The following is a 60,948-nucleotide window of genomic DNA, read 5'->3' on the forward strand; positions in this document are numbered from 1 at the left end:
CACGTTTATGGGTGTGTTTGAGCGGTTCCTCAGGGCCACGTGGAGAACAGCACGACCCTGTAGACGGCACAATCATCATGCAACACTTACATTTATGATTTATACGTTTGCCAGACACTAATCCAATGCAACTTACATTGCATTAAAAATATACAGTTCAATCAAACCCGTGACTCTGTTGTTGCTTGTGCATTGCTCTACAAGTGCATCTAATGTTAGATAAATTAAGAATAATTTATAGCGTATATACTAAGTTTCAATCAATAAATGTGTATGTCCAAACAGAGCTTAATAAATCCAACAAACGGGATGTGTATTTGGGCATGTGTTGATTTAAACCCAGACACACAAACATGTTAAATACCTCAGTGAAATTAATCTTTTCTCCTGAAAACATCTTGTCTCTGGAGGCTTCCACACCACGAGACTTTGCCTAGGAGAAAGCGAATCTTATTTACAAAGTACCATGTGAGGATAACTCTGTTTAATTCTGTTCAAAACTTTACCAGATCCACGAGCATCTTCATAACCTCTTCATTTATAAGGTTCTTGGAGTAATCCAGCAAAATGTCTCCTTCATCTGTTTTTAAAGTTAAGCTGTTAAAAGAATACAAACATCTGGCTTCTTCAGATGAACTCTTGCTTACAGATAAACTCATGCAAAACCTGTGAGACCAGATAACTGTTTACTTTCAGTATATACATATAGTAGAATCAGCATATTTTATGCCATATTGTAAAGTGTACATTTTAAAAGTTGTGAATTTGAATGTGGGCGGGGTTTAATAATGATTGACAGGGTAGCTTCTTACTTCTGACTCCGCCCACTAAATTTACTGCATGATCTGTGAAGGTCAATTGCTGTTTTTAATGAAATAAAATGACTTTAAACTAATGATCCGTTTCATGCAGAATAGATAAATAAATAAATTAAGTACCTGAACTTTTGAAACCGGTTTTTATCAGCCTCGAACATCTGCCTCATGTTGAGATTCGCGGCGTTTGATTTGTACCATTTCTCCAGATTCTGGAAGTTTGGGTCGCTTGTCAGTCCCATCGTGACGTGTATCGGACCGAACCTGTGTGTGTGTGTGTAATATCCTCCGGATGAACTGAACCCAAATGTCACAGATCCGCCTTATGAAGGGCGAAGAAAGCAGCTGATCTGCTGCTCAACACACCCCCTCTCATACACACACACGCACGCACGGACACACACACTGGACCCCACTGTACATACTGTACACTGAGAGCACACTGCAAATCTGGGACTTATGTACCAAGTTATGGAGCTCACTGTAAGCATATCTTATACAGAGTATTATGTACATAATATATATATTTTTTAAAAGTTTATTTTAAAAAAATTTCCTAAAAGCACACGCACGCACACACTATATATGTAAATATTAGTTTACATTTGTGAAACAGTCGGAAAATAGCAACGTGTATCCTTTTTTTTTTTTATTTTTTTTGTATACATTTTCTTTTTGTATTTTAGTTATTGTTGGCACTTGTTTTGTGTTATATACTCTGATATGTATTACAATGTCTTATATTTGTCATGTAAAATAAAAAAAAAATAAATAATAAAAAAAAGAAAATGTAAAAAAAAAAATAGCAACGTGCTCCCCTGAGTGATTGTGGCGCCATCTATCTATCTGTCATGTGAAAGACACTGAATACTGTGTTTGTTTGAACACTAGAGGACACAGGAGTCCATCACTTCAATCACACTCTCTGTGGCTGCGTTCAGTAAAGTAAACAAATGTAAAATAAAATAAAACAAAATAACATAAAATAAAACAAAAAATAAAATAAAATAAAATATAAAATAAAATAAAAAATAAATAAAATCAAATATACATGTGAAAATAAAATAATTAAAATGAAATAAAATATAAAAAAATAAAATAAAAATTAAATTAAATATATAAAAAATATATGTATAAAATAAAATAACAAATAAAATAACAAAATATAAAATAAAAAATAAAATCAAATATAAAACAAATAAAATCAAATATAAAATCAAATATAAAAATATATAAAATATAAAATAAAAATAACAAAATAAATAAAATATAAAAAATAAAACATAAAATAAAAAACAAAAACAAATATAAAATAAAATAATAAAATAAATAAAATAAAATAAAATAATTAAAATAAAATATATACATGTGAAAATAAAATAATTAAAATAATATAAAATATATAAAAATAAAATACAAAATAAAATAGATCTAAAAATAAAATAATTAAAACAAAATAAAATATACACAATAAAATGTAAAAATAAAATGTATAAAGCGATATATATAAAATGACATAAAATGATATGTATATATATATATATATATATATAAATTATAACAAAATAATAATAAAAATAAAATAAAAAATAAAATAAAAATAATATAAAACTAAAAATAAAATATAACAAAATCTAAACATAAAATAAAATATAACATAAAAATAAATAAAAATAAATAAAACATAACAAAATATAAAATAAAAATGAAATCAAACGTAAAATTCAAATAAAATATAAAAATAAATAAAATTAAAATATAAAAAATAAAAAATAAATAAAATAAAATTTAAAAAATAAAATAAAAATAACAAAATATAAAATAAAATATAAAGAAATAAAAAATAAAATAAAATAAAAATCATCACCACTGTCATCAAATAATTAAAAGTAAACATAAATGACAGATAACCTGACAATGCATGCTTTCTTTAACTGCATTTCTACTTTTAATTATTTAAATATTTAATTTCATTTTTAAAGTGCACGCGCTCTATGGTATGATCGGTCGCGCGCATCGCCTGGCGTGCCCGCTCGTGCTTGTGCTTTGTGGACGCGCGCTCGGAAGCCGCGCTCCGTCATTTCCTCTCTCCACAGACAGGAGGGTGGGGACAAACAGCTGGTAAGTGATGCCGTGATCCGACCGCCGATCGGGCTGTTTTTCACACCAATAAACGCCTTTCCCGGAGCCACTACAGGTAGGACTTGTGAGCGTTAATTCCAGCCGCCCCGGAGCGGCCGCGAGCGCTTGTGTTTTGACGTGTTTGAGGTGTTTTTCAATCCGTGTCAGCGAGAGGTGCTAACGGCTAACTGAGATTAGCCCCATAAATACTGATGATTTTGTGTGAAATCATTTGAAACGTCAAATCGGTGTTGTTAAAAGAGTGAAACGGCAGCAGGACACAATTAAAGTGTTATTTAAGCGACATCAGGCGTGTATGTGGGTCGTTAAGGGGTTTTGGTTCATCTGTATCAGCATTGAGCCGTTTAAACCTCATCAAATCTGCTGCAGTCGGACTGTCTGATCTTAATTACTCCAATTAACGACGTGATTAACTGCCCCCGGTGTCTCTAAATTACACTGGGGCTGGAGACCCTTCAACGCCCTGAAAAGGCACTGATACGCTTCACTGCAGCCCTTTAACACCCTCATGACAGCCGACGGGTGACATACACACCCAAACCCCATTGGCGATGGCTTAGTGATTTTCAGGGTGTTTAAGTGTCAGACACAGTTGGATTTGGGTTGAACTGGACCATCCTGAAGATCAGATCAATGCATGATCCTGTCATCAGTAATCAGACATCATAATCAGGCCATCTCCAGCTCTAGTGGTAGTTTAACTCTGGGTAAGCAGTGTTATATGTTTTGTTTTTGTTTTTCTGGAATGAGTGTTCAAGGCATCACGGTCTGGTTTGTTGAAATGAATTTAATGTGTCAGTCAGAGGATCCGTCCGAGTGTCAGGAGGATCCAGATTCCTGTAGTGGTTCAGCTCAGAATATTTCAGGATATTTATACTCAACTGCACACCCGTGTAACCCTGTAAGTGGCTTAAATTACACGTTGCAGTGTGAAGTTAAATGTATTTGTCGCCTCATAAGTGAAAATGTTTCTGCTTTATTTTTATTGGATTTTATTTCGTTGATTTGAATGTGCTTTAGCATGTTTCAGAACCTAAATTTTACATTGCGTGCAACACAGGATCTATTGTTGGCATTTATGATTATTTGTGCTATTTATTAAGCCAGTGATGCACTGTGGTTGGTGCAAACTATATTTATCTTCTTTTTTTTTTTTTTGCATGTGAACTTGTTCATGTTGGCTTTGGTGGTTTCATGAAGAATCCGAAGGTTCTTTATAGTGAAACAGTTCTTTAACCCTCTGAGCCCTTTGATTTTAGGGTCACACTTTTGCAGTCAAAGGTGATCAAACAGCTGCACAATTAATAGAATTTCTAATCGTGATTACAATTACGGATGCCACGATTATGTAACTGTATCAAGGAGCAATTACACACACAAAAAAATGTCTGCTTACATCATTCTGCATGCTTAAGATGTTTTTTCGTTCTACAGGTTATCTTAAGGGTTTTTTTCATTTTAGTTTTAGTATAACATTATAATACCATGCATATTTTTACTTTTTTTTTAATTCAAATGTGCATAGTTGACATTTGAGGCTTAATGCTATAGAAAAGCAATACTGTTTGTACAGTTTGTTTGTATACTGTTGTAACAAGCAAGATTGTTTTTAGCTTGTTTATTTTCATATAAAAATATGGCAAGCAGTTGCTTTAAACAATGGTATAACGCTATTCAAAACATCATTCAATGTAAATTGTGATAATCGCAATTAATAATCGCAATTACAATTTCAAGAGAATAATCAGCAATTATGATTTTTTGTCATAATCGTGCAGCCCTACTTTGAAATGTAATTTTTTTCCCCCCAGGAAAATCAATGTAATACATTTTTGTTCAATAATATTTTTTGATTATTATTTAAAATTTTGAGGGGATTTTATGATACTATGCAATGTGTATACAATCTTTTATGAACACTTTTTTCCATTAAAATTAATATAATATTTTTGAAAAATTATTTTTCAATAATTGCAATATTTCAGATTAAAATAGAGTGAATGCCTTTAACATTTCCGAATCATGTCCATGATTTTTTTGAGTTCACATAGCTAATGCGACAAAAGTCACCAAGTATCATCCCATTCAGATGAAGCAAAAATTAAAAATATATCTGAAAATGTAAATTTTGTTTTGGTCAGTTTTGACCAAAGAGGCCAAGAGGGTTAAAAATGTTCTTCACACTAAGAAAAAATGTTTTTTTTTTTTTTTTAAGAACTGTTGACTGAAAGGTTCTTTCGGGTACCAAAAATGGTCTTCTATGACATTGCAGTGAAAACCTTTATTTTTAATAGTGTAGACTGGTTTCTTTTAGCGCGTGTAGTGTTGTTTATGGTTTTTGAGGATGAGGGCATGTCACACAATCTGTCAATGTTGACTTTCTAATTTGACTAGCTTCTACCAAGTGACAGATATTTTTTTGTCTCAAAATACTGAGTTTGATTAGATATATGTTTGACGTCAATAACTAAAAATATGGAAAGTATTTCTCCTCCTCGTTAGTTGGTAAACATTTATATAGGAAAAGTCGCATTGTTATTTGTATTTATCATGGTTTTTCCTGCTCTCTGTGACCAGTCAGAACAGACATGTGACCCACTAATGGAAACCACTGACGTACACTATTCACAAACTAAAAAAACAGCATTTTTACACTGTGTGATTGTGATCCTAATGGTTAGTTTCCACATTCCTCACCCTGGATTCCACAGAAGCCTGTGATTAGTTTGTTAGATGTCTGTGAGTAGGTCAATTACGCTCTATTCTGTGTGAACCTCATTGTGTTTTGCAACCAGGTTTTTCGTTAAGCCCTCTTTTGAAAAGTGCTGCGAGCAGACGGCCAGCCCCTCTGAGCTATTGTAGCCCGACTCTGGCAGTGGCTTCTCTGAGTTCATGTGGAATGTATTTCCTGTTTGGGTCCCTTCAGTTTGGGAATGAAAGAAAAAGCATGACTCGCTGCTTAATGGATGCTGCAGCAGCAGTACTAGTTATTTAAACAAGTGTTTCCTCATGATCGCCCGGAATGATTTTTTTCCTGACCTGTTGACAATGCAGGAATATTTTTATAGTCTGGGAGATTTTGCACTATACATAACATGGATTTGACCTATTTATGTGTGTAAGATTTTTAAAGGGGACCTATAATGCACCTTTCACAAGATGTAATATAAGTCTCTGGTGTCCCCAGAATGTGTCTGTGAAGTTTCAGCTCAAAATACCCCACAGATAATTTATTATAGCTTGTTAAATTTGCCCCTATTTGGTTCTGAGCAAAAACACTGCGTTTTTGTGTGTGTCCCTTTAAATGCAAATGAGCTGCTGCTCCCCGCCCCCTTTCCAGAAGAGGGTGGAGCTTTAACAGCTCAACAACAACAAAGCTGGAGAATCTCACGCAGCCAAAATGAGGAAAGTGTTCAGCCTTACATTGTTCAAACCGGAGTCGACACTGATGGAGAGACTCAGGAAGAAGTTACAACTTTTAGACGTTTCTGATTGGTTAGTGGATAAATTTATGTAGTTGCTGTGGAGTTGATTCAACTCATCCACTAGCATGTGCCGTCATGTTCATCTATTGTGCAAATCCAGCATTGAATTCACGCTCGTTTGTGAAGCAGTCCGACGTAAAATGACAACAACACTCTACTACAACAACTCTTCCTCTTCTTTAAAGCAGCCCAACAAGGCCACACCCCCTTTGTTGTGTGTTCTCGGGGGCGGGATTTATGTAAAATGTAGGGTTAGTGATGTCACCAAACCGTGAAGAAGCTTGTTGTAGTCCCTACCAGCCGTTTGTTGTTGTCGTTGTAACTTTGCAGATGTTGTTTATGACACACTAACTAAAGTAAAAAAAAAGTGAAATCATAATCAACCACCCCTCTAAAGGCGCAGTAAGAGATTTCTGATTTTTGATTTCACCAAAACAAACACGCCCCATGCAAAAGGATCACATAATCTCGATAGCTCCACCCCTAAATTCTCAAACATTCTATGTAACACAGGCACCTCCCCCCTAATGAGTGGACACGCCTCTTACTGCTGATTGGCTGAAGTGTGTTGTGTTGCTCGGTCTGATCCACTTTCAGCAGCGTTTCTCAGAAATCGCTTACTGAACCTTTAACCAAGTTTAGTGTTTTGTTCTTCCCTCTTATTTAAAATATTTTGATGGTTTAGTCAAATTTTAGTGTCATTACAAGTAAATATCCCCTCCGGACATCACTTTTGGTCACTACTTAGAATCAAACCTGTGAGAATGATGCTTCAAGCATATGTTTTGCATTTGTTCCCAGATGCTTTGAAATGGTATTTCTGTATATGTTACACATCATGCACAAGATGTACGGTGCATAACTGCGTCTTGTGAAACACAATCACGTCTGTTTCTTTATTTGACCAGTGTTTGGAATATGAGCAGTGGTGTTGGCTAATACTGTTGCTATGGCAATAATGCTCAGGTCAGCTGCGAGCCAGTGGCCAAACATGCTGTTTTCATGGACTTTCAGTTCTCTTAAACTGAAGCCTCGTTCTTTGAGCAACTTTTGCTCTTATAACAGTCTGTGAATGTAAAAATGTTTTTCTTAGACTTCTAGCTCAGTTGAGAGGGACGTTTCAAGGTTGCATGCATTTAGGTTTGGATACATCGAGAGCCAGAGGTCTGTGTGTGTGTGTGTGTGCGCGCGCTGCTGGCTGGGCCAGCGGGCTGAAAGATATCCCACTAACAAAGCATTCCAGTGTTGTTTCGGAATATGCTGCATTCTCTTGCTGACTGCTATTGCAGTTTAGAATGTCACAATGGAATCTTTTCATGGGGGAAGGGCGTGTGTGTGTTTCTAACAAAGTCAGATTAGCAGTTCTCACTCTTTATGGATTATTTTTAAGTACTAACTTTTGTCTGAAGCCGAACTTAAGTAGCCTAATCTTTTTAGGTGACGTTTATCTAAAAGTTTGCACTTTTTTTAAAAAAAAAAAGTAGTGTTATAGAAGTATTGAGCTTTCAGCTTTTCAAGTTTTTGTTTTTTTTGGTGCTTTTCTCTTTTAGTGGCTTCAGCACTTTGAATTCTCAGTCTTTACTAAATGAATCGCATTAACTCACTGTAAAACAATCAATTTTCCAAGGCTGGGCATTAACACAGATTTCAAGAATCGATTAGATTCTATTGTTTATATCAATTTGTTTGGGGGGGAAAAAGTGTCATGAAAAAAGAGAGATTTATTCAAACATACAATAAATGTGACATCTTTAACAGGTTAAGTAAAAATATAATGAATATATAAAAATCAGATTTATTGCCAAGCATGCTTACACACTGAATTTGTCTTGCGTGACAGAGCTCCAGTGCACAGAGAGAATGAAAATAATAAGATAAATACAGATAATAAAAATAGATAAGTACACAATAGACAAAATATATGTGTGTTATACACAGATTTCAAGAATTGATTTGATTCTTATGTTTAAGCCCAAAGTATACTTTGGCCGTCCACGTGACATAATTTTTGTCATCAGGAGGCTTTAGATTCTACTGTGATTCCGATTTGATAGATTCGTTTTGAAAAAATAAATAAATAAATAAATAAAATAATACAAAATCATGCACTATACATGTCAGTTTTTCTTAAAGGTGTCCTAGAATTAAAAATTGAATTTATATTGGCATAGTTAAATAACAAGAGTTCAGTACATGGAAAAGACATACGCTGAGTTTCAAACTCCATTGTTTCCTCCTTCTTATATAAATCTCATTTGTTTAAAAGACCTCCGGAAAACAGGCGAATCTCAACATATTGGGGGTGTACGCCCCCAATGTTTGCATATGCCAGCCCATGATCGAGGCATTACACAAGGGTAGTTAGTATTACACAAGGGCAGAACGTCTGGATGTGCACAGCTGAATAATCAGACTAGGTAAGTAAGCAAGGAAAACAGCGAAAAATGGCAGATGGAGCAATAATAACTGACATGATTCATGATAACATGATATTTTTAGTGATATTTGTAAACTGTCTTTCTAAATGTTTTGTTAGCATGTTGCTAATGTACTGTTAAATGTGGTTAAAGTTACCATCGTTTCTTACTGTATTCACGGAGACGAGCTGTCGTTATTTTCATTTTTAAAAAATTTGCTGTCTGTATAATTCATAAACACAACTTCATTCTTTATAAATCTCTCCAACAGTATAGCATAGGGGTGCAACGGATCAAAGAACTCACGGTTCGGATCGTTTCTCGGATCAGAGTCACGGATCGGATCATTTTTCGGACCAGCAAAAAAAAAGACAAGACAAATAAACATAAGTTTTGTCTTTTTGTTTATTAACACTTTTAAATTATTAAATTAAAATATATAAAAAATATATAAAATGTGATGAAGTGGGCGGTTATCGTCACATAGCTCTCCGTTCCCCTGGACGTCCACCCGTCTGTCGTGAGCGCAACAGAGGATGCTCGGGTTAGTTCATCCACAACTTTTTTCTTCTCCTGCTCATAAAGATCTGGCACAATCTTTTCGCTGAAGTGGGTGCGCGACGGGATGTTGTAACGTGGCTTAATAAGCACTTTCAGCATGTGTTTAAAGCCCTCGTTTTGCACAACCGAATTTGGCCTCATGTCTGCACCTATAAACACACCAATAGCGTTTGTGATGGCTTTAGCCCGGTCTGATTGTGCAACAAGGGGCTGCTTAAATGCCGCGGTGATAAGCGGTTGTTGAGCAGCCTTCGTTTTCACTCCTGTCAGTGAAACACCGGTGTGATGTCGCTTCAAATGCGTGGCCATGCTTGATGTGTTTCCACTGTGATATGGCTTTCTTGTGCCACAGTGCCTACACACTGTCACGGTTTTATCCACTAACCTCTTTCCTTCATCATTATATTTGACAGGGAAGCCAAAATGCTCCCATACAGGGGATTTAAATGACGCGGGGCATTCAAGCTCCTCCGTTCCTCCGCTCGCCATGACCACGCTGTGTGTGGACTGTATATGCGCACAACTTTTTTTTTCATAAATCAATCCGCGGATCACGTGTGTGCCGAACCGAAGATATTGATCCGAACGGATCACGGATCAATGATGATCCGTTGCACCACTAGAATAGCATTAGCCGTTAGCCACGGAGCACAGCCTAAAAAGATTCATTCAGAATCAAATGTAAACACCCAAATAAATACAATACTCACATAATCTGGTGCATGCATTCTGTATGCATGACGAACACTTTGTAAAGATCCATTTTGAGGGTTATATTAGCTGTGTAAACTTTGCTTATGCACTGTTTAAAGCAAGCGCGAGCTCTTGGGGCGGAGAGCGCGCGATTTAAAGGGGCCACAACCTGAAATAGGCCCCAAAATAGTCAGTTAAAAAAATCTATGGGGTATTTTGAGCTGAAACTTCACAGACACATTTAGGGGACACCTTAGATTTATATTACATCTTTAAAAAAAAAAAGTTCTAGGGCACCTTTAATTAAAATCATTAAATTAAAGCTATAAACTATACAGGGAACGCTGGTACATTACTACAATATTAAAAGTTAAAATAAAAAATGAGTTTAAATTCAATTACTATTTATTTAGAGCTGCACATTTTTTGGATAAATTAAGAATAGTGATCTTTTTTGTACATTTCTGTATCTGTCAACATTCCTTCTGATGTTCATTCATGTTTATTTTGTGATATAATTCGTAGTAAGAGGAAGAGATGATCGGTTCACATGCTTTTTGAACTGAGGCCCTTAAAGAGCAACAAAACCACATTCATTGTTTGAAATTTGTGATAAAATTGACAGGCTTTGAAATCTGAGACTTAAGAACAAAGCTTATTATATTGTTTTACCATCCCAAAAAATGTAAGGTGAAACTTTGTTTCATCTATTGCGATTTGATCGAATCATACAAAGTTGGGTGTTACTGTGGATGTGCTGTGCTGTTTTTTGTTTCAAACTGAGATCATGATTCTCCCACTATTCTGCTCCCAAAAATTAAAGGTGATGATACACAGGGCAACTTTTTGAGCAATGTTGCCGGGCAATTTTGCCAAGCGATGTTGCTTGGGCACTTTCCCATTGAGAATGGGCAACAAATTTCTATCTGGATACGTTAGATCGAAATTTGTTTCCCATTCTCAATTGGAAAGTGCTCAAGCATCATCGCTCTGTGACATTGTCCGGCAACATTGCTCAAAAAGTTGCCCCATGTATCATCATCTTACATTTACATGACAACGATGTACTAAAAACGGAAAAGTTGATAAACGCCAAACACGCATGCCTGTAAACTAAACACGTAATACGCGTGTGCATGCCGTCAGCGTTTTCACAGATTCATGTTTTTTGTAGTTTACACAGAGATTGTAATAGTATCGTTTTCAAAATTTTGCATTTTGAAACCCATTTTCAAGAGTTTGCATTGTTAGGCACCCAAAACGCTGATAACGTGTAAATGAATGGCCAAAACTCACAAAAGGTTTTACGTTTTTAGTTGAAAAAGGTTTTGTGTAAACAGCCAGTTTCGTGTAAACAAAGCGTATTCTGTTGTAGTGTTCCTCGCACCTTTCCGTCCATTTCCACTAAGAAAAGGCGGTTCCGGGCCGTTTCAGGTACAATGCAAAGACTTTTTCTTTGTTCAATTTGCACAATGAACATGAGTTGAGCTCTTAATTTTGAACTCTCAAAGTGCACCAGATTAATGAATTTATTTTTATAATGTACAACATTTTTTTAAGGGGGGGGGGCATGACCTCAGACCCCTATAGATTGAGGTCCACCTGCTGCAAGCTGGTGGACTATCTTCTTATTAAAATACCTACAATATGTGCTTATAAAAAATTGTTTTCTTCAGACGTTTTACGACCGCAGTACACTTACGTGTGTGCACATGATCAGGATTTTACCACCTCCGCCTCATTTTGAGCCAGGAAAAACCCTGTATCCGAACTATAAACTTTTATCCCAGTACTCCTGTGATTAATATGAATATTTTTAACACAGAAATAATGACACAGTGATGTTGAAAAGACTGTGAAGCTGTTTCACACCTATACATGACAACGTCTCTCTCTGGGTCAGCAGCAGCATCAACGCAGATCTGAATGTTCTGCTGTAATTTTGTCAAAGGTTTAATGAACACAGGAAAATCATTGTCATTCAGGAATAATATCGCATGGGTGTTTGAATCGAGATCACAATCTTTTTATGATTAATCGTGCAGCTCTATATTTTTTGATATAATAATCAACACTCATGTACAAACATGCATATATTTAGCAAAAGTCTCCCTTTCTGAGGTAAATGTAACATTACGTGACATTTACTGACATTATGTGATGTTTTACTGACGTCATTCCATGGTTGAAACACTGATTGAGTGATTACGTGAGACATGATTCATTTCTGTATCTGTCAACATTCCTTCTGATGTTCATTCATGTTTATTTTGTGATATAATTCGTAGTAAGAGGAAGAGATGATCGGTTCACATGCTTTGTCCCTACAGCGAAATGTCATGCCACATTAAAGAGCAACAAAACCACATTCATTGTTTGAAATTTGTGATAAAATTGACAGGCTTTGAAATCTGAGACTTAAGAACAAAGCTTATTATATTATCGTTTTACCATCCCAAAAAATGTAGCGTGAGACTTTGTTTCATGTATAGGGATTTGATTGAATCATAAAAAGTGGGTGTAACTTTGTATTATGTACCAGAATGGTGTCAGGTGGATGGAGAACAAGGATCTGTTACAGCAACTAAAGGTGGAGCAAGTTTTGATTCCAATTTATAAACCCAAAATTATTCTCTTTGAAATGTGGACTGATAAAATCATTCAAAGTGAGACCATAAACATGTCGTAAATTAGAGTCCATTTTGATTGCATGTTGACTTAAGTATTAAAATAGAACATTGTGGGTTATCGCAATAAAACATAACCCACTTATATTCCAATCAACATGCAATTATTTAAACTTTCAGTCATACAGTTTGGCATAATATGTATTACCTCAGATTTGTAGGGGTTTTTTTCCCCCTCAAATCAGCCGTCCGTCAGCTCCCCGATGATGTCATTTGAAAAACAGGTGTTGCAGGAAGGACTCTCAGTTTCAGCGAGTTTCACAGAGGGTTCAGTTTCGCCCTCCGCAAACATGTCCTCGCGGGAAGCAGGGCTTTCCTCGACGTGCGCTGCGGGCTGTGCTGTTTTTTTTCATTAGCCAAAGCTTTTGAGGAACAAAGAGCACATTCTAAACTCAAAACAAATGACTTCTCTCACTGTTACGAGTTTATCCACGGCAGAATCGGAGCCATCAGGACTGCTTTTTAGTAAGCAGTGAGGTCATTCGGCATGAATGCAAGACTCTTTTGTTTTAAGCTTTGTGTTCGCAGAGGTCACGTTGTTCCAAGTTTTCCAAAGGGCGCGAGAGGAAAGTCTTCCCTCAAATGTTTTTGTTTAAATGTTACATTGTTGTTTAATGATGGATCTGGGATTTCTTATGGGCTGTAAAAGTGTATGAGGAAATACATTTGGCCTCTATCAATTAGTTGTCATTGGAGTCATAATGGTGTTTCAGATTTTGTTTGGGATGCCTGCATGTAGCCATGTCATTCCCAAACATTCAAACGCATCTTATTGCGATCGTGAAGTTTGAATTTGCGCCAACACAAACAAGATTTGAAAGCTGCAACATGAGAGTGAGCAAATGAGTTTTTATTTTTGGATCACTTTAAACGTTTTGTGCATTCCTGTACAAATTGTCCCAAATAGTTATGATCATACAGATTTAGATACTTGGTTTGGCTTGATATCTGGAAGTGCGATGGATTTGGATGGGGTTATGTGGGATAGTTTCTGTTTGGTTTCTGAGGTAACCAGCCTAAACTCGTTTGCTTGTCTACTTTCCCTTGTGTCTAATTTCCTGAGGGAAGAAAACTCAAGCAGTCTTGTCTTCATTAATATTTCTGACTTCTGCTAAAATTGTGAAAATGTTCCATTTTAAAGTGTAGTATCTTCTCAGCTCTGTATTTACCAGAATGTACATGCATGTTACTATGTTTTTGGATGTTACCAATGGTTTCAAGTCATGTACTTCCATGGTACACCAAGGTATTTGAAAGTATACCATGTAAATGCCTTGGTATGTGAATCTTAACCATTCCGGAAAAGGGCGGAGCTTTAACAGCTCACGCTTCGGTTGCATACATAGCATAGCTGTTTACCAAAAAGAGCCATTCACACCCGGCTAACGTTTATGATTGCTATCAAATGCTTGTGAATGGTCTAATATTTTTTCCAAAATATCACTCGGACAGAAACTCTTTTAACAATCGAGTTTGCCAGGGTCAACTTGCAGGCTATCCAAGCTAACGAGACTCTAAATAGTGTTCAGTGCTCGTCTGTGCAGCCAACGACAGAACGGCTAGCATGCTTTGCTCCAACTTTTGCCATTGCGTTAGAACTGGTACATCGTTTGAGCTTGCGAAAGCAAAATGGCGTTCTGTGGGTGGAAACGTGTAGATTAAGGGGCGGTATTATAATAAGATCCTCTTCCTACATGATAATGGGAGCGAAATCTGAGCAGCTCTTTTTTTTTTTTTTTTTTTTTTTTTTTTTTTTTTTACATGCTTACAGAGAAAGGCTTGCCAAAACAAAGTTCCTGGGTTGACCTTTTTCACATTTTCTGGGTTGGTAGATGCACCAGGGACCCGATTATAGCTCTTAAACAAGGAAAAAGTCCCCTTTAAGTTTGTTTTTGTCTTAGCTTTAATATATTTCAGTTTAATTTTAGTAATGTTAGTATTTCAACCTAAACTTACTTTACTAATTTTTATCTAATATTTTAGTTCAGCTTTATTTAAATAAACAAAAGTGATTTTTAATAGTTATTGTAAACAATAACAACACTAGTCCAAACAGAGATTTGTGCATTAATACGGCCTGAGCTCATAAACTCGTGGGATATTTTTATGGTGTCTGGTTCAGTTCTGTTGGGTATCAAGGAATATAAAATGTGTTTTGCTATAGGAAAAGTACAGGATAAAGCCAGATAAACTGGAGAGCAGGGAAATGTTTCACACATTTATAATCAAGCTTGCTCTTTAACACGCCTGTCGTCTTTACAGTTTTTCATCTGAATGCTGCATTTAGAAACCATCACAGCCGCAGAAACCATTTCCATCAGAAAAATCACAGAGTCCTCAGACACCCAGAAGACTTTTTATCCACGTCAGGCCTGCTACCGAGCCAAGTAGCAGAGATGGCCATCATTCCCACAATGCACTACGAGCGTGTGAAACCTGAGCCGTGCTCTCTTTTGGCGTATAGCTGAAATGGAGTCATAAGTTGGAGCAGGGGTCTGAATTCAGGGGGTCATGCGCTGTTACCAGGCCTGAGACGCACGTAAAACAGGAATTCTGGAGAGATACTGTACGTGACTGATATGGAACAGAGCCTTTGTTTGTCAGGGAAACTTTGTGAGGATCTATAAAGGTATTGTTAGTTCTGGTATTGTTGCTGTACTGCTGTCAGATCCAGTTTCTTGTTGGGATTCTTGTGTTTTCTATAGCTTCTCTTATTTTTGTTTTACTGGGTTGTGTAAAAGTGTACGGTACTGATATGTTGACAATTATAGGCGCCATACGCTGACATAAGCACATATGACAGCTGCGTGCAGCACGTGTCGATATGGGGGTCTCGGCTGTGTGTAACACTTGTGTTGTGTTCGCCTGTTGTCCGTCTTCTGAATGGGATACTCCAGAAATAATTCCACAGACGCTCTGGAGTCAGTGAAACGCTTAAAGGTGCATAAATAGATCCATAGAATGATATGTTATATTGATCCTTGAGAAGAAATGACATGGAACAGGCAACTTTCTAGAGCAGAGTGACACGATTAATGTAATAAAGCCACTTTACAGTGATTTTACCACTGGTGTTCTTAGGCACAACATGAAGTGTGGGAAAATCACAGTAATGCATTGGCTTATGCTTCAATAAAATGGTGAAAATAGTCGTTTGACAACATCGTAAATTATGTATTATATATTTCTTTAGCCTCACTGTAGGCTGACATAAGAAACATAATGATCAATGATAGAGGAATTTGTATTGCATTTTAGTTTTGTTTTATTTTAGCATGCAAGAAGTTGCATCTCTGAATTAATTCCCTTCAAACTAAAATGAATAAATCAGCATAATTATTTAGGGCTTCTTAAGATAGACTAGTTGAGTTTTTTAGTGTGCTAAATCAACTTTTTTTCTTTTTTCAGCCCAACCCATTAGACCAAAGATTTAGTACTATTTAGTTAATATTTTAATAATTCTCTGACAGCCATTAAGTGGTCACATGACATAAAGGGAGACCAAAAAGATGTAATCTGATTTACATTTTTATGATTTAATGTATTAATAGGTTTTCATTAACTCACGAACCCTCTGCAGTTCCATCAGGTAGGGCCCTATAAAATACACTTTTTTTCAACAGAGACAGCCTTTTTTTTCCAAATTCTGTTCAATAGTTAAAATAAATGTTATTATTCAAAAAGCATATCTAAACAATTGAAATCATGAAACTTATACAATTTAACAGCAATTAAAAGTTGAACAAAAATTACATTTTTAGGGCTTTATGAAATACTTTTTTTCTCACTCCGTTTTATTTTTTACCAAATTCTGTTTTAATTTTTCTGGATTCCATTTTAATGATTTAATCAAAACATGTCTATTTAATTGAATTAATAAAAAAGCAACTTAATGTATTAATTTGTTTACAATATTAGGTAGTAGTACATGAAGTCATAGGCCTACATAGGCCTAGTAATACAGCATTAATATTTTTCTGTCACACGTTGAAGCAAACTTTTATTTTGACAGGCTGCCACGAAGAGCTTGAAGTTTGATTTAAATGTACCCACCTAATTTTAATTTATTCATCCAAAATTTGACAAATTCCATGACATTCCGTGTTATACAGTAAAATACGTTTTTTTAATTAATGGATTTATTGATTCTGTCCATGGAAATCATAGGGCTCTTCTCACGTACCCCAGATAAAACCGTAATACTGTTAAACATAAGAGAAATCTAGTAGGCAGCTGTTGAACATCTAGTTTATCATAACTCATCCCCAAAATCAGATGTTTTACTGCAGCTTCAAGCTGGGTTTGTCTAATCAGATTTCCTCAAGAACTATAGCTTTTGAAGTGTGACGGTTTTTGGAGATTTTGTTAAACGTGTTTGCTCTGATTGGACAACCGACCAAAACCTGTCTGGAAAACATTTGTGGAATTCAGCTGAGCGTGTGCTGCCGGTTTGTCACTTTTGTTGAGTTTCCCAAACTAGCTGTATTTTACTGCAGGTATGATTGTCTGAAGGCTCATCTGTGTTATAAATGACGTCCTGATCTTCCTTCGACGTTCAACAAGACGAAAGCCATCCTCTCTGTCTGTGTCTTTGGACGGATAATGATCCACCTTTCTGTGCGGAGGGGAACATTCCTGCGCTTCATTAGTAACAGATGTGAAGGACGATTTCAAAGTGTGTCCTGTGAGCGGAAAGCAGCGCTGTGCTGTGATGGGACGGACAGTTGTGTTTTGGTGTTTTATTATTCATGTAAGGGGTCAGTTGTTTTGCCCGACAGGAACTGCGCAGCGGCTGGTGGATCATGGACAACAGCTGCCCGCGGCTCGATCGCCAGTTCTTCCGTTCCTACACAGGCCTTTTGTTGGTTTAATATAGCGGGAACCTGTAGTCAGTAAATATCTATTTACCTGGTGTATATTTATATATAATAATTATATTTATATTTAAATAACATTAAATCATAAAAATGCTATAGCCTTTAGAATTCAACGAACAATCCCTTTAACTGCTGTGTATCTGTGTGCATCTCCGGATAAATGTGTTTGACAAATTACTTCTTGCTTTTGTGTACCTTATTCTGTTAGTTTTAGGATCGTTGTGGAATGGAAGCTTGTTTCCGCCATAATCATTATCTCACAATTCTGACTTTTTTTCTCAGAATTACATGATATAAAGTGAAATTGTGAAATATAAACTCATAATTTATGTCCAATTGTTAGGGGAAAAAAGACTGCCGTTTTTTTTTTTTTTTCACTTCATAACATAAAATCTCACAATTGTGAGAAATAAAGTCAGAATTGCGACTTTATAACTTGCGATTCTGACTTTATATTATGCAATTCTGATTTTATATCTCACAATTCTGACTTTATATCACGCAATTCTGACTTTATATCTCGCAATTCTGACTTTATATCTCGCAATTCCGACTTTATATCTCGCAATTCCGACTTTATAACTCTCAATTCTGACTTTATATCTCGCAATTCTGACTTTATATCTCGCAATTCTGACTTTATATCTCGCAATTCTGACTTTATAACTCAATTCTGACTTTATATTTCGCAATTCTGACTTTATAACTCACAATTCTGACTTTATATCTCGCAATTCTGACTTTATATCTCGCAATTCTGACTTTATATCTCGCAATTCTGACTTTATATCTCGCAATTCTGACTTTATATCTCGCAATTCCGACTTTATAACTCAATTCTGACTTTATAACTCACAATTCTGACTTTATATCTCGCAATTCTGACTTTATATCTCGCAATTCTGACTTTATATCTCGCAATTCTGACTTTATATTTCGCAATTCTGACTTTATAACTCACAATTCTGACTTTATATCTCGCAATTCTGACTTTATATCTCGCAATTCTGACTTTATAACTCAATTCTGACTTTATCACGCAATTCTGACTTTATATCACGCAATTCTGACTTTATATCTCGCAATTCTGACTTTATATCTCGCAATTCTGACTTTATATCTCGCAATTCTGACTTTATAACTCGCAATTCTGACTTTATAACTCGCAATTCTGACTTTATATCTCGCAATTCTGACTTTTTTTCTCAGAATTACATGATATAAAGTGAAATTGTGAAATATAAACTCATAATTTATGTCCAATTGTTAGGGGAAAAAAGACTGCCGTTTTTTTTTTTTTTTTCACTTCATAACATAAAATCTCACAATTGTGAGAAATAAAGTCAGAATTGCGACTTTATAACTTGCGATTCTGACTTTATATTATGCAATTCTGATTTTATAACTCAATTCTGACTTTATATCTCGCAATTCTGACTTTATATCTCGCAATTCTGACTTTATATCTCGCAATTCTGACTTTATATCTCGCAATTCTGACTTTATATCTCGCAATTCTGACTTTATAACTCGCAATTCTGACTTTATAACTCGCAATTCTGACTTTATATCTCGCAAAAAAAAAGTCAGAATTGTGAGATAGTCACAATTACTTTTTATTTTTTATTTGTTTTTATTTAGTGGAAACAAGCTTCCATATTTTGGACTGAAACAAGCCTGCAACGATACTATCTGGTTGATTTTGTCGAAGGCTTGTCTGTGTACTGTGGTCTGATACTAGTATTTCACTTTTGTAACACAATAAGAATCTGCACTGACAGAGGAAGCTCTGAACTTTATTTAGCACGAGACCTTCAGCACAGATGATCCATCATCACAAGACTTCCTTTTCATCTTTTCTCTGGGCCGTGGCACTTCCCATCCGTCTCCCATTCGTCTGGTGTCTGAAGTATGAGGTGCCATGCGTGCCACCCTGTTTCCACTGTTGTGTGTTATTGAGCAGGTAAAGCAGTGAACTCTTTGACCCGGTTGGCACTGAAATCACTTTAATCCACAGGGTTTACAGACAGGAACTGCGCTCGCCCATTCCTTGTCATACGCTCGAAGGCTGGGCTTTCACAGGAGACAGACGTCTGCTCTTCTCTTTCTGAAAGACACCAGATGCTCGCACAGGGAGCCTGTCTCTGTTGTCTAAAGGTGACACGAGTGTTTGTGCTGCGATTGGCCCTGTTGTGCAAGTGAGCAAGTGTTTTCCTAGATAGCTGCTTGTTGTTTGTCAAAGGAAGTGAGATTTTGAGGTCACTGGAACACGGCAGATAAACAGAAGGGACTTCTGGATTGTTTTATGCTGGTTTAACGGCACAAGAAGTTACTTTAGTACAATGACAGTGGAAAAAAGACACTTTTTTTTATCTGCTGAAATGTGGACTAGAGCAAAATCTATTCCTTAAAATCTAATAATAATAATAATAATAATAATTCAATGTTTTAATAAAAAGTATTATTAATTTTTTTAAGAAATCTCACACAATCAAGATATTGTTTTCATCTATATTTTAATATAGATGTGTACAGCATCTAATTAGAAAAAAAAAAATGCTGTTCTGATTATTTTCATGCGATTTACATTTTAAAATATTTTGTTTAAATTGTCAGTTTTATGAATGAATTTAATTAATATACACTATTTTTGATGATATATTTCAGTGCTTCCCACAGGTTTGAAATAATACTTGCGGTGGTAGCCGGGCGAAAAATCCTCCTATTACCCACGGCACAAAAATGGTCTACTACATGTGACAAACAAATAATGTGATTTTTAACAGTATTTTTATTTATTGAAATTAATTTTAATTACATAGCATATTACATTTAATTACATACTAATATTATGCATTGTAAATTATGCAAAATTACAGCATTTAAATGGTTCACCTTTTCCTATGTTCTCCTTGCTGTCATATAGTGTCTCTCTCAGTGAATAGGACACAGATTTTAGTAGTAAAATTTATAAAATGAATAATATATGTGTCAAATAATTGTCTTAGTCTTTTCTTCCTGTGGGGGAGACTACAATAATTTATTATGAATTAAATGGAAATCAAATTAAATACAATTTATTGTGTAACCAAAATACCAATAATGCCCAAAATAAAAAGAAAAAACTTAGCGTGTGACTTTTAATTATAAACAAGCCCGAAATACACTGGGACTCTTATTTTGAAATGTCTGTACTATTGCAGGCTGATCCTTCAGATTCTTAGGCCATGAAGTAGACTTTGTAATAATTCATCAACTTGAGTTCATTAGCAATCGCTTGGCATAAATCTGCACTTTTCATTGATTGAAAATCACTTTGAAGCAGTCTGAAGCGCTGTTGCACGAGCTTGTAGAACATGCAACAGCGTTGCCTTGTGACTTTGCAAAATGCAGCGCCCATGGGAATGTCAGCGGAAGTAAACAGTTCTGACGTACACATAACGAGCAGGTACGAAATGGAAAATGTAGGTAGCTTAATCTGTGGTGTTTCTGTCAAACGATTAATTGCGATTAATCGCATCCAAAATAAAATGTGTGTGTTCTGTATATTTATTGTGTGTGTATATTTAAATACACGCACATGCATCTATATATTTAACAAAAATATTTATATAATGTTATATAAATTTTATATATACATGTTTACATGTACATATTTATTAAATATACACGTGTGTTTGTATATACATAATACAGTACACACACACATATATATGTCATGTAAACACAAATTTGGATGCGATTAATTGCTTGACAGCATGAACACAAACAAGTTATGTTTACATTAATTCTTGAGGTCTAACAAACAATTTCCCTCCCAATTAATAGTATGAAATGCATATCATGATGAATACAAATGTTAAATAATTTTATTGTAATCATATTTTTGGCCATATCGTCCACTAATAGTGTTTTCCAAATGATAGTTTTTCTTCTAGTCCATGTGTTGTCTTTTATAATGTTGCATGTTTCACGCAGGACAGGTTTTTGTTTAAAAAAAAAAAAAAAAAAAAAAAAGCCCTCCGGCAACTGTGTCTGTCACCTGAAACATGACAAATTTAGCAGTTAAAATGAGAGAAATCCTGCAGCATTATTTTTTTTTGTTCAGCTCATGCAAATCTGACGGGACTCTTTGCATAATGACAGACCGAAACAACACATCTCTCATGGGTTTTTCCTGCTGGTTTTGAATTGCAGATATTGTGACGGGCTACGGGCCCTGTCCTGTTCTTCAGACAGTACGATGCTATGCTCCTTCTGATCCTCTTGTGTTCTGTCAGGTTTGAATAATGAGGGTCAGACATTGCTTTTTCTTGACGTAAGGCCTATTGTGATTTGTTGTTTCAGTGTGTTCTGTTATATAGAAGCGTTTACTCATGCATTACTTACTGTTGCACATAGTTGGTTACGGCAATTTAAAGGGACGTCTAATACTAAATAAATAAACTTTAAGCACCTAAACATGCTCCATTTGACATGAATAATTCCTCAAGTCATGTGTCTTGTTGATGAGTGTGCTGAGTATTTATAGAGTTTATATTTTTAGCTTTTATTTTTATATTTTTATTTGGTTTAGTATTTTTTTTTTCATTATCGTCTCCATTTAGCATTAATTTTCAGTTTTAATTATTTTAGTACTTCAACAACATACTTATTTAGTTTTATAGGTTTAAGTTTTATCATCTAATATTTTTTATTTTATTTTAGCTTTATTTCATTAACAGAATGATTTCGGACACTGGTTCTGTGCTGTTACTTTACTAAGTGATCAGACACACACTTTTTACCTGGTGAACTTACAGTAAAAATAATTTATTTGTTTGCATATAATTTAGGCCGCATGCAGTTGATTTAATGTCCACTAGAGAAACTGTACTGCAATCAGTGTGCCGTTTAGAAATAAACATCTGATCAAATCTGCATGAAATGCTTGGAAACAAATGTCAAAACACATCCTCCCTTGTGATATCTCACTGACATTCTCTTTGTCTCTTTTGCAGGAAATGACCGAGAGGCCTTACAGATAATTTGTGCTTTTGTTGCTGCAGTCCGCATTTGCCGAGAGACCCCTATCTGGAAGCACATTTGTTTCCGTTGTGAGTATTAACTACCTCAGGCTCTGGAAACTGATCAAGAGGGAGCCCGGCGATCTCTCCCGGCAGCTGCGTCTGTTCTACCAGCCCCCTGCTCGAACCCTGACCCGCTGTACGGCCCTCCGAAACCCTCTGACCGACTGGATCCGTCAGAGCGGCGCAGGCCACGTCACCCTGTAGCTCACGCCAATCCTCCGTGCTTGCTGTTGAACGGTGTCACTGTTTTTCCTCTTCTGAAAATTCACATTGTTTTTTGCTGACAGATTTTTAAGATTTTTCTATTTTTATTAGAGGCCTACGGAAAGAGTTCGGAAAGAAGGGTTTTTCACTTCCATTTGAAGGATTGATTATGCACTTTGGATTTTCGGCCAGGATTGAAGCTGTGCTTGGTGTGTAAGTGACGTGTAGATCTTTTTTTTTTTTTCCTCGTGAGGCACCTGTGAACCAGTTCTAAGGGAAAATACCTGAAGCTAATTGGATTGGTGTGCCGTTTCACTGGGATATAAACGCAAACGTTTTTGATGCGAGCAGAGTTGCAGCTGGGCTGCAAGATTTCCTTGAACCTTGCTTTGCACCGCTGTCCATCTCTCCGGAGCGGAATACTGTCATGACTTCCCCTCTGATGGGCTCTTTAAGCTATCTATTTACTTGATTCCAAGAAGACCCAAATTAGGCATCAAGTACTTGTGCACATTGAAAAGTCAAGAGTTGTCCACTTCGTGAGGACCGACACTCCCTGGGCGCATTGAACACTTATGTATTGTTGCAGTGCGCAAGAAAGTAAAATGGACTACAAGCTGCGCTTTTTGCTTGGCGGGTCCAAGCACAAAGTGCAGCAGCACCAGCAGTACCAATTGCCCGAGCTCAGCCGGACCCTCAGCGCCCCTTTGGGCTCTTCTTGCTCCACACCTTCTCCCATGGCGACCATTGGCTCCTCCCCTTCCGGCTGTCACGCTCCGCCCCCAGGCACCACCACAGCGATCGCGGACATCCAACAGGGTATCTCCAAATACCTGGACGCGTTGAACGCGTTCTGCCGTGCGAGCGCGTTCCTGACAGAGCTCTTTGGCAGCGTGTTCCGGGACTCCCGTTACTCCAAAGCGGCTATGCAACTGAAGGACGTGCAGGAACATGTCATGGAAACGACCAGCCGGCTCACCACAGCAATAAAGCCAGAGATCGGCAAAATGCTGATGGAGCTCAGCGCAGGCGCGGCTAACTTCAAAGACCAGAACGACTTCAGCCTGCAGGACGTTGAGGTAGGCCGCCTGAAAACAACCTGTCCAGATTACATGATGTTGACATTTCTACTGTGGTAATTAGAATTTGTGAGATTTCACTGGTATCTGTTTTGATATCACAGCAATCTTATTTCCAGCAAAATAGACTTGAAAAATATCGCTATTGGGTCATACTTGATATTAGTGGTCCTTAACTACTATGTACTTGCATCAAAAATAAGTAAAGTGTGTTCATATTGTATTGCAAAACACTTGTGCTGCTATTCCAGTGGGATACAGGTAAGATTAGGGACTGGTTTGGTGTTATGTGTTGGTTTAAGGGTGGGTAAAGGGGTAAGGGAAGGCTCAACAGTGTAATTATAGATGTAATTACAGAAATTAAAGGATTAGTTCACTTTAAAATGAAAATTACCGCATGATTTACTCACCCACAAGCAATCCTAGTGTATATGACTTTCTTCTTTCAGATGAAAACAATCAGTTATATTAATAATCACCCTGATGCTTCTAAGCTTTATAATGGCAGTGCATGGAAACCACCTGTTTGAAACTGAAAGTGCATCCATCCATCATAAATGTACTCCACACAGGAAAGGCCTTCTGAAGCAAAGCGATGCGTTTAAGAAAAATATCCATATTTAACAAATTATAAAGTAAAATATCTAGCTTCCTCCAGAACACCTTCCATATTCAACTTATGAAAAAAGCGTAACAATCGGTAATCGTCCAACAATCTGTATCGGCCGATAAAAGCCATTGGCCGATCGTTTAAAAACAGCCTATGATCAGGGCCGATTTTATCCTGTCAATCAAAAAGGGTGCGGACAAACGGGTTCAGACTGCAACTCATACTGTATGTGAAGAAAATCTCTCATGTTGAATTTAGCTAACACGACAATAAAGCATTAACAGTTAAAAAATAGCGATGTTAAAGAGCACTCTTTTGACTTTATGAATCACCCATAGTTAAAACCAGAGTTGCCAGGTCTGCATTTTGGTTTTTTTGCTACATCAAACAATGGGTCTCATTCATGAAACAAGAGCAGAACGAATTTTTGTGTAAATCGTGTGTAAAGTGGTTCTGGCGTAAATTTTCGGATTCATTAAAATTTTCGTATTTTCTGAATGTTAGTTGGTACGAAAGAAATCTACACCTGCTCCCAGTCACGCGTAAATGGTGCGTTTAACATCCGAACGTTTTGCTCATTAATAAGGCTGCATTTTAATTCACCTTAATAAGGTACATATTTACAGCATTTTGAAAAAATATTATATATAGTAGTTACATACGTTTTTTCTTTTTACTTTTGTTGTGAGAGCCAGTAATAAGCTGCGTTCACGTCACCTTGTATTTACCGCTATCTTGAAATGACGTTATATTCGGAGCTGTTCACGTCCTTTTGGTCCTTGGACTGGAAATTATGTGTTTCCATGGCACCACTATCAATGCCTAATAAATCAATCTACAGCGGTCAGGTGGTATAGTGGCCACATGTTACATGTGGGAGCTTTCAGAAAACTCCCAGCTTACAAACTGTAATTACGAACTCTACGAGGACGTGAACGCTTTTTACAAGCTAGAATCTTGTAACTACAGGAATTACGAGGCCGAGTGAACGCACCTATAGCATCTGCAAACGGAGTACTTTAATCAAATAATGAATTGATTTCAATAGGGCTGGGCAAACTATGGAACTTGTTTCCTATAAAATGGCCAAAATCCTTCATTTGGTGTCATAATATGATGCCCATATATAGTTGTCAGTCGGATTTAATGGGCGGGATTTATGGTAATTGAGACTGAACGTGTACGCGCGTCCCATTTACGACTGATTGGAATTCATTAACACACACACATTTCACTATCACTTCTGACGTTTACGAAGTATTTGTGAATCAGGAGGAGAGTTTTCGGGAAAGTCTGTTTACACGCAAATCACTCACATATTTACTCGTATATTTACGAATGTTTCATGAATGAGACCCATTGTTTGTAGCGCCTCCCATCCAATAATCACAAAGAGCTCGTGCTTTGTTACTTCTGATAAGAAACAAAGTTTCAGTTTGCATTTTATCACGACATTAAAACAGTAAATGTCGTTTTGACGTTCTTGAACTGAGGTGCTACAGCGATCTGACACGCCATATTTAAGCAGCAGTGTGGAGTTGCGAGTCTTTTCTTTCACATTAATAAAAGTTTTATCTCAAAACATGCATGAACATCAGAAGGTATGTTGAAAGATACAGTACAACTTACCGTAATGTATCATGTCTTATGTAATTACTTAATCTGTTTCAACCGCGGAAATACGTCAGTTAAACAGCTTGTGAACAATGTCACATAACGTCACACATTTTTGAAAAATCAGACTATTGGTATCTGCATCGGCCGATATTCTAAATAATCAGCTATCTGTATCAGCAGAGATATTTAATTATCTCTAATATATATGTATAAAATATATATTATATGTGTATATATAGCAGGAATGACGGCTGCATTCATATAAATGTGTGTCCCAACAGCTACAAATAAAGACACTATAAGCTCGCAGAGTGAACTCGGCAATCATCTTGATGGATGACGCAGAGGAAACTCTAACCAATAAGAGGACAGTTTTACTCACATGTGACTTTACGCTTCAGAATGTTCCCTTGTGAAGGCGTACCAAAACAAGAAGAAAATTCAACTCTGTAACAAATAACAAACAAGTCCATGCTTCGGAACAAAACAAACAAGGTCTGAAAACAGATCAGATGAGAGCCTGTGGATTTTGAAAAGCTCTCGACCTTCTTTGTGTAACATTCATCAGACAGTCCCTTTAGCAGTCTGTGGGCGAGATTAGCAACTAAAGGGTTAAGTGTCTCGCTCAAAGCACAATTTTCGAAGGACAGGAATTCTTATAAATCCAGCCCTACCTGAGATCAAACCTGTGACTTTTGTGCTAATAGTCTTGATGCTTACCATCAGCCTGTTGTTGCTCCAGACACTGATTATTTTTCAAAGCAGAGGAGAGGCCTCCAGATCTTTTATAGAGGAATTCCTCTGTTCCGAGATATTTTCGGAAACCAGATGCTCTCTCTCTCTCCGAGAACATTCTAGTTTGTGCGGTTGGCCGTGTGAGTTAAGCTGTGCTGGTCAGTCTCCATGTCTCTGCTCGAGAGACACATATGAGCTGAAATGATGCCTTTATGAGCGAGGGTTTGCGCCCTGGTGGATGTGGTCATGCTCCGAGCAGGAAGGCTTCACACCGCAGGCCTTTAAAACGGGCACGCTGTGGCAGGGATCCGGGCCAGACCTGCAGCTATAGATCCCAACTTTACAAAGTCCCGACGGAACCTCATGCCAAACACAAAAGTTTTCTAAGTATGAAACGGAATATTATGGCAATTCCAAATTCCTTCCCCCTGAACGTGTTTGCTGTGGAATGTTTTCAAATATTGAAAGTGTTTTATTATGTTTGCAGAAGCAAAAATGTCCTGAATACTCAAACAGAAACTTGTACAGCTCGTCCGAAACAACCACTCCGGAAAGTTCCGGCTCTGTTTTCAGCCGTTTAACTCTTGTATTTTTGTCTTGTCTTGTGAACGAGGGCTTCTGGTATGCAGTGCAGTCTTTTTTTAACATGAAGAACGTATGAAACTTACCAGTTTTGCTGCTTTAAAAACAGACCTGGTGTGTTTTATCAGAGCATTTCAGCTGCCAGAAGTGCATGAAAGTGTCACTGTTTATTTCTGAACTCGTGAACAAAACCAGAGGAAATATTTCTCAAGTGCACACGCGCTCTCTCTGTAAACACAGGACAGACTTTACCGGCGGCAGCTAGTTGTCTATTCAGCGTCTTGTATTTGCTAATGAGCGTTTTTGTTTGCAAGTGGCCCTTCCTGCCTCGCGGGAATCTGCCTGTTGTGTGCGCGCAAAGGGGCGAGTTCATTCTCCTGTTTACATTCGGCTGGCAGGGCGACAGCAGGGTATTCCCGTCCCCGGGGTGTTACCTGACACCATGATTGTCTCAATGAAGCGCCGCAACAGAAATACACCCGCTGCATCGCTGGGCCAATCAGCAGCGCTCTTTTTGGATCTCAGCATGCCCTCAATAAGAATACTGACCCTAGATCAGGTTTCCAAACTGTGATGTGATTTGTTTGCATGTGAACAATCGAACACTGATTCTGAGAAGTTTTATTTGGATGACACCGTTTACAATTCTCTTTGCTTTCAGTGTTCTTGGTCTTGAAAATGCACTCTTTAGTCGCTTTAGTTTCTATTTTTCATTTGCACATTTCAATATTGTTGTCATTATTATTATTATTATTATTATTATTATTATTATTATTATTTTAGCAATAATAATAAAATGGATGCAAGTAAATGTTATTACTTATTATTATTATTATTATTCATAATAATAATAATAATAATAATATAATAACAATAATAAAAATAACAAAAATAATGATAATAAATGTAATAATAACATAATTATTAAATTAATTAATAATAATAATAATAATAATAATAATAATTTATTAATAGTGTTAGTAAAAATGTATTTACATTAATTGATAATAATAATAATAATAATAATTTATTAATAGTGTTCGTAAAAATGTATTTACATTAATTGATAATAATAATAATAATAATAATAATAATAATAATAATAATAATAATAATTTATAATTAGTGGTAGTAGCAATAATAATAATAATAATAAATAATAATAATAATAATAATAATAATAATAATTATCAAATGAATGCATGTAAAAATTGTGTATTAATATTTATAATATCGTTAATAATGGTAGTAGTAATAATAATAATAATAAAAATAATAATAATAATAATAGTAATAGTAGTTTAATAATAATTTATTATTATTATTATTATTATTATTATTAGTACCAGTAGTAGCTGTTATATTAATAATAATTTGAACATTGTTATTGTTATCATTATTAAAGATGAATTACAATATACAGTAAAATATTTTTTCCGAATTACCTCAAATTTTACAACATTTCAAGGTTGTTTTAAAAGCCTTTATTTTTATTTTTAAAAAAGCCTTTAAAGTCCTTCATTTATGTTTATGTATATATAGATTATTTGTACATATATGCATATAACTAAAGTAAAAATAGCAAATGGGATGAATATTAGTCCATGCCATTTCATGACAATCATGGTTTTGTTTTCTGTCACTTGTGTGAGAATCAAGAAGCAACTTTGAATGCTTTTTCTCTGATTGCAATTTTATGTTTTACATTTTTATTTTTATTTTTCTGGATCTTAATTTAGTTTTTGGATTTTTATGAACTTTGTTCCAAGTTTCACTTGTCCAGCTCTTTCCTGCAACAAGAAGACAAGAGTTAATGTTGAGCCCTGAAACCATTTAACTGGCTTTGAATATAGTTAGTTGATTTATGTCCCTATTAGTCCAAATCTGTCTTTAGCTAACATTTAAGGCAGGTTCCTAAATATGCCGTCTGCTCTCAGGTGTTTCTGCGTGAGGGGTGAAAGACTGAAACTGGCGCCACCTTGTTTTTCCTGTCTCCTGTTGCACAAGACGGCATATTTCTGACTTTACAACTTGGCCTATAGATATTTTCAGCAGATACCTGTAAAAGAAACCCTTTCTGCTGTGGGTGGGGGTGACAGGCCTGTCTCCTGCCTTCTCTCTTTATGAACAGAAGCAATTCATGCATTACAATTCTGTGTCTCATTCTGAATCCTATTCATAATTCTGTTTATCGAAAACACACAGAGGGCAAACAGGACAAAGAACAGACACATGGTCTGAGCGGATAATGATCCAGTGTCTATATTTCATTATTTTTACGAGCTTGTTTCCACTTTCTCGTGCTGATGAGTAAGACGTGAGTCAGGAAAGACTGCCTATTTAGGAAACGATATGACAGTAACCCTGAATGCTTCTGTGTCTGGGAATGTTCCGAACAGGCTCGTTACTATCGGGATCGACCGCCGTTTCCTGGAACTTCAAGCGTGGTCTGGTGCGTTGGGTTGACCTTGATGGTTTTGGTTCTGCATATTAATAAAACATCAGCACCAGATGTACACGTCTGTTTATAGCCTGAATAATGTTTTTGAAGTCTTTTGTAAAGACTGCTTTTAAAGAACATTTCACATAAAGAAAGGTTTAAGCATCTCATTTTCATTTTTTCTGTGCAATATTTTCCACATATTTCTTTTTTTACACAAAACATCACCTTGAGTGACCTCTTTTGGTGAAAGCAGACTCAGAGTAATATGCATTGATGAATCATTCACTATAAGACCATGATTGTTTTTCATATTGTGGTTAAAGGTGTGATGTAACACTCTTTTTCAGGTGCTGGGCCGCTGCTTCCTGACGGTGATGCAGGTGCATTTTCAGTTCCTGTCGCAGGCATTGCAGAAAGTCCAGCCGGTGGCGCAGTCCTGCCTGGCGGAGGCGCTGGCGCAGGTTCAGGAGAGACGTGGAAATGCCCACACTCAGAACACAAGCCCTGGACCCCTGACGGAGCTAGAGGAAGCCATCCGCTCATGGAAAGGAGCGTCAGAGGTAAACGGCTCCACCAATCAATGTACAACCAGCCTAGAGTGAACAAGCCCTGATGAAATTATTTTAAAATTACATTTTATATTTATGTTATATATTCTTATGGTTTTTTTGTGAGATTCACCCATTTATTGTCCTAATATTATTTTCCGATGTCCAATTTGTCATGCTATTCAGCCCAACCTCAAATACCAACCTAAAGTATTTAAAAAAATAAATAAACACTGATATATTTCAGTCAACAAGCCCTGACAAAATTATTTTAAAATGTTTTAATTATATTCATTTTATTTGATTATATTATATTCATATATTATATATATAATTATGTAGTTAAAATGTGTATATATAATGTTTAATTAATATAGTGTTAGTATAATTTTGTTGACAATTTGTCTAAACAATCTGCAAACCTACCTCAAATACCTAACTAGAGTACTTAAAATGAATGAATGAATGTTTGCAGTCTGACAGGAAACAGTGTTTTGGTATGTTAAATAAGTGCATGTGTGTGTTTCAGGTGACGGCGTGTCTCAGGGAGAGAGGGAGAGACGGCTGTCTGTCTGGTATTCAGGTACAGCAGCTCTTCTGCTCTCAGAACACCTCCATACCTGAACACCAGCTCAAAGAGCTCAACGCCAAGATCGACAACGCTCTACAGGTGAACACACACTGATAACACTTCATTTATCATGTTAATAGTTTTTACTAGAACATTATAGTTATTACAGTTACTGTTAGTGCTGTAAAATCACAATAAATGAAGGTGGATCTCCATCAAATACTGCAAGAGTCTTTTCACTATCTATTTGTCATTGTAAGTTTTATTTTTGTGATAACAGTGGTGGGAGATACCATGTTATCACAGTAGATAATAGCAAATAATTATCACATTTAACCTATTTACATTTATGCATTTGGTAGAATGTAAAGCGACATTGCATTTAAGTTACACGTTTTTATCAATTCATGCATTCCCTGGGAATTGAAGCAATGACATTTACTAGAGCCGTGCTTTACTGTTTCAGCTATTTAATGTGTATTACTATTTTAAACAATAGTTATATCAGAGCTCACATTAACTGAACACAATGAATCTTTTTCCTTTAAGAATGTAATGGTTTCTTTGTAAGTGAAATGCAAAAATGATGGTGCAAAACTTAAAACAAATGGTGAACAGTTACAGAATTGAATGTAGAAATATAAATGTTAATAATTTTGTATACTGTTAAAAATGATGCATATTTTGAGCCTCAGACTGACCCACTGACGTTGTTCATGTGTGTTGCAGGCGTATAAAGCGGCGTTAGACTCTTTGGGTCACAGTGAATACGCGCTGAAGGCCGGATTTCACCTTAATCCCAAATCAGTGGAAGCAGCTTTGCAGGTATGTTTGCCGTGTGTGGAATTACAGCTTATTGCAGATTAGAGCTTCTCTCAGGATGTTCATGTGTTCAGACAGACAGACATGTGAATGTCCACGTAAAGTGTGCTGCACATATTCAAAGTCCCTTTCAAGGCCATTTTTGCTACGACTCCAGAAAGCTATTTCGGGCATCCAAGAACAAGTCCTGTCTATTTGAATGGGGGCATCTTGAAATCTCAAACTGCTTGTCAAACTCACAATCAAATCAGCAACTTCCTCAGAAGTTCTCAAGCTTTTTCTTGTAAACATGACTGCAGTTTCGTTTTCACCAGCACATGCGTTTGTGCGTTGTCATTTATTTGGTTTATTTGTGAGCGCATATGAACAGTCTATGATTATAAGCGTGTGTGTGTGTGTGTGTGTGTGTGTAGGGCTGCTGCAGTGATGCCGAAGCCCAGCAGGCCGGACGGTTTCACACCACGTCTCAGCCCATCCAGTGTGAATTACCCACAATCCCTGTCCAGATTGGCTCTCATCTCCTCCGAGGAGTTTCCTTCAACGAAAGTGCATCAGATAACCTAAAGCTTAAAACGGTATTTTGTCCTCACTCACAACACAATATTATGAATGACGACTAGAGATAAGATCCAGCTGAAAATGTAGTCCATGATACCAAGTACAAGAATAAGAAAGGATAAAATTAGTTGGAACATGCATGTCTCAGATGATCTTAAACACTGGAAGGTTTATCTCACAAAACCTGTGCTATTTCACATCGAAAACAAAAAGGTGTTAAGAAAATTAGGCTTTTTTTTATTTTTGTGACAGTTTTCACTCTAAATGTGATGCACAGTTTGGGGTCAGTAAGGTTATTTAATACTTTTATTCAGCAAGGATGCCTTAAATTGATCAAAAGTGACAGTAAAGAGATCTGCAAAATGCAAAATATTTCTATTTCAAGTAAATGCTGTTCTGTTTAACTTCTTAACTGTTTTAAACATTGATAATAATAATCAGAAATGTTTCTTGAGCAGCAAATCAGCATTTTAGTATGATTTCTGAAGGATAATGTGACGCAAGACTGGAGTAATGATGCTGAAAATTCAGCTTTGATCACAAGAATAAATTACATTTTACAATATATTCACATAGAATACAGTTGTATTAAATTGTAAAAATATTTCACATTTTTTCCAGTGTTTTTGATCAAATAAATGCAGCCTTGGAGAGCAGAAGAGAATTTCAACTTTCGAACAGTAGTGTCTAATATTTAAATTGTATAGTATTTTTATACATTACAGTAAAGAAAATCATCTAATTTCATTGAATGTAATCTTTTCCCAGCATGCCGTGCTGCAGCTGATCAAAGATGCGGTGGATCAGAACGGCGTGGCCGTGCGGGACGACTCCCCCGTCACAGAGGTGCTGAACCAGGTGTGTCCCTCCAGCTGGAGAGGAGCCTGTAAGACCGCCGTACAGCTGCTGTTCGGACAGGCTGGACTGGTGAGTTTCACACCTTTGACTGACGGCATAAAGTCTGGTCCACAATGCAGCTTATTCCAGAAAGAAACGGGACAGGAAAACGCCACCATTCACTTTTTATGTGTGGTGTTTTTATTTATGCATTTAGCAGATGCTTATATCCAAAGTGACTTGCATTGCATTAATGCATTATAAACGATTTTTCAATGTATTAATGATGTTTAGAAGTAGGAACATATAAAATCAATGATACCTCTGTAGTAGACTGGACTCGTATGTCATCATGATACTTGCTTACTACTAAGTGCCTCAGAGAAAATTATTAATTATAAAATTCATTAGATTTGATTTCATAAACCTCACAAGTGTTAGCAGTAATCAATCCTTCCTGAGAAGTGTTCGTAGCAGCCTGGAAACTTTTTGTTGGTTTCTATAATTTTTATCAAAATATATTAACCAACATAGTTCTATTATTGGTTTATTGTCAGCAACATTCACACGGAAGAAGGAAAGAAGAAAAGTCTGAACTCAAGGTTTTGGAAAAGGCCACCGGCTACAGGAAAATGATTTATGAAAAATCATAAAGCCGTTTCCATGACGCTGTTTCTGTCCTTGCTATGTGTGTGGTCAGTGTGGCCGTGACCTTTGGGCGTGTCTGTGTGTTTTCTGTGTAGAGTCCCCATCGTTTGAGTCACATTGAGGATACACCTGCGCTATTAATAACAATAGCCCACTTCCTTTTTGATAGGAAACACCCTCCCTGTTTCAAACGGCTTCACTGCCTCTTTTCAAGAACTGTGGGAAATATTTCATTTGTGTTTTTGGGTGGAAACAGCTCTCTAACAGTGATAAAGTCAGTTCACTGGGTGTTCTCGAGTGTTGTTAGTTTGACAGAAATGATTGATGTTCACAGGACGAGTAACATGAATGATTTATATACTGGCAGAGCTTCATGATACTGTGCAGTTATTAAACCTGATGATGATGATGATGATGATGATGATGATGTGTTTGTGCAGGTTGTGGTTGACACGGCTCAGATTGAGAATAAGGAAGCTTACGCCCCTCAGATCTGTCTTGAAGGATCTAAAGTTGTGGTCCAGGTTCCCTCCACATGGTGAGTAACTATACAGTAAAATTTATGGTCATTATAGCAATAGTTAATTAAATCTCAGTATCACAGACAGCAGTTGGTAGATCCACATCCTCTGCTTTACGTACCATTTATTCAAAGTCTAATGTTGTTGAATGAATATGTGTGAATAAAATCATTATGCTCTTAACTCTTTCCCCGCCATCCATGTTTTCACTGCTATATGGTAGGGGGCGCTATTACACATCTTCTGAAAGAGTACAGAACCTCCGGATCAGAACGTAGGCAAAAAAAGGAGCAGAAATAAGCGATAAAAGCATTGCTTATGCACATGATTTCTCAGCTTATTGTTCAAAATGGTGCTTTTTTAAATTAAATTTACTCACATTCGAGTACTGATAAAAATAGAATGCATGAAGCTAGAACAAAACACTTTCTTTTTATATATTGTAGGTTCAGATATTCATACAACAAAATTTTCTGGGGGCTATGAAGTTTTTTTGAAAATGATCAAAAGCGGTGGCTGGCAACTTTAAAAAAAAAAAAAAAAATGCTGGCAGAGAAAAAGTTAAGACTTTCAACCCCTGTTAATTTGGGCCAATTTGAGTCAATTTAGCTAAAATCATCATATCTATCAAATATCAAACTGAAAGAGGTCATTAATTGCTATATTTTTATTATTTTTGCAGAAAAAAAAGTTACTTTTTCTTTTTTTTAAGATTTGAATTTAATTTCTCTACTTTAAAGTTTACACTTCTCTATGTTTAGCCGTTGCTGATGATATAATATAAAATAAAATAAAATAATGAAATGAAATATAAAATATAAACTTCTAAATCTAATCTTATCTTCTAACTCTTCTTTTTTTGTCTTGCAGGTGTCTGAAGGAGGATCCAGCCACTATGTCTCTGCTGCAGCGCAGCCTGGATCCAGAGAAGACCCTCGGCCTGGTGGACGTGCTCTACACGGCTGTGTTTGACCTCCACCGCTGGAAGGAGCGCAAGTCAGTGGACGCCGCATTAGTGCTGCAATCATGTGTTCACCTTAGTTCACTCAGTGCTGAATCAGAACAGCAATTTGACATTTTTTGTTAGATCTAGATGAGGAGTTAATTGGAGACAGAGTATTAACTAAAACCATAAACATTTCTGTTAAAATAATAATATAAAAATTTATATTTTCTGATGTATCGCGATTCTCGAATTGATTTTGAGATTAGTTTTTAACAGCTGATGGCACTACTATATGTGCTTTAGAAACACTCGTACGCTGCCTGCTTCCAGTTCCATTACACACACCACTTAAACCTAAAATAATCATTCAGAAAGTTCAAAAAGATTTAAGTGAATTACAAATCTTGCATCATAAAAGCATTCTGAGCCGAGGTGCAAGTATATTTAACCACTAAGATGACTCAGCCGAACGCACAAGCGCTGTCCAGCAGTCGTCTTCGTGAGTGTTTGAGAGTGTGTGCGGTTAAAAACTAGCTTAGAGCGCCATCTGCTGTTAAAACTAAGCTCAGAATGATTCAGGATCAATCCAGATTCACTGTATCGATCGAGAATCGATTTATTATCCCGGCCCTAATACATACATGCATACATACATACATACATACATACATACACAAACTTTATGCATGTGCGCGAAAATAACTTCAAATAAAATTCAAAAAATATATAGACATTTAAAAAAAACTAATAAAAATGACAAAAACAGAATACCTAAATCTAAAAAGGAAAATATAACAATCAAAATATTAATCTCAATAATGCTGTATTAATTGTAATTGTCTGCTTGTGTGTGTGTGTGTGTGTGTGTGTGTGTGTGTGTGTGTGTGTGTGTGTGTGTGTGTGTGTGTGTGTGTGTGTGTGTGTGTGTGTGTGTGTGTGTGTGTGTGTGTGTGTGTGTGTGTGTGTGTGTGTGTGTGTGTGTGTGTGTGTGCGTGCAGGGAACAGACTTTGCCCACCATTCAGATCCAGCTGCAAAGGGACACGACTGATTACGGCGGCCCCATCGATCTTCCTCCTGGGAACAGCACCAAATCCTCTAGCGGCCTCCCGAAAACCATCTCCAAGCTCACCTCACGCTTCACCAAGAAAACCTCGTCCAACTCAAGCGCAGGGGGCAGTTACTCCATCCCCAGCACCCCGTCTCGGAGCAGCGGCAACTCGGACGACAAAACCGGACGCCTGCACAGCATCCTGCAGATGAGCAGCATGCCGTGCACACCCGACCCCAGCCACGCGCAGATTGCAAACGGGGCGTCCTCGGACGAGCAGGGCATGAACCTGCCCACCGACCAGGAGATGCAAGATGTCATCGACTTCCTGTCGGGGTTCAACATGGGAAAATCCCAGCAGGCATCACCGCTGGTGAAGAGAAGGAACTCTGTCGCGTCCACAAACGCGGCCGACTTGAAACCGCCGGCTCCGCCAACCTCGCAGTCTCAAGTGTCTCATGCCGTGCAGACGCTGGCGCAAACCTTGCAGCAACCGACACAACAACAACAGCAGCAACTTCCTTCAACACCAAAACAGCAGCAAACGCAGCCGCAGACGCAGCCGACCTCACAGGCCCTGCCGTTCTACCAGCATCTCTTGCAGCCGATCGGTCAGCCGCAGCAGCAGCAGGCGGCCCCAGTTTCGCCCCAGCTTTCTTCCCAGCAGCCCCCGCAGCCGAGAGCTCCCAGCAAGTGGCCCCAAGGTCCTTTGGGGGGCCTGTCACCGATCGGGCCCTTGACGCAGTGGCCCGCCCCGGGTCTGCCGGACCTCAGCTCTGACCTCTACAGTCTGGGGCTGGTCAGCACGTACATGGACAGCGTCATGTCTGAGATGCTCGGCCACAAGCCCCCGCAGGGACCACGCAACAACACCTGGCCCAATCGAGACCAAAGTGAGCAGAGTCTGTTTGGGGTGTTGGGAGACTCCATGCCCTTTGACCCTGCAGGTGAGCAGAGACCGGTCAGCTCAGATGAGTTCACCTCAGGTTTTGTAGTGGTAGAGGATCATTGGTTGAGCAAAACTACAAATTAATATTTTTTTTAGTATGAATGCATTTGTATATATAGTGAGTAATTAATATATAATCATTACTCCAGTCTTCATTACATTAACATCATTACACTAATCATTAGAATCTAATATGCTGATTTATTATCAATATATTTTTTTTATAACCTGTGATACTATTCCAGGATTCTTTTGATTAATAAAGTTTAAAAAAAGAACAGCATTTATTTAAAATAGAAGTCTTTTGTAACAAACTCTACCATTCAAAAGTTTGGGGTCAGTAATTTTTTGTTTTTTTTGAAAAATCAATACTTTTATTCAGCAAGTATGTGTTAAATTGATAAAAAGTCATAGTAAAGATTTCTATTTTGAATAAGTGCTGTTCTTTTAACTTTTTATCGATCAAAGAATCCTGAAAAAAGTATCACAGGTTATGAAAAACAACAGCACACCAGCTTCCAACACTGATTATAAATCATCATATCAGAATGATTTCTGAAGGATCATGTGACACTGAAGACTGGAGTAATGATGCTGAAAATTCAGCTTTGATCACAGAAATAAATTATATTTTAAAATATATTAAAATAGAAAACCATTATTTTAAATTGTAATATTTCACAATATTACTTCTGTGTGTGTGTGTGTGTGTGTGTGTATATATATATATATATATATATATATATATATATATATATATATATATATTATATACACACACACACACACACACACACAATAATCACATTTCCATATTGCTCATGTTGTGATGCTCATTTTTATCTGCTGTTTTTTTAAATAATCATATATAATTATATTATTGTACTATTACTACTTTTATTTTATTGCAGTCTTTTACTTTATAATTAATTTTAATGAATTTAAAATTTATTTGAATGCAAATATCATGTAATAATTGTCACATTTAATTATTTAATAATTATTTTCTCATTAGAACAAAGTAAAATATGCCATGGTTTTTATACTGTGCGACCGCAAGTATGTTGTGGATCATGTGGTGCACCATGTCTCTTAAATGCGTGTGTGTGTGTGTGTTGGAGTCTATTATGTGTTTCTGCTGTGCTGGACAGTTTAAACAAAGAGCAGAACAAAACTCCTCACATCTCTGTCTCTCCGTCAGTGGGCTCGGATCCAGAGTTTGCGCGTTATGTTGCCGGGGTCAATCAGGCCATGCAGCAGAAACGACAGGCGCAACATGTTCGTCGCCCCAGCAACACTCGCAGTAATTGGCCCCACCCTGACGAGCAGCACAGGGGCTGGCCACACCCAGAATACTACAGTGAGGGGTGGGTGACGCGCTGACCAATCACATTTCTGCTTGCCATGAATTATTTCATTTATTCTATAGTGTAAACATTGACGTTAACAGTTTTGGATGCTGATATAGAGTTTGTATTTGAGCAGGGAGGCGGTCAACAGCGGCTGGTCAGCCAATCAGGGGGATTCAGCCAGCTCGAGTGACGAGACCTCCTCGGCCAATGGGGACAGTCTGTTCTCCATGTTCTCTGGGCCTGACCTGGTGGCGGCTGTTAAACAAAGACGGTAACGAACATTTGATTTGTTCATCAAAAACTTCTGAAATGATTCATCGGGACTGTTTTTGAGATGAGTGTGTCGCTCATGTTGAGTGTGTTTTTTAGGAAACACAGCTGTGGTGAACAGGAAGTGTGCACTCTGCCCTCTCCTCCACTGCACCACACCAGTGACGACAGTAACCAGGTAAACATGAGACGCCCACATGTTTATTCCTTGATATTGAGATGGAATTTCACAGTAGGTGCTTTCTCATGTGCAGCCGCTGTAAATAGTTTTTGTTTAAAAAATTAAGAAAGTTGTGATGGAGTTGATACAGTTCATTTATTGCACGAGTCGATTGTCTTTTGACAAACAAAATAAACAGCCTTGTGTGCATAGTGGATTCTGCTCCAAAATTAGTGCAAATTGGTAAAAATGTACTATATTTTTTAACTTGGTCACTTAAACATGATTTCTGACAAATTCAGTATGACGTAACATGCAGGATGCCAGGAAATGACATCACAGAGAAGACTCTTAAAATATAAAATAATTTGATTCTGATCACATATTATGACTTATAATACAGGGCTGTTGAATGCTTGAATCTGGTTGGTTAACAAATACTCTAAGGTGTGCAATTATTTTCAGGGAAACGCGTGACTAAAGTAGTTCCATGCAGGTCTTGACCGCATTAAAATGTCCATATCACTTCGCCAAATGATTTCGGTTGTTTCCTCACAGCCTACAACACCAAAAGAACCAAAACCCACAACGACACTGACTGACTGAGCAAATAAAAATAGTAAACAATAGGATAAAAACACCACAGGTGATTTACACATGCTTAATCTCTCTTTGATAACTGTATTAATAACTGCATCATTCTGCTATCGATGGCTCAAGCCTCCGTCACTATCTCTAAAATGCTTAGCAACGGAGGCTTGGGATGAGATGCGTAAGAAATTAGTCCAACACCACGAGCATTTTAAGGACAAAAAACTGACAAATGTCTTGAAACACAACATCTGAACAGTGTCTTGAGGTGTGGTAACTCTATTATAAGAAGAATAATTGACTCCGGACCATTGAACTATTAGAAAATAATGCACACCTGAGGTGTAACTCTGCTTCTCTGCCTTGAGTGTGTTATTTTCTAATAATTCAACAAACCGTCATCAATTATTCATTTACACAGTTACTTCAGATGTTGTCTACGGAAGAGGATTAGGGCCAAGCAATAATAAAAATTGAGATTTAAAGTTGTTAAATTTTGAGAAAAAAGTTTAAATAAAATGTTGAGAATAAACTCGTTAAATTACGAGAAAAAATGTGTTAAATTTCGAGAAAAAAGTCGAGATAAAATGTTGAGAATAAAGTCATTAAATTATGAGAAAAAGTCGTTAAATTACGAGAACAAATTCGTTAAATTACGAATTTCTTCTCATCATTTTCTCGACTTTTTTCTCGAAATTTAACTACATTTTTCTCATAATTTAACAATTTGTTCTCGTAATTTAACGACTTTTTTCTCTTAATTTAATAAATATATTCTCAACATTTTATCTCGACGTTTTTCTCGAAATTGAACAACTTTAATCGCAAGATGGTTTTATATTTTCATTTATCATTGCTTGGCCCTAATCCTCTTCCGTAGTTGTCAAATGATAAAACCCCAAGAAAACTTAATAATCATGATTTAAAAATTCATATTTGTAAATATACTTAAAAAATGAGCAGTCAGTACCGTAATAAAAACAACTTTTTGTCAAAATAAAAATACATTTTGAAATTTTTATTTTTTTTATTTTTATAATTTGACAAAATGTAGAGAGTAGGAGCAGATAAACTTTGTAGGAAAGAAAACAAATGAGCTTCACATCTTGGTTTTAATAATAAGCCTATATTATGCTAGCTTATACTGTAATAGTATAATATGCAAGAAAATACAAACATCAGATTAAAGGCCCGTTCACACCAAGAACAATGAATATAAAGATAAAGATGTTGTTTTTATTCCACTATATTGACTTCATCATCTTAATTCACTTTAACACTAGCTATTCACCCGAAACATAGCATACTGAGGACATCTGCTGGTTAAAGCCGTGTAAATGCAACAAGAACAGCAAAAACATGTTGTACACACTTTAAAACCATAGGACGATTTTATTTTTATTATTTATTTATTAGTCACTTTTTTTTTTTTTTTTTTTTAAATGGTTTAAAGTACTTAAAAAGCTTGCAAAAATATTTTACAACATTTTAACCATCTCGAACATGAATATTTGTTACTGGCCCTACTGTGTTTTTCCCGCACACTGCCATTGTTTTGCTCCATATGTGTTGTGCTCTTTGTGTTACAGGACAGCAAAACTAAAACATGGCCTCCTAAAGCCCCCTGGCAGCACTCCTCGCACACCAACACCATGCCCAATCCCAGCTCTTCCCTCTACCAGATGACTATCCCCTCCAGCCAATGGGGCGACTCCATGCAAATGCTGCAGTCTCCAGTATGGTCGACGGCCAATGACTGCCCTCCATCCTCCGGGATCTCCTCCGGCTTCCCGTTCACACAACAACAACAACAGCAGCAGCAGCAGCAACAGCAGCAGCAGGTTTCCCAGCACAAGATCCTGAGCAAAGGCTTCAAAACCTTCCCGCTCAAACCAGAGCATCGACCCTCATACCTACACCAGTACTGAGCTGGACCCGTGCTGGGAGAGGTCGCCCTTCCCTCCGCTCAGACGTGAACCCATCAAAGGTCATGTCGGGCAGCGGAAGGATGCTATTTTATAATCAGAACACGGCCGTCATCCGGGAGCTTCGTAGAAACCTAGCTGGGATTGTTCATCTTGTGGTGAAGTGTGCCGTAAACCCACGTGAACCTGGTCTAGACTCCAACCTTGTGAACTAGAAGTGTTTTTATAGGGAAATTTGCATTTAACATAGTGGTTAATAACATTTTTGTACACAGATGCGTGTTAAACATCCCCAAACAGAAACGTAACTGCCTTCCACGCTGTCCAAACGATGCATGATTCATGTTAACAAACAAACAGCAGCTAGTCGGACCATTTCACTGGCGGCCGCATCCGCACGACTGAAGACGGAGCGCGCTTCGGTCTCGCGGTGGCGGCGTTCGGCTTTGAGTTTACACGCCGCGTCTCCCGATATGCATGGCCACCGTGCTCACTCACAGCGCACTATTGCAGCCGCGTAACGAAGATTCGGGGGTCCCGGTTCGCTAACCGGACGTCCCATATAACGATACTGTGTTTAAATAGCTGTAACTGCCAAATGTCATGTGGGACGACCCAGACTGCAGCTCTCAGCTACTGTTCCATAGCTTGTAAATGACTCGGAAAAAAGACACAAAAAAGAACTATAAATAATTTACTTTTTATGAAGAGGCTTTGAGCAGGCTCGGCAGAAATATAATAATCATAGAAGAGGTGTAATTTGAAAGAAATACACTACTTTTTCAACGTCTGACAGATTAAAAAAAATAAAATAAAAAATAAAAAAGATGTTAGCAGTAAGTAACTTTGTGCCATGTTGTTTTGAATAGCACTTGCAGATATTTTTCTCTAACCAAAGTATTGTTTAGAGGGGGGAAATGGTGCTTGAATTTAAAAAAGAAAAAAAGAAATGCCGTTTGGGAGTCGTAGTAGTAGTTATATCTAGAAAGAGAGAGAGAAAAAATCCTTTTATGAAAAACACACAACCCCTTCATCGCGTTTGTTTTCCCATTGGCTTTCTTCAGAACGACACTAACACTTCCCATAAATATAACATTTTATTCCTTTCAAATACAATATATTTCTTGTACAAATATTGACAGTATTAATCTTATTTTTGTATTTTCTTACACATTATACCATTACTCTATAAGTTAGCATAATATAGGCTTAATAAAAATAAGTAAAACGTTATTTTCCCAAGATGTGAAGCACATTTTTTTCTTTCCTACAGAGTTTAACTGTACCTTCTTTTTACAGAGGTTACCAAATACGCCATTATAAACACTAATAAATGGTTATGGTCGGATTGGGGTGGATTTTTTTTTTTTTTTGGTTATTTTTGAGCCCAGATTCCGTTGGTTTCTGAGGTTTCGGGCTGCATCTTAAAAGCCCAGAATGTTCATTTCGTGACGTTTGCCGATGCCAATGTTGCCTGTATTTATGATATGACCATGTTTTCTGAAAACTAACATACTTACCATGTTTACAGAGAATCGTTTGCTGTATATAAATATATCTTTTTATAGTTCTGTGCTTTGCACAATCAAAAATGTAGGTTCGTTGCTTCGTCCGTGTTTTTCCTCCCAAACTGTTTCGGCTTTTTTTTCTTTTAAAAGATAAAACATCTTCAATGACCTTGGACTGTAACGCTCAACATTTCTCAGCTGTGTCAAAATGGTTTACTAGTGGCTTCAAAAAAATTAAAAGGAGTTTAAAAAAAGAAAAAAAAGAGAAAGAAATGATGTTGCCCTGACAGAAGACGTAATGGGCGACTGCTTGGCTTATGTTGCTTATTGTTCACTAGAGCTGGCAACTGATTATTTCCAAGTGTACCAGCAATGCAAAAAATAAATATATAACATAACATCTGCTTTCATTTCATCTGTGACTCATTTTGCGTATAAATTGAGCATTTTGCAATTATCATGTGTTTAATACATGTTCTCAATGATTCTCTTTACTTTATTGCAGTTAAAAGTCCAGAGAAGGCCAGTACAGTAATACCACCATTATGTTTATTTACTTTAACCCTAATTGGATGTTTGTGGTCAATATGACCCCATTTTAACTTTCCTTAGTTAAAAACATGGTTCAGTTCATCTGAGTGGTTTAAGATGTATTTATTTTTTTTACATTATCTATCTATACATCCAAAAAAGCTGGGCTTGATTCAGTTGTTCTGAAGGTATGTAAAAAGAAAAAAAAAAAAAGCCACAAAATGGGTGTTTGGGGTCAAAAAGAAATAAACTAAATCCAGCACAAATCTAAAGATTTGCACACATATATGGAGGCCTGTTAATAGAGATGCATTTTTTTTCATAAAAATGTAATATTTCATATGCATGCCAAGGGTGTAGTTGAAGAATTTTGTGCTAAATATGTAAAAAAAAAAAACTTAATATCCCCCAAAACACAGCATAATCCTATAGATGAGAAGTAAACAAAAAATATTAAAGATGTATATTTTTTTTATACAATTTGTAAATGCTTGGGGTCATATTGAAATTAACAACATATGTGAAGATTCAAATGTAATCTTATTTGCATTTTGTACAGAATGGATTTGAATCTGGTAAACTGTTAAATGGAGCTTTTTAGTAACTAAAAGCATCAAATTAGACTAAATTTTTAGTAAATTAACATGCAAATATTGGAATAGTTCTGCACTTGTTTATATAAAGTCCAAAGCATTGACTGTTTCATATATTTATTATACAAAGTATTCAAATATAAACATTATGAAAGTATGTACATAAAAACAGTGTTCCCCTGCAGGGACATCAGGAGCATCTTTCGACCAATGTGACTTTATTTTCATAGGGATTCTGTGCTTAAAAAAAAAAAAAATAATTTTTGCAATTAAGTTTGGTGCCTAAATTTGGCACACAAATGACTTGTATTAACACATATTTGAATTTACACAAACAACTGAGCTGTTGAGCAATACAATTAAAGACTTACATTTATTATAATGCATTCACAATATTCCTGTAAACAGAAAATCTAACTGACGGAGTCATTTGCAGCAGTTGGAGTCTGTGTCTCCTCCGGCAGGATCTCTGTGCCGGCATCAGCAATGGTTCCCAAATACACAATGTTCCGGTGTAAAATCTGCTGGTATCTGAAGGAGATGAAGTGCATACTTTATTAAAAGCACTAAAGCATCTGAAGAGAACAGAAGCATGAAACGCACATACTGGACACACTCGGTGGCTCGGCCCTTCTGCAGATACTCTGTGATGCATCTCACCAGCTGATCGTTCTCATTCAGCAGCTGCAAAACAGTGTCAGTGAGTTAAAGCACAACTTCAGTAAACACTTCAAAAGTTTAAAATATTCTACATATTTTGTAGGTTATTTAATTCTTTATAACCATTTCAAAGCATATTTAGACTTCAACCCAGGCTGTATATGTAAATGAGCTCTAACTCAATAACCTCTGTGTATTACTAGTTAACACTATTCGTCATCTATTTGCTGATTAAGTACTGAAATGTAAATATGGAGGCTGTATGTTAATGAGCTCATGATTTTAATATAATTGTGATGACTTCTGAACAAGTGGTTATTACAGTTGTGTATAATGGTAAAACTTTGGGACAATAGTGTGATTTAAACTTTTCACTGAAAGAGTTATTTTTTTCTGTAATTTTTATTTTGTTTTGCATAGAAAATGTTTTTATTCACAAGATCAAATGTCTCAACACTGTCTAGATTTGAAGTCTTTCATATTAAAATTTCCCATACTGTAAAATCCCTTAAACTCATAAATTATAACACATTTATTACTGATTGAAGCTTCCTTTGTTTACCTTTTTGTATTTTTTCCTCTTCAGTTCTTTTTATTTCAAATGCAGTGTTCTTTACAGTAAAAAGTCCTCATCTAGCTCAACTTGGTAGCTTAAATGCAGATTTATTTTTATAGAACAAAATTAATACTAAGGATTTCAATACTAACACAGTTTAAATTAGTTTAACTGTGATTGTTTTAAACATAGTGAGTTTGTGTATTTTTACTCTCTTTGAATTTTGATTGTATTTGTAATTATTATATTCCAAAAGTTGTTTGGAATTTTTACTCTTTGAATTGATCAGAAAATATAATTATTTAAGAAAATAATTATTTTGCCTATATTAAATAGGCAACGTTCACACTTATTTAATAACAGGTGCGACTCCCGAACTATCGCGTTCACACTGCAGCAAACAGAAGTGGCGCGAATTCATAATTCAAATCTCAGCAGTTAATACCTGCGCGCGCTCGCGCAGACCTCCAACGGCAAACTGACTAGAGCAGCTCCGGTGAAAGACACCGACTGGAATCTGAATCTACAATCTTCATACGACATTTACAGAAATGAAAATATTTTCGCTGAGTTACCGAAAACCAGGGGCGGTTTCTTCATTAGGGCAATAGGGCAACGCACCACCAAAGTGAGAAAGGGACGGATTTTTCAATCACATTCAACCCGTCTATGCATTCAACCAGAGTTACGCTAGCTGTCACTGCTGTTTGTTCTGCCTCTGGATATAGTCCAATCAGCATCGAGTCACGCTCTGGAGTACCGCCTCTTTTTGGGCATTTTAGTCTGGCGGAGATTTGCCCCGAGTGCTCCCATAGACTTCCATTAAAAAAACTTTTTTTTCGAACTGCAGGCACTGCAATGCAATCTCTATGGGTTCCGGAAGGGCTCGCACTAACGTGCTTTCGTCATCATACGTAACCTTAACTTGTGCAGCGATTGGTGGAAACTAACATTCCTCTTAATATTTTTTTTTTTTAAACTGAAGCGACATCCAATAATTTTCTCAGTACATTATTTACATTTCACAGATATATTCTCCATCTGCAAAATAAAGTCGAGAAAATATTTCCATTTTGCAGTCAGGTGTGAACGAGCCGGGACGAGCCCATAGACAGTAAAACGAGCCTTCAGCAAGCACAAACTTCCGTGAACGAGCGCCGCCGCGCGCATGCATTCATGTTTGTTTTTATAGTCTTCAATATGAACATTGTTTCTAGGACAATATTGGGCAGGATGTGAAATATATATATATTTCTTTTAATTAAATACAGATTTTTTTTTTTTAGATCCCAGTCCTATGCATGCTTTAAATACTGAATTTTCCATGTTTTAGATTAGTAATGATACATTATTATATCACTTGTTAAATGATTATTTAACAATTAGCCTATTCATTCCTGCATTCCTAAAAAATAAAATAAAAAATTGTGCCCCACCAAAATTTTTTTGCACCAGCCGCCACTGCCGAAAACACTCAACACATACGAGCGCGCACTCGCGTATATGACGTAACTTATCGAGGGATGCGTTTCCATCGTTAGCCAACTAACATCGCATGTTCCGTCGTAACTAACTTAGTTCAATGATTTGGTGTTTCCCGAAACCATCGTTCAAACGAACATTTGCAAACTGCATCGCAAACTTGTGTGGTTGGAACGACAGAAGAATATTTTTTTTGACAAGTGGACTTAAATCGTAAATCGTTATTTTGAGTAAAATAAGCAAGCTAACATTAAGTACAATGTATATCTTTTATATATAAAAATGTCATTTACGTATTTAAGTTTGTCAAGGGATTTTAAGTACCGTTTTTGAAGAGTGCGCATGTGCGTACGTGCTCTAGTAACGTTACGTAAGAACTAGAACTAGAACTAACTAGAACGCACCCCAATAACGTTACGGTTCCGTCACTTACGTTAGTCCTGAAAACCTATGACTGAGGTCGTTTAAAAACCGAACTGTGTGTGTATGAACTAAGCGAATTAACTAATTAAGCGCTGAAATGTTTACTCACTCTTTGAATTGTCTCCTGGTTGATTTGCGCTTTTCCGCGCTGCCGTTTGGGAACAAAAACAACAGACATTTTCATGGGCTCCGACGCGCCTCGCGCTGATTCAGCTTAACAGACGCCTGCAGATGAGAAACCGCTTCAGAAATCCCAAACCTTCAGCAACAAATCGATGAATTTCAGCATTTTATTATGCAATCAACAGTCTCCATCAGAGAGACCCGTTTCTTCTGTGCTGTTCTGTTCTGATCTTTTAGTGACGCGTCTCATTACTGACGCCTGCAGGTTAATGCAGAACTGACGCGTTTTCTCCTGGAAATCAGTGCAGTGTTGTTTAGTCAATATGCAATCGATTCATACCGACATTAAATGTAAAACAACAAGCTCACCAAGTTAAAACAAGATACTATACATATGTAGCCTACCTTATGTATTACACAGAGCTTTGTTTCTCAAAAGAACCTAATTTAATTTTCATTAAATTAAGTTAAAATAGCCTAATTTAATAAAATAAAAATGCTAAAACAGCCTACAATATGTGAACGAACATCATATTACTTAAGCGGACCCCCTTTGAAACAGGATATTTAAATATCACAAACTTAAATTTATATCACTAAAAATTTAAATCACAAAATGTAACTATATTTAACAATTAAAATGCTAAAAAATCTAAAATGCCAATATTAAGCTTAAAATGTAAACTAACATTATATTTTTTTAACCCCTCAGCAACTGTTTTTAAAACGGCGTATTTAATTTAAATATTTTCAAAAAACGCTATTAAACACTAAAAGATCATTAAACGGACGAGAGTCATGAGAAAAATAATGCAGAACCGGCTGAGAGAGCACTTCTCCTCCAAATGTTATCCGTAATTCGGTCTTTGGATCTCTGAAACACAAATTAAAAATATGAAGCACACCAAAAACAACAATTACTCCCATCTAACAGTGCAGGAACGAGTGCTTCAGTGACATTCAAAGGGGAGAGATGGGATCATGGGTAAACAAACTTCATTAACAGAGCAATAGACAGCTGGTACCTGAAATAATAACATACAAGTGTATCAAACAGGAACTATTCACAATAGAGGGGTTTATGGACACTTATTTCAGGTGACACTCACCTCCTATTCAGACTAAATGCATCGGTCCTTTTATCCCGTTTATTAGTATATGAATTGATGCTGAAATACTGTAAATGGGTGATTGACACACATCTGTCCACCTAAAATATCACTCCACAGTTTTGAAACAAGGTATACGAGCGTTATGAAATGACATCAAATTTAGCCTTTGCATCATGGGTGCCGTACGTGACACAGGCGTTGTTTGTCTTTAAAGTGCACATGAAAGCAATTTCGAGACATCCAATCTGATTCTTAAAGGGTTACAGAATCTTTATAAAAATAACAAAATAACGACTTTATTCAACAATTTCTAGTGATGGGTGATTTCAAAACACTGCTTCATGAAGCTTCGAAGCTTTATGAATCTATTGTTTCGAATCAGTGGTTTGGAGCCTGTATCAAAAGGCCATATTGCAATTACTGTAACTATGAGATTCTGGCTCATAAAAAGCGTTCAAGTCCTCGTCAGAGCTCGTAATTACAGTTTGCAAGCTGTGAGTTTTCTGAAATCTTCCACGTGTACCACCTGACTGCTGTAGAATAATTTAGGCATTGATAGTGGTGCCATAGATATGCATAATTCCCAGTCCGAGGATGTGAACAGCTCCGAATATAACATTGTGTGTTGTCATCTCAAGATTACAGTAATTACGTGGTGGCGTGAATGCAGCAAAACTGTCAAAGTCACGTGATTTCATAAACGAGGCTTCGTTATATCATAAGTGTTTCGAAACGTTTCAGAATTTCAATGGTTCACACACTTCCTTGTTTGGCACAAACAACATGTACGTTAGGGCTGTGTATTGCCAAGAATTTGGCGATACAATACGTATCACGATACAGGGGTTACGATATGATATATTGTGATATATTGCGATACTGTAAGAAAGGCAATATATTGCGATATTTCTTGTTTTTTTAGAAAAAGAATGTAATTTAAAAAAAAAACAGTCATAAAGAACACACCACCATATGCCTAAAACCTTACAAACAACTTTATTTTATTTAATCAATACAGTATCATTTGCATTTATATCACTAATCACTATTAGTGATATATTGTGCAATCTAAGGGAAAATAGTAAAGTGACTGCAGGATTCTTTAAGTGTATATGTTTTAAAGGTTCAACTTGTGGGTTTAACACAAAGCCACGAACCTTGAATGTAAATAAATAAATAAATAAATATCGATACAGTGTTTTTGAGAATCGATACATTATCGCCAAACATAATATCGCGTTATTCACGTGTATCGATATTTTCTTACACCCCAAATGTATGTTATAATTCGTCAGATTAACATGTGCAAGTGACCAATAAGTGTCACCATGGAGACGAGTGTCTGATTATTTCGAAGCCTCAACACAATTTGTGTAAAAATAAGTGGCTACTGTTCATTTGCCGGTTGATATGATAACAGACCCACTATGGAGTGTCCGGTTAGAGACTTTATCACAGATGATCAGGTATGCAGGAATAACCCATTTATTGTCATCACAAACTCAGTACACTGAAGAAATGCTGTTTTGCATGTATGTGTTTTCTACAAAATAAAGAAAATTAAAAGTACAAATAACAATAAAAAATAATAGTGGTCACAATAAATATAATAACAGTACAATACCTGCACAGATATTGAAAACCAAATGTGCCATTATATGGGAAGATGCACTGCTAGAAATTACTATAAATTCTGGGAAACATCATTATTGATGCTGATGGCAGCAAGTCGCTCTTGGGCCATGGTAGATTTGCCATGGCCATGGATGTTTGATGTCACAGATTGGGTACAGGAGGCTCAGAGTTCGATTTTACCTATAAATGTATCAAAGGCACCTCCTTGATTGTCTCATTAAGGTGACGCAGAAGTGCGTTCCAAAAAAAAAGAAGAAAAAAAAAAGTTTTTTTGACCCCTACACCCTTCGTCCCTTCGAAGCTCTCACTCAGGAGGGTAAACCCTTTGATGGGGTTAGGGCATATGGATGAGCCCTTTCGAATGGAATGCAGGACATGTCTCCTTGATCAAACACAAGTGATTCAGATCATCAGCTCATTAGTCAAGACTCCAAGACCTGAAATGGGTGTGCAGACAAAGGAGACATGCAAAATATGCAGTGTTAGGGAGGCTCCAGGAACGTGGATGGGAACCACTGGGCTAATACTCAGATTAATTTGTGATTCTTACCTCTGTATTACTCTTTTTTCTCCTCCTCTTCCTTGCATCGCTTCCTGCCTTGCGCCTCTGATAATTTTCTTTTTTCATTCATTTTTTAGAAATTATACTTTCAGAGCACATAAATGGCAAAACAGGCTACGTGCGCCATGCATAAATAATGCGTTATGATGTATTATAAGTACATCATGATGCAGAAAGTGTTTAAATTAGTCCAACATGACATGTTGTCAAATCTTATGATTTTTCGTTGAAATCAGTTTTATATTATTCTTACATTATTTTAATCAGTTCGATGATAGATCGGTACTAAATTGTTAGTTATCAGTGCTTAAAGTCCCCCTGTAGTCAATTATTTTATTCGTCCCCCAGTCATTTTGCGCCCTAGGCAACTGCCTATGACGCAAACACTCGGAGCAGTTAAACGTTCACAAACAATGTAGAAACTTTGCACACAACTTTAGCAAAGATAAATCGATAAAGTACAGCTTGCATCCATCCGCTTTGCCGATCGGGACTGTTCAGTGGGCGGGAATGGCTCGCTGGATGGATGCTGCGTGTGAAATCACATTTCTGTGAAATCACATTTCTGAGAGCGAGTGCAGTTGCACAATTGAGCATCCTGTAGTAAATCACACATTGGACCCATACCATGCGACAAGCGAACATTGTGAAGGACTGAAAAGAAATAAAGTCTAAATTCTCTTCAGAATTCAAGTAGGCCTAAGTTTCAACTTTCTCGATTACAGTTATTTTGGGAAATATAGTATTGATTTTATACTGTTTATGTAAAAGTAATTTAAACTATACCTGTTTTATTCCGGAAGTATTATAGACCTGCTACTCCAAACAGACGTAGAAGCTGCTAGAAATTAACTTAGACGAATACATATTTTGAATTTTCATAATTTTAAAAGTTAAAACATGAAGTTTATTCGAAAGGGTAATTGAATAAAAAAAGGTTTTCCTTTTTCATTTCGGGCGGTTGTTTTTTGATAATGCGAAATCGAAAGTATTTTAAATCAGACCTTCAGAGATAAAACAGATAAACTCCATGAATATTCGTTTATGTCAAACATAATTAATAATAATAATAATCTGCTTAATATATTATTTTGGTTCACACAGAAATCAGTTACTCGAAGTATGTCCCATTTTTCTCAATGTAGGCTACAAATTAATTTAGGAACATTTTGAAAATAATAAAATAGATTGTGAACTTGGGGCAGTGATCAACTGAAAAATGAAAAGAAAATAATTGTATAAAGTAATAAACAATTCTGGGGGAAAAAATAGTGTAAAACTGCAATACAGAAAGTTGTTAACTTTATAATAATTCAGTTTGCCTCATCAATTTTTAAACAGTAATTATAATGTCAATATCTTGATGTTTTTCAATTTCCCTAAAAGCACATGTACATCACAGAGACAGGATGTCTGCAAAGTTGTACCTCATCTGCCATTTCTAAGATGTTTCCTGTCAGATGTTAAATGGACATTTAGAAATATATTTTAAGATTAAGTAGTTTATGATTTAGAGTGAATATAAAACTGCATTCATTAAGACGTTTATCAGATGTTTTCACATTAAGCATTCTTTAACAAGCATCTTAAAGACCTGTGATACCTGGGTCAGGGGCGCCGCTATAGCATTTTTAGGCCCTATGACAGAATATGAGGTTGGGCCCTTTCCGCAAGCCATAGCTATCCAAAATAGTTGTCTGCAATTTAATAATACTGACCTATATGACCAAAAATGACGGAGTATTTTATGTTTCCGCGCCGGCGCCTCACGCACACATTTCAAGCACTGCAAACGTGACATCACAGCTTTGTCAGCATTAATCAAAATAAAGTACAGACAAAGAAACATGTAAAAATGTACACTGCTCAATTTAAATTGTCCAAAGTACAGTCCGTGCCGTTCTGTGTGAGCACCGCTCCAATGTGCGTGTTTTGCTCAGGAGGAGGAGGATTTCTATCGATATTGGAATGCGCGTGAAGTACAAAGTAAAGTTTAAATAATAAATGACAGTTTAGCATAAAACAACAAACATTTGGATTCGTGCCGGATGTGAGAGGTAGGAAGCGTGATAACACTTTCACTTTCGCTTTGAATTAATGCGTTTTGGCTTGTTTAGCTATTTATAAGCCTGTTTTTCATTCTTGTTCTGTTCTGAATGCCTTTAAATTTAATAGATTTGTTGTGGAGTGAGGTGAACTAAAATAGCCAATATCTATGTTTATAGTGTTTAATGTTAACACTCCACTGTATTTAAGTATTATTTCTGAATGTAATAATACGTAATAATGACTTAGGCTATAGGGTAGCTAAGTCAAATGATTCTAAAAATGTATTTCGGCTGGTTGTATTTCGTTCCTTGTATAGATTTTTATGGTAATTTTCAAAAATATTGTGAATATCTTCACTTAAGGATTTTTTGTTTTTGTTTTTGTTTTGTTTTGTTTTTTTTGGGGGGGGGGGGGGGGGGATTTCATAATATCTCTGTCTAGTGAATTTAGCTTTTTTTTCTCCAATTCGTCTTAATATAATAAATTTTATTTCCTTTTTAAACATTGTTTATTTATTATATATGGTTTCTTCTTCTCAACTTCTTCTTCTCTCTCTAAAATGTTCAGATATTCTTGCAAATCAAGCAACCGTTTGCATCTTGCCTTTTTTTCTATAAGATGTTACAGCTATGAGCTTTACCCTGTTCACTTATTTTAAGGCATCCCACAGGACACTTGGCTATACTTCTCTGTTATTGTTGTTATCCATATAATCTGCCAGTTCTTTTTGGAAATATTCCTATCATTCAAAATGCTTGTATTAAGTCGCCACAACATATCCTTCTTTTTATTATCTAAATGCAGAGTCAATTACAGCTGAGTGATTAGAGATATCTCTGACTCCTATCTTGCAATCTATAATTCTGTGTCTATCTGAAATACAAATAATAAAAAAAGTAATCAGTTCTTGAATAAACATCTTTGACTTGCAGAATAGAATGTGAATTGTTTGTCAGTTGGATGGAAATCCCTCCACACATAAACCAGTTCCAACTCCATCAAAGGTTTTTTAGATATCCTGGCTCTAAGGGTTACCCTGTGCAGTGCATTAGAGGAAATGCGTTTAGGCTGTATTTGGGAATTCCAGGCTCCTCCACATATTAGAATCCCTCAGTATTAAGAAACAGGTCGTTTTTAAGCACCATATTACGACCTATATTTACGTTTTGAAGTCATGCGCCCTCTAGTGGGCATAAAAATAATGACAGTGTTGACGTATGACTGTCATTAGCAATCAAAATGCGTGTTCATTTAAATGCAATGTGTGGACTTTTTACACCATTTCTCCTATTTCCATTTACAAAAATTAAATTTTATTAATGACTACACCCAACCCTTCCCTTCGTGATTTATAGTGCATTTACACTTTATGAGCACATGTGTTCCCTGGGATCGAACCCACGATCGCATGATCACATGATTGCATATTGATATGGCAATGCTCTACCAGCTGAGCTACGCGAAACCCGAAAATATGACACAGATAAAAAGGAACAATGCATTAAAATGAAAGCATGCTCCTATGGGTCGTATTTCATGAATTAAAATGAAAGTGTCCTGTTGTCGATAGGGGCGCCACTTTAGTAAACGCTCCTATGAGTCGTATTTCAGGGAAGTGACAAACGACCTATATGGTCGAGTTAGTTTGAGAACATGTTGACACATTAACTAGTATAACTTCTTTCTGATCTTGAAAGCCCTTAACTTAAACTTAACGGCCCTCTCTATCAGTAAATTCACAAACCACTCGAAGATTCACACTATTAGAAATTAGCATTGCTACCCCTTTAGTATTGCTAGTATTGCTAAAAATAAAAGACCAACAAACCAAAAAACACAGGTGGACCTCCTTTTTTAAGTAATAAACACTCTGTAATGTGGGGGGAAAAGTCTAGCTAACCAGCAGAGCCCCCCTTCACTGCAACCTATAGTATACTGTATGCACTTAGATACGTCCAAAAAAAATTGCATTGCCCATATTTGTCTGTCAGCTATTCTTATTAAAGGCTAAGGGTAATTCTATTCAGTTAAATTGGTTAGTTAAACTCCAACAGAAGTAAAGACTCATTTGCTGCATTTGATATAAAGAATAATTTTAATACAGAAAAACAGTCTTAGTAGAAAAGTTGAAATCGACTTAATAAGCCACAGGTAGCCTAAGTCTTCCCACACATTGAGGGCATTCAACATTGTCCCTTGGTGCAAATGTCATTAAATCACTGATGTCCATAACCATAAAACTGCCTCACTTGCTCGATTTTTTACTCTTATAATGCAAAGTCACTTAACAGTCTGTTATCTCCCAATTCCTTTACATCTAAATCTATCTTGGCCGTTGAAAACTCTGTAGCTTCTCCTTAATCAATTCCTCGCGGATCTGCCGATTTGCCGTGCTCGTTGATTGCTGCCAGGGGGCCTTCCATGCTTTTTCAGCAACCTCAACTTCTGCAGTTTTCTTCCAGTCTAATAAAGTTCTCAATGAAGTGAAGAATACTATTTCCCTCAGTTCCCTCCGGGATGCTGTGAATGCGAACATTGTTATGCCTTGAGCGTTCTTCCAAGTCCATAGCTTTGACTGCAAACTTTCCTGAGCTTGTAGCGACTGGCTAAGTGCCTCTTTAAAGTGGTCCGTGCTCTCTTCGACATCGGCTATCCGAGCCTCGGCCTCACTCACTCTGTCAGTTTAGTTTTTAGATCGGTTGCAACCTTGTTTAACTTCTGGTGGATTTCCTCTCAAATGTTCGCTAGCTCCTTTTCAAGTCGTCTCTGATTCTGTCTCGAAAGTTACTCAGTTCAGACTTCATTTCTGTGGCCATCATCTTTATATCTATGCGGATGGCGGCGATGTTATCTTCCATATCCATTGCTGTTAATTTCATGTTCTGCCCATGCATGCCTCTACTCTCTCCTTGTTTTCTCGGCCATGATGCCCTCAGTCCTTATTTTGTCACTATTCTCCACTTTCCAGACTGCTTTCCCTCTCCTTTCCTGTATTTTTCCCCTTCCATCATTGATTGAATCAAAAACTAAATCTTGTATTCAAATTGGGGAATAATCTCAGACCGAATGGGAGTGAAGTCCCCAAGACTCAAAGCTTTTAAAGACAAAGCATGTTCACACAGAGGACAAAATCCTTTGGCACGGGTTCAACAACACAACCGTGACCCAAATAACGCACAGACTCAATGCATGTTGACTTAGGACTAAACAGCGGTGACGCCACTGCAAGGATATCGCACCGGTGAGCCTAAATATTTTCACAGTCGCATGCAGTTATTTTTACTCACAAATGTGAGCGAAATGGTCCCTGTAGAGCCCTGCCTCGGGGGGCCCCAAATGTTCGTGGGCCCTTAGAATCTTATGCACTACTTTATCTTCATGTCTGATTCAAAGCATGCAGAAAGCTAGATCTGACAAGCCGTAATTTTAACCCTTTAATTTTTACCCTTCAGGTCAAATATTGCACTGCAAACATCAATAACACACATATATTAGTACATATTTAATGTAAGCGTGATTTAAATTCTTGGTAATCCCGGTAATAATGCTGCATTCACGCACCCTCGTATTTACCGAAATCTTGAGATGACAACACGTGACGTTGTATTCGGAGCTGTTCACGTCCTTTGACTGGGAATTATGCATTTCTATGGCACCACTATCAATGCCTAATGAATCTACAGCGGTCAGGATAGCAGTATAGCAGCCACGTGGTACACCTGGGAGCTTTCAGAAAACTCCCAGCTTACAAGCTGTAATTTCGAGCTCTACGAGGACGTGAACGCTTTTTACAAGCTAGAATCTCGTAACTAGAGGAATTACGAGGCCGCGTGAACGCACCTTTAAATGCCCGTTCCGGAAGTAGGCCTATAACAGATGACGTGTATAACAGCATGCAGAAATGACGCAGATAACCGTTTGAAAAGGGCGCATGTTAAAACACTAAGTTTAAAGATTTCTCACCATTCTTTATTCATTTAGGCTATCTTTATCATTTCAGACGAATTCGCAATATTCTAAGTGAACTGCGAATAGGAAGTTTACGTGATGGCGCGATTAATTTTGGATAGCTTTTCTGTTCATGCCCCATATTGTGAAAATTTTACTGCCTTTGTGCTATGAAGCTTCGTTCCGATTTACAGGGTCCCTGTTCACTTCTCCCTGAGCATACCCAGATAGCAAAATACACTCGGGCCAGATTCTTGCCTGCCAGAGACTTACCACTCGACCCGTTTCTTTCTGCAGCGATCGGGCCGGATGCCTGTGTACTCACTGCCCGATACAGGTGTTGTGCCCAATTCTGACCCCCTGCCAAATTATTACCCCCCTCGTTGAAGTCGCTATCTGATTGCCTAATCCTAACCCCACCCCTAATCCTACCCCCTCCCCCACACCTAATCCTTAACCTACCAATACTAGGGGGGTAATAATTTGGCAGGGGTAGGAATTGGGCACAACACCTGTTCGAATCAATCGGGCAAGACGCGGCAGCTGTTACCATGCCGGCGCCAGCGCGCCAGAAACGGCCCAGCCCCGTTTATATATCTACCAAACTGTTCATACACTTTCATTTAAATTTGATACCCAGCCATAATGTTTACTTATAATATTATAATACATAAATAACATTACTTAAATCTATATAAACATCACATTATTATGAAAGCAATTATATGTTCATTTGTAAAGAACTCACTTAATCTGGTTGGCATGAAAACATTTTATTTACAAAACAATTATAAAACTATATTACATCAAATAACAGCAGTTGTTATACAATTATTGTAAATAAAATATTCACCACATTTTGAAAAAATTATACACTTGTATTTACTTATACACAGACTGTAAAATTTAATAAGTATAGACAAACTTTAAAAAAAAAAATGTTTTAAACACATTGGTAAAAGGAAAATTTTTGCTGTTAAACACATTTTGTACTTAGCAAAATAATTAGCTGAATAACTTGGCTGAACTCTGCAGGCAGGTAGATCTCCAGGATCGGGCACCTCTGCAATACTTCATTACATAAAAATACTAACACAAAAAAACAAAAACAACCAACAACAAAACCTAAACAATAAAATAAAAACCTTTAGCTGTACAATTGAAGGTTTTTTTTGAAGATTAGTCCTGTGACTGTGTGAACAAGTGCTTCTGAACATGCTAAAACTGATAACAATCTTCTATAACAACTGCAGTACTTGAAGGACTTGTGCTTTCGTTTTGTTAACCACAATGACAGAATCAGTGATGTCTGGCTCTCCCAACACCTCCTGAAATAAGCATAGAGGGTCCAACTGTAAGTTTCACTCAGTAGACTAAAAGTAGACTGTTACATTCGCCAATACTAGCAATTCTGTTAAAGGAACACTCCACTTTTTTTTGAAAATAGACTCTTTTTCCAACTCCCCTAGAGTTAAACATTCGAGTTTTACCATTTTCGAATCCATTTAGCCGATCTCCGGTTCTGGCAGTACCACTTTTAGCATAGCTTAGCATAGTTTATTGAATCTGCTTAGACTGTTAGCATCTCACTTAAAAATGACCAAAGAGTTTCACTATTTAACTACAGAAGAGTCAAGTTTTAAATAGGAAAAATATTGGTGTAACTTTGTACAAACCTAGAAAACCAAAAACACACAAGTGTATAACCAACAGTGGATGAAGAAAAGAGAAAGTCAAGTCTGTGTCCAGTTATCTGAGGAGACATCACGTAACTTGCATTTCAACTCAACTGAAGTTACCTTAAGTGTTGAAGCTCACTCTTCAGTAAGCATCCAGTTCAGCCTGCAAGTAAAGAAAGATTGAAAAGGTTTACTAATAGATAAAGCTACTAGTTTATTCACATTAATGTAGGGTAAAATCACATTTCTCAGATCACTGTGCTTAACAAAAAGCAGCAACACATGTTGCCCTACATTTTCTTAATTTAAGATAACCTTACAAAATCAAATAAGAAAAAAACAAAAACAGAAATGTTTTGCTTTACTTACATAAGTTTGGCTCCAGATGCTTGAGAATATCATGCCCCCGGACCCCCCAGAGGGTCTGTGCCCCCACCCCCACCCCCCACTTTTCAAACCAAAGTTACACCATTGACTTTAGGTAACGTTTAAATATAAAGTCGACCTACTTTTATTCAGCCATCTAAACAGATTACATTTGATGGAAAAAACAAAGGATGTGATGTTCAGAATAGTAAATATCATAGTGGGAAGTGATGCCCTCTAAGGGCATTAAAAGATTAGTTCACTTTCAAATGAAAATTAGCCCAAGCTTTACTCACCTCAAGCCATCCTAGGTGTATATGACTTTCTTCTTTCTGATGAACACAGTTGGAGAAATATTAATAAATATCCTGATGCATCCAAGCTTTATAATGGCAGTGAGCGATACCAACGAGTATGAGCTGAAGAAAGTGCTTCCATCTACATTCATCCATCATAAACGTACTCAGCACGGCTCCAGGGGGTTAATAAATGCCTTCTGAAGTGAAGTGATGCGTTTATGTAAGAAAAATATCTATATTTTCCACCTGCTTCACCTGCTTTATGTCCAATAAACACCATCTATCCCGTTGTCTCCGATATCCTCTGTCCGTAACACCTGTGGGGGAGACTTCAATAAATTACTATGAATTAAATGGAAATCAAATTAAATACCATTCATTGTGTAACCAAAATACCAATTATGCCCAGAAGAAAAACAAACTTGGCGTGTGAATTTTAATTGATTAAAAATCACTTTAAAGCAGTCTGAAGCACTGTTGCGTGAGCCTATAGAACGCACAACAGCGCCGCCTTGTGACTTTGCAAATTGTGTGGGAAGCACTACACACATTTGTGTACTTTATATCAACTGCAAAACTCAGTTTTTTACATAACAAGTAAACAATACAACATAAATTATGGAGTCAGAAGAACAAATAAAAAAAAGAGAAACCTGCAAAAGTCACTTGATTTCAGTAAAACAGGCTTTGTTATTTAACAACTGTTTTAAAATTTAAGTGTCTACATGGTTTTTACCTGATCTCTGCAACAAATTATTATTATTTTTTTTTTTTTTGCATGTTTGCCTGAGTTTCTGTTGCATTTACACTGTTTTGACCAGCAGATGTCACCAGCGTGTGGAATGCTTCGAAACAGTCAATCATTTTGGGAAGCAGTTGGTTGTTTTTCCTATCACTGCTGAGCCTTTGCACTGAATGACTTAATAATGTCAGAAGTACGGTGTTCATATTAGGACTTCCTCACACCTCAGTCATACAACGAAAAGGCGTCATGCCTCAGACTAAAAGGCTTCAGTCATCGGACAAAACGGCATCGCGCCTCAGACTTAAAGGCTTCAGGGTAGGGTTGCACCAGCCGTTCGTAAGTTCTTTCTTAAATTGGAACGTAAAGTCCTCACTAGTGGCTTAGTAACTACTAGCTAGTTTGTAACTAACTCTGTACTTTATTCGGTTGCACCATTTGTTCTTAAGGCAGAACGTAGCTAGTAGCTCGTAAGGTTTCCGTAAAGTAATGCGTAGTCGCATAATATGACGTTTACCTTCAGTTATCCTTCAAATACAGGAGCAGAAGTTGTTGAAATTCCGTGAATTTCAGTTTATCCTTCATTCTGACTTATTTTGCCTCACGTAGCTAACAGTAAAAATAAGTTTCCATTAAATATAATAGCCTACTAGCTACTTAATCATAAATGTTTTTATATGTAAATAACATTCAGAAACTGTATTTGAAACGAAATTAATAAGGATCAATAAATAAATACTGAAACAACAACAAAAACATAAGAAATTACATTTATTGATTATGACTGATTTTATTTGACATGCACAACACGGAGTGATAGGACCGATGCACACAGCGGTGCGCTGTTTAACGGGTTCGTGTTGAAGAGTGTCTAACAAAGTAATCTTTTCACATGATGTTCTCTCTCTTAAAATTTA

The 60,948-nt window shown here is 36.7% G+C and overlaps 3 protein-coding genes across 8 annotated transcripts in view; 1 reads left to right on the forward strand and 2 right to left on the reverse strand.

Moving 5' to 3' along the window:
• The window catches only part of gpib (glucose-6-phosphate isomerase b), a 13,019-nt gene extending 11,897 nt beyond the window's left edge, over positions 1-1,122 (reverse strand). Inside the window, exons 1-4 of the mRNA XM_067389458.1 lie at positions 939-1,122; positions 507-597; positions 365-433; positions 1-57 (exon numbers count right to left, since the gene is read on the reverse strand). The exon at positions 1-57 is cut by the window's left edge and continues 63 nt beyond it. Coding sequence (XP_067245559.1) covers positions 1-57; positions 365-433; positions 507-597; positions 939-1,057 — 336 coding nt within the window. The 5' untranslated portion in view covers positions 1,058-1,122. The remainder of the gene's footprint in view (positions 58-364; positions 434-506; positions 598-938) is intronic.
• A 1,743-nt stretch (positions 1,123-2,865) lies between these two features.
• LOC137023478 (granule associated Rac and RHOG effector protein 1-like) lies at positions 2,866-43,669 on the forward strand. Of its 4 annotated transcripts, none has more exons than XM_067390639.1 (14): positions 2,866-2,936; positions 22,678-24,029; positions 30,364-30,576; positions 31,094-31,234; positions 31,865-31,960; positions 32,371-32,532; positions 33,284-33,442; positions 34,441-34,538; positions 35,392-35,517; positions 36,466-37,463; positions 38,667-38,832; positions 38,951-39,088; positions 39,187-39,265; positions 41,428-43,669. In XM_067390639.1, the coding sequence occupies exons 2-14, from the start codon at positions 23,526-23,528 to the stop codon at positions 41,764-41,766; spliced, it is 3,219 nt and encodes a 1,072-aa protein (XP_067246740.1). In that variant the 5' UTR covers positions 2,866-2,936; positions 22,678-23,525; the 3' UTR covers positions 41,767-43,669. The 4 variants fall into 4 exon arrangements, with proteins under 4 accessions (XP_067246740.1, XP_067246739.1, XP_067246742.1 ...); XM_067390638.1 differs by having other exon boundaries at positions 2,907-3,012; XM_067390641.1 differs by lacking the exon at positions 2,866-2,936 and adding an exon at positions 19,276-19,640.
• Positions 43,670-44,084: 415 nt separating this feature from the next.
• On the reverse strand, positions 44,085-47,862 carry ss18l2 (ss18, like 2). Of its 3 annotated transcripts, none has more exons than XM_067389461.1 (4): positions 47,626-47,862; positions 45,003-45,079; positions 44,767-44,926; positions 44,085-44,635 (listed from the first exon to the last, which is right to left on the reverse strand). In XM_067389461.1, the coding sequence occupies exons 1-3, from the start codon at positions 47,698-47,700 to the stop codon at positions 44,809-44,811; spliced, it is 270 nt and encodes an 89-aa protein (XP_067245562.1). In that variant the 5' UTR covers positions 47,701-47,862; the 3' UTR covers positions 44,085-44,635; positions 44,767-44,808. The 3 variants fall into 3 exon arrangements, with proteins under 3 accessions (XP_067245562.1, XP_067245561.1, XP_067245560.1); XM_067389460.1 differs by having other exon boundaries at positions 44,088-44,630; XM_067389459.1 differs by having other exon boundaries at positions 44,091-44,926.
• Between the last annotated feature and the right edge of the window lie 13,086 nt (positions 47,863-60,948).

The sequence above is a fragment of the Chanodichthys erythropterus genome, chromosome 7, assembly GCF_024489055.1.
Source record: "Chanodichthys erythropterus isolate Z2021 chromosome 7, ASM2448905v1, whole genome shotgun sequence".
Classification (NCBI taxonomy): domain Eukaryota; kingdom Metazoa; phylum Chordata; class Actinopteri; order Cypriniformes; family Xenocyprididae; genus Chanodichthys; species Chanodichthys erythropterus.

Bases quoted from the DNA above. Each gene is read 5' to 3' on its own strand.
- ss18l2 (XM_067389461.1), bottom strand. From the start codon at position 47,700: ATGAAAATGTCTGTTGTTTTTGTTCCCAAACGGCAGCGCGGAAAAGCG. The intron at 45,080-47,625 runs GTGAGTAAACAT...ACTGTTTTGCAG, and splicing joins ACCAGGAGACAATTCAAAGA to CTGCTGAATGAGAACGATCA. The intron at 44,927-45,002 runs GTATGTGCGTTT...CATCTCCTTCAG, and splicing joins CGAGCCACCGAGTGTGTCCA to ATACCAGCAGATTTTACACC.
- LOC137023478 (XM_067390639.1), top strand. From the start codon at position 23,526: ATGTATTGTTGCAGTGCGCAAGAAAGTAAAATGGACTACAAGCTGCGC. The intron at 32,533-33,283 runs GTATTTTGTCCT...ATCTTTTCCCAG, and splicing joins ATAACCTAAAGCTTAAAACG to CATGCCGTGCTGCAGCTGAT. The intron at 39,266-41,427 runs GTAAACATGAGA...TTTGTGTTACAG, and splicing joins CCAGTGACGACAGTAACCAG to GACAGCAAAACTAAAACATG.